The sequence below is a fragment of the Physcomitrium patens genome, chromosome 3, assembly GCF_059467195.1.
Source record: "Physcomitrium patens ecotype Gransden chromosome 3, ASM5946719v1, whole genome shotgun sequence".
NCBI classification, from domain to species: Eukaryota; Viridiplantae; Streptophyta; class Bryopsida; order Funariales; family Funariaceae; genus Physcomitrium; species Physcomitrium patens.
The window spans coordinates 13,876,520-13,948,151 of record NC_143412.1 but is presented as its reverse complement, the minus strand read 5'-3'; the positions used below and the strand labels follow the sequence as shown (position 1 = coordinate 13,948,151).

At 34.5% G+C, this 71,632-nt stretch overlaps 6 protein-coding genes, 2 long non-coding RNA genes and 1 pseudogene across 14 annotated transcripts in view; 4 read left to right on the top strand and 5 right to left on the bottom strand.

Annotated features, from left to right (window-relative positions):
* The first annotated feature begins 13,145 nt into the window (after positions 1-13,145).
* LOC112279811 (BURP domain-containing protein BNM2A) lies at positions 13,146-14,964 on the top strand. Its single transcript, XM_024514540.3, has 2 exons — positions 13,146-13,341; positions 13,572-14,964. Exons 1-2 carry the CDS (start codon positions 13,294-13,296, stop codon positions 14,568-14,570), a joined length of 1,047 nt encoding a protein of 348 aa, XP_024370308.1. The 5' UTR covers positions 13,146-13,293; the 3' UTR covers positions 14,571-14,964.
* LOC149989519 (uncharacterized) lies at positions 14,606-15,635 on the bottom strand. Its single transcript, XR_016502136.1, has 2 exons — positions 15,405-15,635; positions 14,606-15,109 (listed from the first exon to the last, which is right to left on the bottom strand). It is a non-coding gene; the product is annotated as an uncharacterized LOC149989519 (long non-coding RNA).
* A 372-nt stretch (positions 15,636-16,007) lies between these two features.
* On the bottom strand, positions 16,008-20,126 carry LOC112279814 (actin-related protein 2/3 complex subunit 4). 2 transcript variants are annotated; one of them, XM_090248861.1, is made up of 9 exons: positions 19,872-20,126; positions 19,406-19,607; positions 18,609-18,674; positions 18,239-18,291; positions 17,764-17,791; positions 17,385-17,459; positions 17,111-17,215; positions 16,741-16,830; positions 16,008-16,539 (listed from the first exon to the last, which is right to left on the bottom strand). In XM_090248861.1, the coding sequence occupies exons 3-9, from the start codon at positions 18,618-18,620 to the stop codon at positions 16,450-16,452; spliced, it is 453 nt and encodes a 150-aa protein (XP_090104987.1). In that variant the 5' UTR covers positions 18,621-18,674; positions 19,406-19,607; positions 19,872-20,126; the 3' UTR covers positions 16,008-16,449. The 2 variants fall into 2 exon arrangements, with proteins under 2 accessions (XP_090104987.1, XP_024370311.1); XM_024514543.3 differs by lacking the exon at positions 19,406-19,607.
* Positions 20,127-27,845: 7,719 nt separating this feature from the next.
* LOC112279813 (PGR5-like protein 1B, chloroplastic pseudogene) lies at positions 27,846-28,752 on the top strand (annotated as a pseudogene).
* Positions 28,753-28,942: 190 nt separating this feature from the next.
* Positions 28,943-30,666, bottom strand: LOC112279812 (uncharacterized). The gene is made up of 2 exons (XM_024514541.3): positions 29,684-30,666; positions 28,943-29,506 (listed from the first exon to the last, which is right to left on the bottom strand). Exons 1-2 carry the CDS (start codon positions 30,291-30,293, stop codon positions 29,244-29,246), a joined length of 873 nt encoding a protein of 290 aa, XP_024370309.1. The 5' UTR covers positions 30,294-30,666; the 3' UTR covers positions 28,943-29,243.
* A 1,005-nt stretch (positions 30,667-31,671) lies between these two features.
* Positions 31,672-35,654, top strand: LOC141045152 (uncharacterized). Of its 2 annotated transcripts, none has more exons than XR_016502134.1 (2): positions 31,672-33,014; positions 33,201-35,654. It is a non-coding gene; the product is annotated as an uncharacterized LOC141045152 (long non-coding RNA). The 2 variants fall into 2 exon arrangements; XR_016502135.1 differs by having other exon boundaries at positions 33,196-35,654.
* Positions 35,655-42,407: 6,753 nt separating this feature from the next.
* Positions 42,408-48,788, top strand: LOC112280477 (uncharacterized). Of its 3 annotated transcripts, none has more exons than XM_024516015.3 (5): positions 42,408-42,517; positions 42,732-44,294; positions 44,516-45,193; positions 45,321-45,523; positions 45,639-45,872. In XM_024516015.3, exons 2-3 carry the CDS (start codon positions 42,794-42,796, stop codon positions 45,061-45,063), a joined length of 2,049 nt encoding a protein of 682 aa, XP_024371783.1. In that variant the 5' UTR covers positions 42,408-42,517; positions 42,732-42,793; the 3' UTR covers positions 45,064-45,193; positions 45,321-45,523; positions 45,639-45,872. The 3 variants fall into 3 exon arrangements, with proteins under 3 accessions (XP_024371783.1, XP_090104985.1, XP_090104986.1); XM_090248859.1 differs by adding an exon at positions 46,027-48,788 and having other exon boundaries at positions 42,425-44,294; positions 45,639-45,734; XM_090248860.1 differs by having other exon boundaries at positions 42,430-44,294; positions 45,329-45,523.
* A 12,759-nt stretch (positions 48,789-61,547) lies between these two features.
* On the bottom strand, positions 61,548-64,881 carry LOC112280640 (uncharacterized). Of its 3 annotated transcripts, XM_073533087.2 has the most exons (4): positions 64,724-64,881; positions 63,903-64,549; positions 63,546-63,688; positions 61,548-63,341 (listed from the first exon to the last, which is right to left on the bottom strand). In XM_073533087.2, exons 3-4 carry the CDS (start codon positions 63,623-63,625, stop codon positions 63,116-63,118), a joined length of 306 nt encoding a protein of 101 aa, XP_073389188.1. In that variant the 5' UTR covers positions 63,626-63,688; positions 63,903-64,549; positions 64,724-64,881; the 3' UTR covers positions 61,548-63,115. The 3 variants fall into 3 exon arrangements, with proteins under 3 accessions (XP_073389188.1, XP_090104984.1, XP_024372102.1); XM_090248858.1 differs by lacking the exon at positions 63,546-63,688; XM_024516334.3 differs by lacking the exon at positions 64,724-64,881 and having other exon boundaries at positions 63,546-63,926.
* Positions 64,882-69,780: 4,899 nt separating this feature from the next.
* The window catches only part of LOC112280219 (uncharacterized), a 2,452-nt gene continuing 600 nt past the window's right edge, over positions 69,781-71,632 (bottom strand). Inside the window, exons 1-4 of the mRNA XM_024515450.3 lie at positions 71,400-71,632; positions 70,857-70,926; positions 70,516-70,678; positions 69,781-70,322 (exon numbers count right to left, since the gene is read on the bottom strand). The exon at positions 71,400-71,632 is cut by the window's right edge and continues 600 nt beyond it. Coding sequence (XP_024371218.1) covers positions 70,107-70,322; positions 70,516-70,678; positions 70,857-70,926; positions 71,400-71,632 — 682 coding nt within the window. The 3' untranslated portion in view covers positions 69,781-70,106. The remainder of the gene's footprint in view (positions 70,323-70,515; positions 70,679-70,856; positions 70,927-71,399) is intronic.

Here is a 71,632-nt window from a genome sequence, read left to right as displayed (position 1 = left end):
GTACCTTGCCTTCAACTTGGTTTGATAATTTTTCACGAGCCAAAATTAAATACCTCATTTGTCATAGTCTTATTGGCATGATAACCAAATCTACAATCTATTTAAAATGAATAGTCAAAGGACATGTTGGATATAAACCATCTTGATGTCATATATTTGAATACATTTGACAAGTTACATAAGATTCTACAAACAAAGCTACATCTTGATACATATTCTTCTACCAATATCGTTCCTTCAATTTAACAAAAGTAGCTCAAATTCTTCTATGCTCTACCAATAGACTATCATAAAATTTCTTAAGTAATTTTTATTGATCTTCGTTGGTACCTACTGTTCATTGTGGTATTCTAATATTTAAATTTGACCTCTTTCAAAGAAATCCTCCTTATAATGTAAACTTGAATGTCTTTTTTTTGCTTTGTTTAAGTTTTTCAATTGATCATTAGTATGCTTGATTAATTAGCTCAAATAATGTTGAATATCTAATAACTCTCTTTTATAATTTTTTTCCATAAAATGGCTTATCTTTCTTATTTAATTGTGAAACCAAATAAAATTTTGTACCCACATGATGAATATTCTTAATCATCTCATCTTTTCCATCATATTTTGCTCAAGATAATATATCTACTATCAGATTTTCTATTTGTAACATTCATAAATTTTAGATTTAATGACTTGATTTAAGTAATCTATCTCAATATTATAATATCTAGTATTATACAATTAATAATCATTTCAAATAAAGACAAACAATCTATTTCAATTACCATCATTGCTTCTATCAAATAATCTTTTAAGCTTTCATAGCTGAAATAACTCCCCATAATTTCTTTTTTATTTGTAAATATACACATTGATAAGTACTTAAAATCTTAGCTCTAAATCCAATTGCAAATCTGTGTCCATTCGAATCATCTTGACCTACAGTCCATTCAATGGCAATCAAGCTAGTATCTACTATAAGAATCACTAATCAATTGGACTTACAATCAATTTTTCTCAACATTGGAGGTGATATTAATATTTTTTTTAATCTTTGTTTTGCTTTAATATGCTCTTCTTTCCATTTAAACTGATAATATTTGCATAAAAACTCATTCAATAGATCTGCTATTTGAGTATAGTGAAGAATCCAAATATGATAAAATACACATGCATCCAAAAATCTTTGCACCTTTTTTAAAGAACTATAATCTTCTTTTATTCTTTCAATTACATCAACTTTAGTTGGATCTAATTTTTTTCCATAAAATCCACATAAATGTCTAATAATTACAACCTTTTATAATCCAAATGTAGATTTTATACTCGATAATATAAGTTGAACTTCCTCAAGCCAAGTTAATATTTTTTTACAATCTTATATATGATCAATAATATACTTGCAACACCTCTTCTTATCTAAAGTTTTATCATTGTCTTCTTTTTTGTATCCCTTAATAAGAATATCCTCCAAAAAAGGCATAGTTTTTTTAGAAATAAAATCCCTCAATACCTTGTTCATTCCATTTATTATATATAAAACTAAGTTAGTAGCACCTTGAAGAAGAGTACACATTCTAACTAGTCCAAGTCGTATTCTCATTGTTGTCATGTCTCTACTTCTTTCTACTAGTTGAAATTGATCATAGCTTAAATACAAATCACCTATTGAATAGATCGACCTTCTTACAAATGCTTCAACAAATTCATCTACTATTAGTTTAATTCTTGCATTCTTAATACTTATTATATTTATTAGTTACATATCTTGAATAAATTGTATTGATCCATTTTTCTTAGGTATTATAAACCATCAACTAGAATATGATACAAAAGAGTGCTCTAAAATATTCATCTTCATTTTTTCTTTCAATAATTCTATCAAACTCCATAAGTATACTTTTGACACTAGAATTGGCTACAAATTCCAAAGTACATGTGATATAGTAAAAATAACCATATATGTTATAATATTTTAATCCACATACCTAATTTTATAAAATTCAAATGATTTACCTTGTTTTGTCAACATTTCTTTGAAGTACATAATTTCTTTTGGCAACAAAGAACCATCAAAACCAATCTTCAATTCTTTAAAAGTCTCTTTAGTGAACTTGTGCCTAATATTCCTTGGATCCTTTAAGCTCTTTTTTTTTATGCTTCCTCTATCTATTCTTTAAAATCTTCTAGAAAAGATCTAGCAATGGATTTTACCTTTTTATCCATTATCTTAAATTTTGTTTCAACCATGACCTTTGGTGCTTGAAAAGATTTAATTATATCATAAACTTCTATAAAATGAATTTTTATAACTTATCATCATCTAATCTAATAGATGCAATTAATTTCAAGAAATCTTTTAATCTATTTTTTTATAAATACCAATAATCTTTTATTATATTTTAATATTTTTAATCTACATAATTATTTTTTAATAGTATACAATCTTTTCTTTTTTTTTCTTTTTAAATCTTCAATCCTCTTACATATAGTATTTTTATTTTTAAAAATACCAATAAATTGTACATCAAAGATACCTACATCTTGCAAGAGTATCTCTCCTTTTGTACCTCTATAATCTTGTTTTATAATGGTATTCTCCAAAATTCCTTGAATTCTTCAACAATCTTTGGCAATGGGCTTTCTTTCAATTTGTCTTAATTCTACTCATAATTCGGAAGCAACATCAGAAATTGTACTACCCTTCTCCCATCCTTACTACAAATTTGTACGTAAGCTGAACCATCATCAAGTACCTTTGTTTCTACTCAAGTCATAGTAATATATGGTTGTCCCAAAATAAGTAGATAAGATGTTGCATCTTGAATAAAGAAATTTTATTCTATTTCAACATCACCAATTCAAATTTTTACATTTAGGTAAGCACCATATAAATCACTTTGTGTATTATTAGCTCTTTATATTGTTCATCCATGTTTCATACTAATTGGCCACCTTTGCTTCATATAAAGATCCTTGAACATAAGATTTATTTTCAAAACATGGTCAATCAAAGAAAAAATTGCCTCATCCATATTTCCAACCTTCACCAATGCTTTTGTAGTTGTTCTAGTCTAATGCTATTGAGTATAATGACTTAAAATTTCTTTATTCTTACTACTTTGATTTTTATTCTTTTTCTCACTAACTTATTTTTTACAAAAATTACCAAATTTATTTTTTTTATCTTCATATATGTATGTATTAATAGCATGATTCAATCCAATTTTTCATATTAATTGCCTTTCATTTAATACTATCAATAATTACATCATGGAATTCTTTCTTGACAATTCCTAAAATCTCCTAGAATATGAACTCAACCTAAGCATAGAAGACACTTTTTTTAAGCACCATCTTTAAATTTGTTGCTGCCTCAATATCAAATAATAGTTTGTATATTATTGACTTATCTTCATTTCCTATGTCTTTTGATTTTTTCTTCAATATTGTCAAAGCATCTTTCATTAGTAATTCTTGTAAAGCCATTCCATGAGCCTTGTTTTTTTAAGTTTGTCTCATGGAAGTACTTCTTTCTCTTGTGTCTTTAGAATCTTCCCTCCTCTTCTCTTCTATTAAAGCTTCATGTTGGTTTTTAGTAATATAGACATGCATTGACAAATCTATCATATGGTCCATCCAATTTATAGTTCTACAAATCATAATAGTAGTGTTCAACAATGCTTTCCATGGCATCTTTTTTATTTGGATTATAGAAATAACAAAAGATCAAAGCTCACTTACTATAATATTTTCAAAAAATTCTTGTTTCTCTTCATCATCCACCTTAGTACTATAACTTACAGCTTCCATTGCCACCACTCCATGTCTAGTCAAATAATCCTAAATTAATGCTTTCATATCTTTCTTATCAAAATTGGTTTGAAAAAGATTATTAATATCTTTCAATACTACTTTTCAATATTTTCAATTAATGATATCTTGTTGCACCATTTTATTAAATGCATCATAATCTTTTTAAAAATAAAAATCTTCATCACACCAAATACATCTTTGTATATATCCTTGCTTATAAATAGACTTTAAACTTATTGTAGAAGTATTTTTCTCAAGCTTTGTAAGTTTAATTTGAAGATTTTGGATTCCATGTATAATCTCCTCAAGTTCTATGTCTTCTTTCTTTGATGTAGTTCATAGAAGTTGAACAATAGGTATTATTAATCATGAAGGAGGTACTTGAGTTTTAGGTACTTATCCAACTTCTTGAATTTCAATCCTATTCTTTCTCTTTTTCTCTTTACAAGTGATTCTATAACATCTTCAACTTCTTTCTATTTTGTTGTCAATCCTTCATCTTCTTTTTTATTCTCAAGAAGAATTTCTAACTTCTCTTGTAATTTTCTATCAGCTACTCAAAGAAACAATTCAACCTTCTTTAGCTTCATAGTTAATTTTTCTATCTTTGATAATTTAAAATATTGCCACTCAAATTCCTTCAAAAGCTTTATAGCTTTCAAATTCTTGTTAGGCCACTCAATCCATTTCAAAAATGATTTCTTAGAAACCCAATAAGTGTGCTTTAAAAAATATTTATCTTTTAATACATGTGAAAATCTCTCCCATGAATCTCCAAAACACTCCATAATTGATTAAAACATATTTTTTTATCTACAATATTATAGCAAGTTCAAATAGTTCAATCATCTTCTTTTTGAAAATCCAATTTAATTCCATTTTTCTTACATAACATCTTAAATACTTTGAAATATTGCTTTCATCAAATTAGTCAATTTTATTAACCACTACTTGTAATGCTTTGGTTGCCAAATCCTCTTTATGATCATTTCCCTATTATTATTGCATAAATAATGTAAGTACTTGAAATATATTTGCAATATTTGGATCAAAGTACATATCTTGTCTACTAATAGAAAATCCACTTGAATTTCTACCCAAAGCTCCATTAAAAACTCCAAATTCAACCTTCTTATTTTCTTGCCCCATTAATTTTAAATAACCACAAATACAATCCAATACCTTTTACTTCAAACTTTTATATCAGATTCACTATTTATATTATAATATTTTTTTTTTTTATTTGGAAATGCATCAAATACCTAGTTGTAGAAGATAAAGTTGTATTTTATAAATATCCAAGAAATCTTAATAGATTTCATCCATATAAAAAGAATGAAATTCGAATTTTAATTCAAAAGTGCTTAAAGCCAATACAAAGTGCTCAAAAATACTCTTCTTAGTAACCTCAACCATGTATAAAGTCCAATTGCCTTATTATTTTCATAATTAGGTAATTTTGATTTTTTTTTGCAAGCTCTAACTCAAGTGAATGAGTTTTGGTAAGTTATAACTCCTAATTTGATTATTTACTTGATATAAAATTTTGTAAAAAATTTCCAATATAAGTCTTCTATATGCTTAGAAAAATTCAATCCAATCCAATTTACAAATTGTAAGAAAAAATCCAAAAATTGCATTGATGTCAATTGGCCGCTAATTTGAAAGTTGATGTAGATGTTTCAATTGCAATTTTTCCTTCTTCAACTATTAACTTTAATTAAAAATTAGTGTATAGCTTGAACTTGAAGTCTTCAAATATCATGCCAAATTTTACTATGATTCGTCTAGTAGAGCTTCAAATATTATAAAAATCCTATCCAACCTTAAAATTATCAACTTCTAATATCTTCTTGTATCAAAACCTAGATATCTCTCAAGTGCCCTATTAGATTAATATAAAATTACATATACATTTAGTACACCCAATCAATCAAATATTATCAAATTTTGAATTATAGATATAATACCAATTGTACAAACTAGCTAGGAATGCTAGCTTTAATTATATTGCATAAATTCCAAGTCACTAATACAAACCTTGACTTTAAACAATAATTGTAAAGTCATTCCAAATCCTAAAAAAATAAACCTTGTATCTTTGAAATAAGCTTAAAGATAGCTTACAAAATCCAATTGCTTATCTTCAAATGCTTCTATATTTTACTCTAGGTAGTTGTTTTAGTCGCTAGAGGTTTGATTTAAACCTTGTCCCACAAATGGTCAACCTCTGGGTATCAATCCAACATATCTTAGGAGTTTTCTAACCTAATCTTATCTTCAATTTAACCTTAGTATCAACTATATTAATTATTTATTTCTTTTATTCTATTTTTATTAATTTATGGCCTTTTAAAGTAATAAAAGTAATTCTAAAAACTAAAAGATAAAATTACTAATCGATCTTTAATCTACTAACTATTAAGATAGAAAATAAACTTAGAAGCTTTCATGAAAGTCATGTTTAAATATCTTAGATTATTATTGAATTAGAATGATTAAATATTAATTAAAAAATTATTTTTGATTATATTTTTATCAATAATTGAATTACTCCATATTTCACATGTCTCTTCTTAAGCTGTATAAGACATTGAATATCTCGAGAAGATAAATGCCACCTCTTCCTATACAAGTGGATAATAATCAAGAGTTCAAGGTGAAAGAAGTCTTAGATTCAAGGTGGTGCCAAAATATATTAAAATATCTTGTTCATTGGCACAAATATGATATTAGTGAATGCACATGAGAGCCAACAAAGAATCTTGCAAATACAACAAAGAAAGTTAAGACTTTTCATCAATGATATCCATCAAAATTAAAATAAAGAATAAAAAATCTTCACCATAAAAGAAATAAGATCCAAGGAAGATTGCATTCTACCTTGTATTTGTGACATTAAAAAGATCAAAAAGCAACAACCAACAGATTCAACTCAAGAGCTTTCATTTGTTGACTTATGAGATGAGACATTGGGATTGTCACAACCTTTAAGACAATATAATCAAGATGAAGAACCTCAAGAACGACATGTCTATTATCAAATAGATTGCAAAATATATGTTTGATATGATGACTTTGGAAGAGACTCTTGATGATTGGTAATTTTATTAGAAGTAGGAACAATTCCTGACAATGTTTCAAATATTTTATTTGAATGAAGTTATGAAGGCCTTAATAATGATCAAATAACAAGGTGGACAATAAGCTAACCACGTATTGATAGCTTGTAGAACAAGCTAACTATGTGGCATACATATAAAAAACTTGTCTTGTAAGTTAATGTATATGTCTTATAAAGTCAATATATTTTAGATGTTCTATAGAACATTGCCATATAGTTCCTAGTTAAGAGTTTATATGGAGGGAAGAGTGAAGCCTTTTTCACTCTTGTCAATACCTTTCTAGTTCTTAGTCTTGTTTCAAGACTTTCTAATCTTCTTGTCTTTGGCAATAGCCATTCTAATTTATTATTATATCTTCTTTGAGTGATTTTATAATCTTTTTGAATATCACAAGAGTGTATTGATATTTTAGTTCTTTAAAGTTCATGTCCTTGATATCTACTCTAAGAACATAAAAGATCCTGAACTTTATATTATTAAATATTACAAAAATTCAGAGATGTGTGATTATATGCAGAGATAAAAAAAATATATATTTTATATAATTTAAGTTGATTTCTTAAGATATATTATTTTAAATGATGGTCTTTTGATGGATCTCAAAAACATTTATATTATTATGGATTAAAAGATTTTAAGAATAATAAAAAAAATCTAATATTTTTTGAATTAATATTGAATCTTTATCAAGAATTTTTCTTTGATTATACCTCTACTTATATGTTTGACTTTTAAAAACAAACTTGAATGGAATAAAGAAATTGAAGCATTATTTAAAGCTTTCAAGTCAACTTTTATTATAATACCAATTTTATATTGTATTTATTATTCTAAGGAAATTTTTATAGAATTAGACATATTAGACTTTGTTTTGGATGCTGTATTATTACAAATAAAAGTAGATAACAAACCTCACCAAATAACTTTTCATTCAAGAATTTTTTGAAAATCAATATCAATTATAAGATCTTCAAAAGATAATATTTTATGATTATAGATTCATTTTAAGAATGAATCTATTATCTAAAAGGTACTTCTATTCTAATTATTATTTATATAAATCACAAGAATTTCAAATATTATATATCATCATACAATTTGAAATGCTATTAAATTCATTGGAGCTTATTTTTATTAAGATATATATTCAATATCATCTATTGACCATGAAAATAACAAGGTTTTTCAAATATATTTTTTAAATACTCCTATCTTATATCAAAAGAAAAAAAAAATATTTTTTTATAAAAAAAAAATGATTCTTTTAAAACCAAAGCAATTTCATATTTAAATAATGAAATTAACATTATTTCTAAATTCAATATTTTTTAATAAAATTTAATTAAGTATGTCTTTAAATCTTCTTATGTATAATAGTATTTGAAAATTTTTTACATACTTAATTAAACTTGACCTACTTAATTAAATTTCTTTTAAATTTTATAATGTTTTTAAATTTGAATTAAAAAAAATATTTATTTTTAGAGATACATATATTTTGAAAGGTGTAGCATAATTACATATTCTACAAGCTTATCACAATTTTTTAATTACATAATATTTTTGATACAAAAAAATATTTAAATTAATATCAAAAGATTTTTGGTAGCATAAAATATAAATGAAAATTAAAGAATTTATACAATCATATAATATTTATTCAAGATAAAAAATAATAAATAAAAAATAATAAAAAATCTCTTATTATTAATCTCATAGACTTTTTTAACCACTCTCTATATTAAAAAAAAACTATGATCATTTTTTTCTATAAATTTTATTAAAAATCTTCTAATCTCAAGTTTTTATGACTCTATATTTGTAATATTAGATTCTTTTACTAAGATAGCATATTTTATATCATATATAAAAACTATAAAAAATAAATAAATAATTAGATTCTTTTTTAAATATTTATTATTATTATTATTATTGATTTCCAAAGTATATTATATTAAATAGAAAGATTCAATTTTTATCTAGATTTTAAAAAATTCTTTTTAAGATATTAAAAGTAGACATAAAATTATCTTTAATCTTCTATCTTTAAATTAATGGACAAACAAAATAAGTGAATTAAGTATTATAGCAATATTTTAGATATATAATTAATTACTAGGAAGATAATTAAACAATTATTTTTCCATTAGCAAAGTTTTCTATAATAATATAATATATTTTTCTACTTAATAATTATTTTTTATACTAAATATGATAACCATCTATAACTTGATACTTTTGATTTTTCAAAAGTTGGTAATCTTACAATAGAAGATTTAAAAAAATAATAATAAAAGCTACATGAAATAATAAAGGTACAATCAATTATAGCTAAATAATGACAAAAGATCAGTGCAAATGTCTATTGCATGTTGACAATAAGATATAATTACTTCATTATAATATCAAGACTATTTGTCTTTGTAACAAATTGAATTACAATATACTTAATTATTTCTTATTAGTAAATACATTAATTTAGTTGTATATCAATTATACCTAGCAAAATCTATGATTATCCACCTTATATTTCTTCATCCATATAAGATAGTGGACTTTTTGAGAAAAAGACAAATATCACATCATATCATAGAAATAGGCAACAATGAAGAATTTGAAGTAAAAGAGATTTTAGACTTAAGGTAATGCCAAAATAGATTAGAATATTTTATGCATTTGTACAAATATAATACTAATGAATGCACAAAAGAGCTATATATGAATCTTATAAATACAGCAAAGAAAGTTGATACTTTTCATTAACAACATCTATCAAAATCAAGATAAAGAAATAAAAAAAAATCTTTAATATAAAACAAGAGAAGTTTAATAAAAAAATATTTTATCTTCTATTATTATTTGTAATTTTTTTTCATATTTGTGGCATTAAGAAGATAAAAAATCAACTAATAGATTTAACTTAAGAGCTATTCTTTGCTGACTTATTGAACAAGGTATTGAAATTGTTACAACTTTCAAGATATTGTAATAGATGTGAAGACATTGAAGAACATGTTTTTTTCTTAAATAGATGGAAAAATACAATGCATTTTGTATGACAACCTTAAAAGAGATTCTCAATGTTTGGTGATATTCTTTGAAGTAAAAATTACTTTTGATGGTATTCTAAATGTTTTATTTGAAGAAAGTTATAAAAGTTTTAAAAATAATATTGTAATATAGTGGTCTTTTTACCTTGATATAAGACACTATCAATGGTTGAGAAAACTTATCAATTATCTTTAAAAAGAATAAAGCTCAAAGTATGTATGTATCTAATATAATTTGTTGCAGCTTGGACTTTTTCAATATATAATGACTATTGCTTATCAAATATGATTCAAGAAGGAAAAATAATGAGATAAACATTAATATTGGCCTTAGTAATCAAGAAGATAAGAGGCATAAAGTAGAAATAAATATAAGTATATTTGATAATATTTTGTAGAAAAGCTTCATAGAAATTATATAAATACAAATTTGACTTTATAAGTATTTATAGGTAATTGGTAAGTTGAAAAATTGGCTAATAAGTTGGCCATGTATCACACATATTGACTATTTGTTTAACAAATTGGCTATTTGTCATACAAGTTGGATATATGGTGCAAATATAAAAAACATACCTTATAAGTTAAATATGTGTCCCATAAGTTGGACATATATTGGATGATTTATAAAATATTGTCACATAGAACTTTATTTAGATAGTATTTATGGAGGTAAAAATAAAATCTTTCTCACTTTTTTTAGTATCTTTTTTGTGTTCTTGTCTTAACTTAAGAATCTCTAATCTCTTTGTATTTGGCAATAGCAATTCTAATTTCTATCTTATTTGTATCTTTGATTTTTCTACTTTATTATTTTGAGTGTTATAAGAGTGTATTGTTTCTTTAAAGTTTTGTTATGATCATATCTTTGACACTTGGCTTTGATCTTTGCCTCCATGATGAATCCATTTGGCTTGATTAGTTATAGCTTGGTAAACACCCAAATCTTTTTTAGACTAAGGACTATTACTTGTGGACACACCATTATTTGTTGCACCAACAACTACAATAAGTATTCTTCTTCTAATATGTATAAGTGCTGCTAGAATTATTTAAGTTTTTTGTAGATGTCATTGTACAATGTGATAATATTTGAATCTTCAATTTTATTCAAATGTTTATCTTAATATACCAGTGTGAGGTTGACAATACCACCCATTGCTACACTTACTATCTCATAGATGCATGGAAGCTCCATTATTTTATAAAAAGTAACATGACTAATAATAATTTTAGAAATAAAACTAAAAATTTAACTATTAAATTTTTATATTCTAAAGCTGATAGAACATAAATAAATAAATGAAAAAAAAAAGACGACAGTATCCCACAATATTTTTTGGTTCTTAAAATACATTTCTTAAGAAATATAAATATAAAACTTTAAATTATGTGTAATTTTTTTAAAGTTATAAATATTTTAAAATTTATTTACTGTTTAAAGCTATGTGTATCTTAAAATAAAGCATTTAAATATATTTATATATTTTTTTAAGGTGTTGATAAAACATTTATTTGTTTCATTTGAATAACCTACAAAGAAATGGTCCTATTATAAATCTTTGACATTCCTAAGAAACTTATGTTGCATTTTTATTTCTAATTACCTCTTATTTTAATATTCCACAACTTTGTATCAAATTTTAAAATAAATTTACAATCATTGAAGTTCCCAACTATGCAATTTACTTTCGCATGTTTTCATCGATTCTTTCAATCTGTCACATGGTCAGAAACTTGTCATGAAGCTGAAACACTACTCTTTTCAAGTTATAACAAATTGGGTAGCTTCATAATTCCCTGTCACATCTCTTTTGTCCATGCACTAATTTAATTTAGAGTGTTTTTTTCCTAGAACATGATACCCTTTGAACATGAGACCTCCAACTCCCCACGTCATGAATCAGTCGAAATCCATGGCAATTTTAATGCGAAAAAGCCCAAGTCATGCACCTGTCTCTCAAAGGATCTCGATCGGATCATACAGATGCCTTGGAGGTTGCAGATGGCAGTGAAGTGCTGATCCTAGCGAGACGCTTTGCTTTCGTAGGCAGAAAGCAATTGTCATTGCTCCGAGTGCCATGGATCCGAGCTTGACAAAGGTGCACAATCGATCATCTGTAGCCGCCGACTTGGTTTGACAAAGCTGATCTGTCGACGATTCTCGTTCACCAACTTTTGAGACTAGGGGTGTTGCTGACAGCATTCCTCTGGCAGAAGCTTTTCGGGAGTTTTCAGTCTGGTTGGGCGGGCTATGTATGCCGCACCCACAACAGCTCAAGACTGAGCATCTGTCATGAGAATTTTAGTTGCAGACTGCATCTGAGGAACCAGGATTGAATGATTTTACCATTTACAGGTTGGAATATCTGCATGAGTCATAGTTTTCTGTGCTAAGTAGTTGCACCTCATATGATGCATCCATGGTGAGTCTCTCTTCGAGTTGGAAGAATCAGGGAGATTGTTCAAGGTGAATGAAAGCAATGTGAACAGGAGTGGAAGGCAGAATCAGAAAGGTTACGCTCTAACTTTAACAAGAGATTACTGTTCCAGAACATGTAACTCACACGCTCAAAGGAGTCCCCCTTTATCTGCAATTTTCAAGTGCCCTTACGATCCGGACGAGAGTACAAGCCACTCTTGCAGAAAATCCATGATCCTAAACTGTTTTTGAGCAATTGGAAGAGAGGTATTATTTGTAGGACAAATGATATATTTTCAGGGTATTAATATTTTGATTATCGACGCGCACTTTATTTTGGTTTTCAAGGATGGGAAGATGTCCATGCAATCCATGAACGCTTCCTAGAAAACAGCACCTGTAGACCAACTGTTGATACATGACAGAAATCCCGCCCACATCCTATCCCGGCCTCCAGGTGTTAACTCTCCCATTTCCCATGCATTCTGTAAAATTAGCCTCTTGCTCACAAGCACAAAGCTTGAAGCGGCCTCAAGGAAGCCAAGATTCTGTTCTACTGGAGTACCCACTGATCCCTAGCAATTAAAGCGCCTCATCAGGGCCAAGTCGACTGGCGCATGGATTTTGATGATCGGAGCTGTACCTGACATGCATGTACTCGATGGATACTGGACCACTTTTTGCTGATTTGGGTAGCTCTTCACTTTAACTTGAGCTCACTACCAGTTAAGTATAAAGGAGTCCAGTTCGCCCAAGTCATCCACATGCCTGCATTCAGTCGACTTTTCATGTTCTAGAAGGTGAAGAGGAGTATCAACGACTCGCGGCTTGATTAGAAACTAAGCTGTTCGATTTGAGACCGGCAGCATCCAGAACCAGCACCGTAGCAGCTATGGCAGAATACTCAACCTCCATTTTGACGTGTTTACTTGGGGTCTTGGTAAGAGCTAAACCTCCTCTTGTTCTGTTGGGAGTTTTGACGGTCTTTGACTTGAAACCACTGCACTATGATTTTGGAGCCCATCAGTCATCACCATGCCTGATTTCAATTGTAGGACGAAAACGCAAATGTCGTAGTAGAAACCCCTTTAAGTGTAGGACCACAACGCAAGCCAGTTTTGAAGTCCTTGGAATGCAACCTAACTTTTTTTAATATTTTGCTCATGATAGGTCGTGGCTGTGGCTACCAGCCAAGCTTTACATGTCCCTGCTTTAAGTCACTGGGAGAAGACTTTTCCCAACGTTGCCATACCCAGTTCTCTTCTCAGTTCTGTTTCACCAATTGATGGGACCGCTGAGGCGAACAGGATTGTCGACGAAATCATAAAACACGCCATCCAACATGGGCCCCAGTTCTGTGAAATTCTAGGTTCATTGTGCGACGAGAATGTAGAAATAGCACCTTACAACAGCGCCTTCACCAGCTCGTTTATTGCAGCTCACATAGCACCAGAGGGTCCGAGCCGCACATTGGGTATCAATACTATTAATGATTTTCAGTTTGATTTCTTTTTGGAAGAGAATCTTGTAAAGGGTGCGAAGATGAACCTCACCGAGAATCTTCACGATCCAATTCCCAAGAGAGCGTTTCTTCCCAAAGTGGTGGCGGACCTACTCTCCCCTCTTTCCACATCCAACTTGCCAAAGCTAAGGCAGACTTTCAACATTGGCGAGAATACTAAGATGGCTACCATCATGGGCACAGCAACATATCTCTGCGAGAACCCTCCTCTTCCAGGAGAAGAAAGAGCGTGCCCAACCTCAGTCGAAACCATGGCCGAATTCGTCGCATCTCAGTTAGGAAAGAATGTGAAGTTGCTTGAAACTAGGGGAGCTCCAGCAAATGCACCAGTGGAGAAGAAACCAGTAACAGTGGAGGACTTCACCAAGCTTTCTCTCGAAGAAGGAAAGAAAATTGTCATTTGTCACAATTTGATGTTCCCTTCGCAGGTGTACTACTGCCACCACGTTAAAGGCACAAAGGTGGTCCAAGCGTCTCTAGCAGCTGCTGATGGTTCCACTATTTCTGGTGTGGCTGTGTGCCATTTGGATACCACCATGTGGAGCTCAGAGCATCCTGCATTTGCAGCTCTCAAAATTCCTCGCGGCGCTGAAGCTTGCCACTGGACTGCCCAGAACGATTATATATGGGTGCCATCGCAGCTGTAAAATTGCTAGAGCATGGGGAGTTTTTCGAGCCACAGAATACCAGAATTTTTCAGTTTTCAATGTGTCGGCTAACATAAAAGCCTCGGCATCGCTCATCATTTTCGGTTTGTCAGCGTCACTGCATCTTTAGTATCATAACCTAGCCTCCATACTGGCATAGGCTTTTAGCATTTTGACAGCACAGTTTTTTGTAGCATGCTAGTTACAGCCGTAGTACTGAGCGCATTCTAAAGCATGATCCGAAGTGTACACCATGTGCCTTCCAGCACTCGGTGGGGATTCACTTTAGTTGTGCTATACTTAAGCAAGTGCCTTTCTAAGAATAGTAGCTCTAAATGAGATTGTCAAGAACCTTCGTACCTATAACTTTTGCAATAACATATAATGCATATTATATCCCTCTTCTACTATTCGCTTCACATGCACTCTCCTGGTGCAGTTCAGAGCTCACACAGCCGAATCTCCATGCACATAAAAGTGTACCATCCTATAGGTCTTCCCTTCAGTTTGCATTTGCTGGTTCCTTGATCTGATCTGATCTGATCAATCATATTCACGATCTATATAATGTCCAAGTTTTCTTTGTTGGTAGTGCCAACAGTTATCGAGTTTTTATATCATGGTTTTGCATCAATTCCGGCAGACCGAACTAAACTCTAACTAAAATTGAATAGGACATCTATAAGTTTCAAAGACGTATTTTAGAATATAATCATTAATTATTTTTTAGCAAAAAAACCAAATGGCAGAGACTATATCCTGAGGCACTATATCCTGATATACGTAACCGTCTTTAAGCACAAAGAAACTGAACTATCTGTGTATAAGTCGTACCTGTTGCACACGGAAAGAGCTTTGCTGATGTGCTCAAGGAAAAAATTGCGAGAAAGAAACGGCAGATAGAGACAACTTAAAATATCACATCTTGTTTCAATATGCAGTTGCATATGTGCAAATAGTGAACACTTGGATGTAGTACATGCAATCGTACGCCAGTCATGTCCTTCGCTGCGAGTACATGTATGGAACTTCATCTTCACTTTATATACCTCAATCACCAGGTGCCTGCAGTAAAACACGAATCATAGTAAATATTTCTGCGCTTTGAAAATGACGACTATGACAGTCACATCGTAAACTGCGACAGCTGTTCACGAGATCCACCCTTCAAAATACCGATTGGACAATGCAGTATGCAGAGGACAATTTCTTCAATTTACCGGAATGAACGCTCCTGGGTAGAGTCAGTGGTATAGTAGCACTACCAATGGTGATATTAAAAGGTACCAACATATTATCAAAAAATCTCATAATTTTTAAGAAATATCTCTCAGAAAAGAACCTACAAGCAACCTGAAGAGTAAATGCGGACTACAAAACATTGATATTGATTACATACATGATGTAACAGAAACGACCTCGCATTACCACTTTGAATAATTGGAGGCAACATATCCGAGTAGGATAGTGGCAGAGAGCTTTTACTTTATTTAAAGCATGTCCCGAAAATTCTACATAACCAGACACTCCGAATCAGGTACGTAGTCCTGCCCCGCTCGACCACTGTTCACAGAGAGACTACTTGACCTACAAACAAATCTATTTTCTAATACAAGAAAATTTTCAATTCTTCTATCATATGAAAATCCTTCAGGCCCAGCTTAATTAAGAAGCATAAGATTCTAAAAAGAATCTTTACAATATTCCCTAGGTCGAAACTGACTGTAGGAGTATCAATCTAGTACCCAAACATCTGATGCTCCTATCATGCGTCACTTCGCTAAGGCAATCAGAGCTGAAATACGACCAATGCTATGACTGATAAATGCCGTAAGTACAATTAGTGGGAAATTGACCTACAAATCGGGAGGGTGACAAACTATGTGAATTGCCTTAAGAACTCTGTTGCCACCAAACGACCTCGTGTGTTCACCGACAGTTTGAGTTCGCTAATTTCTTTGTCAATGCCCTGCAAGGTGCACACACAGATACTTCGTTAAGGACATACTTCCCACCCAGCGAAAGGCACTTCCAATACTAACGCAAGCTTATAGTTTATCCTCAAAAGCATCTGATTTCGGTAAGAACGAAAACACGCTACATTTCTGCACTTAAATTCATCTCCTTCTCACAACCACGGTATACACGAGTAACAAAGATGAGCTTCCACCTCCATGAAGGCCACCACAAAGTCGATAAGTCTGTGTTTAAACATCTCTTCACAATGAAAGTTCGTGATTAAGAAACTAATATCATAGCCCTGCACCATAAAAATAATAGAACAGGTGCATTAAGAAGACGGCATAAATATATCAGTCATGCGCTTATAACTAGAACTGTCTTGGACCTAAAAATGAAACTAAACTAAACCTTTCGTCATAACTCATGGAGCGCTTGCACCTTAACAAAGCGTTGTATACAGCGCTGAAGTTTTGGCATACTTCAGTTCTTCCCACACTTGTGACACAGAGACACGTGATACACAATAATTACGTCATAGCCAAATTCACTTTTATACTCGAAGTAAACTGCAGACATACCTGAACAGGTTTTCTCCGAAGAACTTGAAATGATTCCGCTCTCATTGACAGGAACCGCAAAAACTTTTTGGCTAGAATGTTCTCCAACTCATCAGCTTGCTTCACCTGAATTCATATGGGCATATAAAAAAATTCCGTGAACCAACATATCAGATGGAAGAAACTGCCAATAGCTGCAACCTTACACAATACTTCAGCAATCCAGGAAAAAATTCGGCAAATTCACGTGAAAACATTGATCGCTTAGGAGACGTTCAGAGTGGGTCAAAGAAACCTTGATACTGATGCGTAGAGAGTTTATAGATGACTCTATCAAACATTTTTCGGACTCATTTCTGCATATGAGAATCTGCATCATATCAGAGCACATTGGTTGTAAGTGGACAACAGCACAGCCTTGTAATCACGAACCAAAGAGCCATCGAGAAAGCAACAACTACGGTCCTACCCTGCAAAACCGATATCACACACAAAAGTCAAAGAGGGAAAATAAACAGCATAATTGAAGAAATAGGAAATCTCTGAACAGCCTATAGACAACAACATAAATAATTAAAACGGAACTCAAGCATAACTGTAACAGAAGATTGAAAATCATCACCAAACGTCGAAGTTTGACTTTGGCTTAGAGATGTGGTGCATTACAAACTTACTGGGTTCAAAAGAAGCTCTTTACATGTCCTGCAGCAACACACAACCCACATGAGTGTACATCAAAATTTCAACTCACATTTAAAGCAGTTCACCAAGGAAAAGTCCTATAATACAGTGTTCCCTCAAAGATTACATGATCTGCTACTTACATTACTGATTCAAATTAAAGAGAATATAACAACAGAGGCACCGTCAACACTGTGGCCACAGGGCTGAAAATAAACCAGCATCTCATATTTTGAGTATTAGTGACCACATGAAAACTAGACCAAATAAAGAAAACAAAAACCCCATGAAACACAAAAGCCATAATCATTCCTGGTGTGTAACATGTTAGCTTGCTCGACTATATTCAGGGCTCCTACAAACCTCAATTTTTGTCCCTTACGTCTTTCAGCCTATTTGACCAAACCAGTGCAATTAAGTAAAAACGCAGAAGAGGTGAGTCAAACAACATCACAAACGACGGCTCACTTGAATTCAACTTCGGGTTTGTTGTGTCGCTCCACTTCTTGACAAGGAAAATTCTGCACATAAAAGACATCGCTCCAAAACCTTAGGACATGTAAAGTTTACAGACTTGACTCCAGCTCGTTTGACTGATTCAAAATCCAAGCCTAAAGGTGACTCTTCACATGTATTGAATCATCCCACCAGCTGCAATGACAACACTAGACTACTGTTTCCGCAATAGTATTACTTTGCCCATAATCATCCACTTGGAAAGCAAGGTCTATAATAAGAAGTCACATCCTCATGTAAGCAGATCACTCTCCGACTTGAAAATGAGGTACAGCTATGAAAGGCATATAAATTCAAAAATGACAAATAAGGTCAGCAGTACCTGAAGGCACATGGCTGCTGTGAGCGTGTTGCGGATGCATGTCAGGTAAGGTCTCAAAGTGTTTGCCTGTAAAAAAGTGCAAGATAAAGTGATGGAGATCTTGGACATGTAGCACGTGCAAATATGTAATTTAAAATAACTAACCAATCCGAAATTGGGCGTACACTCTACGCTCAGTCCAAGAAAACACCTCAGTTGAGCGATTTAACGTCTGGAAGCTGAAAATTGAATTCAAGAAGTTAAGACTAAGGATTGGATATTAATAAGTCTAAAATTACGTGGCCCCAAAAGGTAAATATTAAATAAGATATTTTGGTCTTAATCCATGGTCTTAACTCAAAAAACATTACCCCTTTCTGGGGAATTACACTTTCATGTCAAGTCCGATGTCTAGCTCAATAAAATAAAACAAAATAAAAAATTAAAAAAATGCTTCGGGCATTACTGCTGGCTATTCCATAGCTATTATTTTTATCCTCACTACACCTTGTTTCACCCTCTAATCGTTACTTTCCAATCTCTTGAAACCTTCAAATTAAACACACGATTAGATTGAGAGAATTTAAATTTGCATCTAGGTCCAGAATTTTTAAACTTTCAATTAGGATTCAAAGTATGTACACAAAGATGCGTGCAAATCCAAACCACATATCACAGGCTAAAGTTTAAAACACAAACTTCTTGAGAAACATACTGGTAGTCGCCTCATAAAAATCTTCCGAAAGTTACCAAAATCAATGCAACAGATGTAGAAAAAGCTTCAACAACGTCGCAAAATGAAATAATTCAGCACTGACCTCTCACAAGTGCAGTGCGAGGCATAAAATTCGTCCAAATTTACACGAACCTCGTCACAAAAGAATTTCTAACATTCCCACGCTGCAGCTAAAGACTTGGATTGCTGTGCATGGCTCTAGCTTCGACAAGAATGTAGAGACCTAAAGAACTGATGCGATCATTGCTTGAACCCGCTGTACAGAGTAGAGGCACTTGGCATTTCTAACAACAGACAGGGACGGAGGGTATAAATCTCAATTCCAGGTTGAACATCTGAAGTCACTATTCCGGAACAAAAACGAATTGGAGAGTCACAAAACAGGTCGCAATGAAGGAGTCGAAACAGCCCCGGAACTCACAGTCCCTAAAAATACCTAAACTCTCCCATCAGTCGTGAGAGTAGTCCCACCAGAAACCCTTCAATCTAAATTGATCGAGCCTGCAAAGACATGTGCCAAGTGCAATATGTTAGGGGAAAACACTAACCATGTTTCAAATCCGGTAGCTCAGTCGACCACGAATTCAATCCTCGTCGCCAGGCTCACCAGACTTGCAATCAGGTCATAATCAACCCGCTCCCGAATGAATTCAAGCTCCAACGCATTGGCTCAATTGGAGAGTAGTAGTAGAAGACGAAGACGAAGAAGAAGAAGACACGCGCCTTCATTGAGATACCATAATGAGCAATTTGTAAGAGAGCAAACGACAACGAGCGAGCTCAATCGCGAATGCCCCGCTTCAACGAAAGCTTGCGATGGAACAGAGAGTGCTCCGAGCCCTAAATCTGTACTGCTCTTCGTTCCTCCCTCCCTCCCTTCCTTGCCCGTTGTCGAAACAGGCCTCCGTCACCGAGATGTCGCAGATTCTATTTGGAATCTGAGCTTAGCATGCAATTCCCAGGTGAAACATGCCTGTGGATGCGATGCGAGGCTAACAAATCTCTTCCATTCCGAAGACAACCTTCAATATATCCAGTAAGAATACACATGAATTCGCTTTTCAATATCTGAACCTAATTTTTCTTTTTTTAAAAAGAAATGAAACTAAATTCTGCATCATTTATGTGTATTGCCGTTACTATAATTTTACTATTAGAGTATGCTTTTGCATAATTTTGATTATCAAAAACAAAACTTTAATTAATTATTGTAATTACAAATAAATAAATAAAAATAAATTGCACTTCTAAAATGATTAAATATTTCATCTTTTTTTAATCTTTTCTTCTTATGATATTTTATGATTCTATTTTTTTTTCTAAATGTATTCTTATACCTATTAATTAATTGTTGTGCTATTAAGAATTTACTCCTAGATTAGGCATTAGAAAGGTTTAAGGTTTAAAATAATTTTTTATTTAAATGGAGAATTTAAATAAAATTAATAATATCTATAATATACACTTAACTTGGTAGTTTACATATCAAAGGCAATAAGAATAGCTAAAGGGAGGATATTTAACACTTTGACACTTTTGTCATAAGTCAATTTGTAACTTAACAATTTTGAAGTTCAATCAAATTTAGTTGTGATTTGGAGAGACTTATTTAGTACCTTTGAATGTTGTCAAATAATTTTATTCCTTGTCAAATATTTATTTTTCAAATACAAGACTAAACATAATGTTTTTCCCCCAAAATTAATAGATCATAGATAGATCCTCTATCAAAAAAAGTTTTGCACTCACTATTGTTCTAAGCAAAATTGTATACAACTTAATTTTAATAAAACAAAAAAACAAAAAAAACAAAAAACAAAAGGTTGATACAAGAAAAAATTAAAATAGATACTTTGTTCCACATGTAATCCAAACATGCTTTTGGATTCAACAAAATAATAATAGTAATAAAAAAATTGTTATTTCAACACAACCTTGTTATATGCTTATACTATTTTTAATTAGTTATTTCAACTAACCATCTTTTTCTTAAGATCTACTTATTGTCTTACCTCAATCTAATCTAACTTGGATGTCTAGTTTTTAAATAAGTTATCTTTCATCTGCCATGGATCTTATTAGTCAAAATTCTATGTATTGTTTGGACCTTACTCTAACCCAACTTAAATATTTGATTCTATGGTGAAACCAATAATTTCAACTAGCATTAGATTTTTTGGTTTGCATCTTTATATTATCCAAATCCATTTGATTCAAATCTACTATTTAATTAATTACTATTACTTGATTAACATTGTTTCCATTTTATTTGAAGTCTATTTCTAGATACTTCTAGGAAATTGGTTAAGAGGGCTAGTTTTGGACTTTAATATCTTATATAAGTGACAATTATTGGTACAAAATTAAAAATATGCCCTAATAGCATATTTTAATATAAACATATAGAAATTTGGTTCTATAGTTAGAATTCTCTAACTTGTTTGAAAGATCAACTAGATTATTCTTATTAGAATATCTATTCCTAAAATATTTGGCATGATTAATTAAAAGATAATCTCAAATTAGGCTTTGTTTGATAGAAGTTTCAATATTTAATGGAAAGTACAGATGGTTTTTTAAGCATTATTAAACTTTTTATCTTTCATGTAGTAGGCAAAGAGATTCATATGCCAAATTTGAATCTCAAGAGTTGGTGATCACTTCTTGGATGCTAATAATATCCAAAGACTAGATCTTTTAAAATGTAATCATAGTAGGTAAGATTTTATTTAAATTTTATAGTAGAATAGTGGTTTGTATTGTTTCTAAGATATTATGCTTGAATGTGGTTTGGAGTTCCTTTGCTTTCAAATCTTATTACTAATTATGTATATAAAATATTTTAAAATAAAATGGGATCTTTTTATTATGAAAATAATACAGTTGCATCGTGGTTTTAAGTTTACCCATGTAAATCTTCAAGTGTATCATAAAAACTATTGCAAACTTTCAATGGATATGAGCCTTATCAAGAACAAACCTCAAGTTGGTGCACTCCATATCAAATATCTCATTTTAGTATTTTATTGTTATTATGTTGTAACATGGCTAAAATGAAAGAAAAAAAAAAAAAAAAAAAAAAAAAAAAAAAGATGATGTTAAAAAAGAATTTAATTAAAAATAGAATAATAAAAAAAAATTAAAAACATAGGTGAAAGTTACAAAGGTAATAAAAATATTTCAGCCCTAATTTTCCCTCTTTATAAAAAATACTTCTAATAATTTTGTATAACTATAAATAAAGCAAGTTAATAAAAAAATTATAGATATTTTTAGGTGAAAAAAATAGCTTATTAGAAAAATTATCTAAAATAATCCTAAATTGATATTTAAAGAAAATTAATTATGGATCAAAGTTGAAATCAAACCATGAGGCAAAAAATTAAAAATCTATGCCAAATATGGGATTTTTTTATTTGTAATAAAGGATTAATATTAAAAAATAGACTTAAGAAGGTTTCATTGAATATTGGTTTTGTGTGATTTCAATAAATAATGACTTTGTGAGAGCTTTGCAAAGTTATGGTTTTTTTGAATGACTTTGTTTTTTATGATATAAAAATAGTTTTATATTTTAATAAAATTTGTGAGATTTGTAGAAAAAAATTACATGTGGAAACTTATGAGTTAGTGATCATAGTTGTATTGGATGTTCTTTTATAAAGTTGAGCTATTTAAATGGTTAGATCAAAATTCAGTGAAATATAAGTGGATTAGGATCTTAGAAATTGGATTGTGATGGGTAGTAAGGGTTTCTACAACATTGAGCAATTTCTTGATTAGATTGAAATGATTTCTTTGTGAACTAGTAGTTGATTTAACTTTCAATATTTATACAAAATATTATATTAAATAAATGGTTTACATGGAAGCTATTGATATTGGAAGATTGATAGTAATATTAGAGATAGAAGATAATTGACACTTAAGTAGATTATAATATTTTTCTTCTAATATATAAGTTTTGTTTTTTTCTAAATTTTTATTTATTAATTTTAAATAATTAAAAAAATATATAATTAAATATTTACAATCAAAATAATAATTATTAAGTTATTAAATTTTCTATAAATTTTATTCAAGATTTTATTGAAATTTGTTAAGATTTTTACTTAAGATTTGATAAGAATATAATTAGGATTTTTTTAGATTTTATTTAAAATTTTATCATGGTATAATTAAGATTTTTTTAAGACCTATTTGGATTTTTAAGGATTTCTTTTATTTTATTAGGATTTTTTCAATATTTAATTAGAATTTTTAAGAATTTTTAAGGTTTATTTGGAACGTACTAGAGTGTGATAAGATATTTCTAAGATTTTTCTAAAGTTGATTAGGTATATTTAGTGTTACAAATATCAATATTAATACTAGTAATTAGAAAGATAAGAAGAATTAGATGGAAGCATGTAAAATTATGTTAATTTAATATTATCTTAATAAAAAGCTTCTTAGTAGCTTTATAAATATAAATTTGACTTTATAAGCTTTTATAGATGATTGATAGGTTGAAAACTTAGCCAAGAAGTTTTCCATGAATTGCACATATTGACTACTTATTTTATAAGTTGGCCACATAATGCATATGTTAGAATCTTGCCTTGCAAGTTACACAAGTGTTGAATGGTCTATAAAATATTGTTGTATTTCTCTTTAAATAATAATATATATATATATATATATATATACATATATTAAGATAAAAATGTGACTTTTCTCACTCTTCTCAATATTTTTCTTACTTTGAATGTAATTTCAAGAATTTATAGTCTTCTTATATTTAGCAATAGCTATTCTAATTTTTTTCAATATATATATATATATTTTTTTTTAGTTTATTTATTTTCATATTTTTATTTGATATACATCTTATTTTGTTTATTTAAATTATTTATGTTTTTTCCTTAATACATAGAATAATTAGAAGCTTACTTAGATTGTTTAAGATTGTCAAAAAAGTGTTTCTAAACATGTTATATATTATTTTTGAATTATAAATCCAACTTCAAGATAAGATCAAATCCTTCCATAGCTAAATACCTATTGTATTTCCAAATTAATTTTTACATAATACAACATGGCTACTAATTGGCATGCCAAAGTAAGAATCAATGATTTAAATATTTTATCACTAACCATTTGCACTTAAGTTTAATGCCATTTGTTACAAAGAATGTAGTTTTTTTCTTCAATGGTAAAAAATTTGACATGGTTGTAGGCAATGGTATAAATAACGTTCATCACATCATTGATTTGAAAACCAATGCTTAAAAGACACTCTTAGAGGCTAAAGATGATAATTAAAGAAATTGATGGAGCTTTTTAAAGTAATGGAATAATTAGCAGATTTATGTAAGTGCAATAGGTTGTTGTACATAAGTTGATTATGTCAAATGAAGCACAAAATTGTTTTGGTATAGCATACAATAACAACATAAGAATCTTTTTGGTCAAAAGAAGATTCTTTGGTTATACCAAAGATATAGCAAATTTTGGTTGAAAGGTGGAGTATTCATCTATAAAGGTTGTTCTAGTAGTAAGATCTAAAATGACAATTGTTAATATTGGCTAGACATTCTAAGTAGACAACACAGCAATTAGATTATAAAGATTTAGTAACATCTTTTTTAATATTAGTTCATATATATATATATATATATATATATTATAGTAGCATTGGAAATGTAAAATTTTCGATAAGAGTAGTGACAAGGAAAAGCCAATGATTGGTTGTCTAGCTAGCATCATTAAAACCCATCATTATCTAAATTAACAATAATACCAAAGTTATTGATATTTTTGATGTGATTTGGGACATTGTTTTAAGATTGCTAGAAATGTAGATGTCTATTGTAGTTTGGTATCTTGTTGTAAGTTTGCCAAAGTGATTTTTTTGAAGTTGCTTTGTGATACACTTTGAAATGTATTACTTAAGAATGTGTGATCTTTACAAGCACTTTAGCAAGAAATCAAAAAAAATGCATAATTATTGTTAGTATTCTAAGTTGGCTTGATAATTTGTAGACTAGATAGATCAAAGACAAATAAGATAGAATGTAAATTATAAAGGTTGTCAAAGAACTATTATATGTTTTTTGGTCCAAGAAATTAGAATTTATGTTATTAAGAAATCAAAATGAGGATTGTTATGAAAAATGAAGGAATCTAATCTAAGTGTTTTTGCTTGCATTTAATATTACACTAGTTTTTTGGTCTTTAAATGATAATATTCAACCATCCAAAGTATTGAGCATTTCAAGTGTAATAATTGTTGTTGTAATTTTAGTTGTGCCAATTAAGATGTAAAATAGATATTATTTATAATCTAAGATTCTATCTACTTTTATATTAAAAATACTTAAATTAGAAAATATTATACTTATATATAATATAAGTCACTATAAAAATATACCTTTAAGGAATTGATAAGCCTTCTTAGAGGCCTATGTGATACATGCACTTTAAGTGAAGTTTTTTTGAATTGAACATCTACTTTATTAAACCATTAAATGCATAATGAGAAAAAAATAATATATAAACAAAAATTATCTCCAAAATGTTTAAAATGCCATTAGTGATTTCAATGTAAAAGTCACTTTGATAGTTTGAGATTTTAGTTATGTAAACTAAATGAAGTATGTCTTTTAAGATTATGATAAAATTTATATTTTTTTTGTTTAATTTTAGGACATGAATCATAAAAGATAAAAATAAATAAATAAAATAATATATCAACAATAAAATATTAAAAAATACAAGAAATGTAGAATAATTAGTATTAGTAATAAGTTCAAAACTTCTTCTAGATTGTACCAGTGAAAGTTAATATGTTAATGAAGATACTTATTTCTATCACATATTTATAAAAATTCATTGTGTGATTGAACATTGTATAACTAATGCTTATATTTTGTATATGCTATTGTTATACATATGATAAATATGCTTTATGTTGACATTCCAGAAATATTAAGTGAGGGCACAACTCTAATGTCGCAATAAGGTTAATGACAAGGGCAAAGAAATAAAAGACAAACTGGAATCAAGTGTAATAAGGAATAAAGTAGAAAGAACGTAGAAGGTGAAAAATTCAAAACCTATTACAAAAAAGGACAAATCTGGCAAAGGTGCAATGATCTACACAAGTACTAAGTTGGGATTTTTTTGAATTTTAGAGATGAAAAGAATTTAAAAAAAAAAAAAAAAAAAATGGATGTATATAGAGAAGAAGAAGAAATTTTATAAACATTTTTTTCTTCCTCTACTCCATTGTGTACTTGACTATTAATTTGCCTACTATTTTGTAGAATTTAAAGTGGATCTATCAAAGTAAAGAAAAAATGAGATCAAAAGAAAACTAGTTAATCGAAATATTATTCATATTATAGTATATTTTGAAATACTACTTAAATAAAAATTAATGCATATTGTTTTGACAAAACAAGCACAATTATTCTATAATTTTTTATAATTTTTTACATACAACTACACATTTTAACATGACATGATCTATGTTTTGAACTTTCAATTTTATGTTGCTACTTTTTTATTTAAATGTATAATTCTACATATTTTATTACTATTTTTGGAAGTATTGGTGATATGGTTTCCACCTCAATACTTACTTGCTTGCTTCCTTTCAGTTTAGAGTGTATCCACCACAAGAGGTGCACAAGGAAGGTTCTATTGCCTGCAGTGCAACAAGTGAAAGCTGAACCTGTTCAGCTTTCATGGAAAATGTGTTGAACATTGCCCCTGAGGTGCACTCTACGTTCTTGATACAGGAAACATAGGCACATCCTATACTTATACTGCTGTTCGAGCAGAATAATGCAGTTGGTCTATAGAGCCTGTACGGGCTTGACTTGGTGTCTTAGTGTGTTTACCCTTGATGTTATTTTGTGCTTATTAGAATGTCCCAACAGGAGCATCGCGATTGCGTCTGGCGCGACTCCGCATCATCGGACAACGGAAGCCACATCGCAGACGCCACTCCTGCTGGGCCAGTCCATTACTTATGGGTTGCGAGGAAATTCAGACACCATGGCTGCGAGGACGAGAATGAACACGATGCACGTATGTGTAGACACTTTGTTGCATTGGAAGTGGACCTCAGATCCAAGCCCTACTGATAGCATTCTCGTGGACTGCATGTATGTAGTCACGACGTTCGGATAAGCTCCGGATGTTTCCCTTCCACTGCTGTCACCTCGCCCGCAACGCCGCCATCGCACTTCGGGCGCCTCTCTTGGATTCGGACCGTTGCTGCGACTGGTGTTTTGCCAATGTCGCCAATTCGGACGTGCAACCTCGATCGTTTGGGACACTCCAGTCGCCATGCCGCTGGTTGCAAGCATGATTTGCAAAGTGATGATCCGGAGTTTGATGAGCTGCAGCGGCTGCAGGTTGCATGCAGCGTGCCCTATCCAGAGCTTGCAGTTGCCGGGATTTGAGTGGGGAGGAGGTCGCGAGCGGTTACAGCGGGCTGGGTGACGAGCCGTGGGAGGCGGGGACTGGTGGTCATGCAAGTGAGTCCGAATGGGGATGAGTTTGGGGGCGAATCCGATGAGGATGACAACAAGTAAGCGAAGAAGACGTCGGGAGAGATGGAGATGGAATTTCTAGAGGCTTTACAATCATTTTACTTTGTTTCGAAACCAATTATGCCAAATGAGGAGTTCGACAACCTGAAAGAGGAGCTGACGTGGGAGAGGAGCAGCATTGTGATTAACTCGGACGAGCAAAAGTTTTTGGAAGTGTCGCTGTCTTACGCTGCTGGAAAGCCCATCCTGAGCGATCAAGAATTTGACGAACTCAAGCTCAAGCTCAAGCAAAAGGGTAGCAAGGTGGCCATTGTAGGCTCTCGCTGTAGCCTCAGGAATAAGGAGTTGAGCGATACCACAGTGGATTATCTCAAGATGACATCGTGGATTTCTTGGCTGCTCTTATAGCCCTAGGTTTTGTCTTCTTTCTGGATGATATCACAGGGATTGAGATTACATATTTGCTTGAATTGCCCGAGCCCTACAGTTTCTTCTTTACATCGTGTTGCCGACCACATTCTTGGTGGCACAGCCTCTTACGAATTTGGTCTTGAAGGATGCTCTCATCTTGAATGGTCCATGCCCGAATTGTGGAGCTGGATTAAACAGCTACTTCGGTAGCATACAGAGCATATACCCAATGAAGGATCAACTAACAGTGTCAAATGCGAAGCCTGTGGCTCCAACATGATTTTTGATAAAGGAACACGCCTTCATCACTCTCGTGGACAGTAAGACTCCAGAACCGAAGAAATCTACCAGGCCAAAAAGGCCTACATCGGAGAAAGTCTCTTCCTCAACTTGAGGAAAACGCTAGTCTCACGAACGAAAGAATCCTGCGTACCCAGATAATTGGGCCCAATTTCAGAAGTTCCAGTCCAAAAATACCTGGTATTCATCTTCAAACTAACAGATAGATATTCGGCAGAGCAATGTAGGTCGTGGCTCTATTTATAATCATGATTGTGAACGCATTATCACCCATTGCAGATCCATATGCCAAGACTGTCCACCGCGCAGTGAAATTTGTTGCCTAATTTCATACTGATTAGTCGATACAGTTGATAACACGGAAGTTGCCATGATTTTAGGACCTCCATTGCCACCAAGAAATGGAAAGAGGCATACTTTATATACTGAATGTTTTTTTCAATGTCCGCTGATTCGCAGAAATTCTCTCAAAAAACACATTATTATTGATGTTTCTTGCGTCGTAAATGCTAAAGTAAGACTGCATACCGATATCCTTTATGATTACAGAGAACTCAAACGTGCACTTTCTGTCTGCGTCCTCAGAATGCGTCGAAAGGAGAACTGAAAACCCCAAATTAAAAAATTTCAAAAAAGTGCGACACGAACTTTAGAGTACTGTATAAATCATCTTGCATTACCAAAGCTTTGATGATAATATGGCCGACCGCTTCGATTGATGCCATACACTCCATCACCATTCACTTTCCTGTTGGCAAGCAACAACTTTTGAGCTCTATCCCTTTCCTGCTGCTCTCGTCGCACCCTCTCTGCTCTTAGCTCCTCCATTGATTTCCGCCCACTCTTCTCTCTCTTTTCCTTCTTCGCCCGATTTTCAGACCTTCCAGACTTCTCCTCGCTTCTTCTGCTCCGCTTGGAAGGCCTTTCCTCTGTACCCAACCATCAATCCGCTCCATTCGTCAAAAAGATGAAGGTTGAAAACGTAGTTCATAATAATATGCATCAGGAGAAAAAGGATTCAAGAGCAGTGAAAATAAAATATGTGATCACAAACCCTAACGACATGACAGAGAAGATCCCAATACATCAGGGAGGGGAAAGCGCACCAGGGCTTCTTGATCTCGATATGCGCGATCCGACACCTCCATCGCTGGTTCTCTCCACCATAAAACGCTTCGTAGCATACCAAGGTTTCTTACCACTCTTCCCGACAAGTCCACAACCAAATTCATATCCTTCATCTTCAGGAGCGCGATCCTTTGACTTTTCCATCTTCTTCAACTCCCGTATGTCCTGCTTGTCAAGACCTCCTCTAGTTCCTACTTTCAGGTCGTTGATCCAATCGTTGTTGCCTTTGGCTTTCGCGGTTCCTTGCTCAGGTTGACCAGCAATTTCAAAAAGGTTGAAATGCTTCGCTCCTTCAGCTTCGGCCAGAGCCGCGACCTCATTCTCTTGTTCGTTTCCCAGCAGTGGCTGCTCTGCTGTACCTTCGCCGTCTGCAACTCGGAATTCACAAGAACCGTTCCTCTTCGCTTGTGCAACTTCCCGCAGCTTCTCGAGACGTAATTCGGCCTCTCGTTGCCGAGCTTGCTGTCTCTCTATGGCCTCTTCACGAGCAGCTTTCTCTTCATCTCGCTTAACCTTTTCTCTATTATCGAAATTGTACACGTTCCACCGCTTCTGCGGCAGGATGTTAAGACCACCATGGCCTCCCATTCTGACGAAACTACTAATTCCTGCTCATAACAACAACAAACAAAAAAAAAAACAAAATCCTCCTAACTCCCACGTATTATAATCAACTTCGAATCAAATCACAACGATGGCCCCAGCGCTTCCGAAGCACCTAAACCCTCAACATAATCCCCACACCACATTCATATCCAAAACGGAAAAAAGACGACTCCCAACCACGAAACCCTAAGGCGACAGGCTCTTCCACCTGAAACAACTCAGCAATCGCGTAACGCCCCCCTTGAAAAGGAAAATAAACACGCATCCTAACAAACCTCTACAACTGCTCTGGGCAAAAACTCCGAAACTCTGCACAGAGGCCACGATGATCCTGCAAGTACCGAAGCTTCGAAGAGACGCAAACTCCCTCAGTAATCAAACCATAACGAAGTATCCATTAGTCCGGAGCAACAGCGTCGCCGCACGTTTGCGTCTCGTCCTACGGGACACGGGCAGCCGAAACTTTTCATCCTACCCGATGATAATTTCGAGCCTTAACTTTATTTTTTGGTTAAGATGGTGTTATCATATACGCAGACATTTTAATCATCTACCCCTCGAAACATTTTCTATTCTGAATTTGTGGTTAAGGAGTGACCTTTCATGCAATGTTCTTGAGTTTTCTGTCAGCTGTATTTTGGATTTATTCAAATAATTAGAGGTTTATTCAACTTCATGTCAGTCAATATAAAATAATTACCTACACTATTAAAACTGTCTATTTATAAATTTGATGGTAATTTAACTATTTACAAACAAGTTGGAGAATTAAAAAAAACAAATTAATAAACTGTCATAAAAATGATTTTATAATCTTAAATAGGGTATTTCAAATTTGATGGTTTTGTATGATTTCATTGAAAGTCCATTGGTATAAATGCTTTGTTTTTATACATGTACATGGATTTTCAAATCAAGGCATAATTATGTATCAATCTATAAATCCGAACATTTGGAGATTAAATGACTAATGCTTCAATCATAAATAAATGTCTACTTTCCATTAATTTCATTTGAAAGGAACAATTTTTATATATAAATATTTTGATGTAAGAAGAAACAAGTAATTACAAAATAAAGATTCAATATATGTATATATTTGTATATATATATATATATATATGTATATATATTATATAAAAATATTAATTTACAATAAATAAAAAACAAAAAAGTGAAACAAACCAAGAGAAGTGCCACCAGGACAAAATTACAAAACAACAATGAGACTTGAAATACTTAGAAATAGTGCATTACAAACATTCGTACAATTCACAAAAAAGTCCACTTTCACTATTTTTTATAATTATCGACAAAAATAAACATGATTTTTTTGACAAACTTCTAAACTCCCCAATTCTTTATGTGAAGTATCAAAGTTCCTCAGTTTTAATCGACATCGACTCCTCTTGCACGCTGGTTCTGAGGATCGCCAGATTAGGGCTTGAATGAGAGATTGACTTACTTTATTCTTCTATTTCTTGCAGGTGCAAGCGGTGGTTTTAGGGTTTCGCTTCGCTGGCATCTCCTACTTATTACCCACCTTGCTTGCAGACTCTACGCAGTAATTCGTTTCTTCTCGTCCTCGATGCCAACCATCGCTTTGAGGATATACAATAGGATTGTCTGACCTCTGCTTAGAGTTGAGTGTTCAGTTTGCAATGTCGTGAACGTAGCCGAGAAAGTTATTTGTCAGTTGAATTTGGTTTCGTGAGGGTTATCTGTCTAGGGTTCAGGGTTTAGTTTTGTTGCTATGGGTGGTTACCTCTACGGGCACTAGTTGCGAGTGGTGCTGGGACCTTGTTTGGCAAGGAGAACCTCCTCAGTTTACCATCTGCATTTCTATGAATGCTTCTGTCTTTCTGCTAGCTACAGTGTATTGGCCCAATCCTGTTTTCGACTGCTTGGAAAACTAGTTTGCTTTCCCAACCGAAACAATCTACAAAGAGTCCGGTACCGGTATTTGTATCAGTAGCAAAGTTGACGGGGGTAGTATCCTTGGCTGGGTGCCACTCCAGCAATGTGGAGGGCCATTGCATCCATGTGATGTCTTCTTAGCCGTAGAGTCCTCTGTGAACGTCAAGAAAAGAATTTGTTCGCACGAGTGATCCCCTGTGTTTCTTGTGCAGGAGGTTTATCTGTGAACGCAAGATTGCATATTCCATTTCCCAAGGGAGCAGCGTCGCTGCAGTTACTCTGCGGGACAGACCATGCTATCTCCAGGTCTTTCTGTGCGTTAGATTTTCGTTATGATAAGGTTAATGGTTACAGTCACTGTAGACCAGCCAGAGTACCATCTCTCGGATTGCGTGCACAACTGGATGGTGACAACCTCGTCTTGTGCCATGGTCTCAATGTCTAGGAGGTCAGTAGCGTAGAATTTTTTTCTGTACAAAAAGCAGAGGTCATTGGTACCCATGAGCTGACCTCTCGTCAGTTACAGGTAGAGTGGGAGCATCAGTTTCACGTGGTGAGCCTTTGCCGAAATGATGGTGATAGGTTCAATCCATGTTGCGACACTGCTCACTTTTTGGAAGAGAATTATGATTTAGGATTTCTGAATTAGAAACTTCGATACGTCTTCTTGGAGATGTGAATTAGAATCGATGTTCCGTCGTTGACGCAGTTACGCAATCCCGTGTGTATAACGCAGGAAGTTGAATGGCGGATTGCAAGAGTGTGGGTGAGTGGACAGTTCGGCAGGTGCACATGTCTGGACCAACCATCAATCATCACTTTTACTAGTACCGTTTGTTTAGACGTGGATTCGGACAGGATGTTGTAGCATTGATGATCTTAACAACAGTTTAAGCCAGTTCTGCTACTGACGACATGTGAATCAGAAACTGGTGAAGAACTGAGCTTTTGTGGATTGACTTGTCAGTGCAGTGGTGTCCACGGTGATGACAAGAGAATTTCGTCAGTCTCATCAGACTTGATACGGGAACAGAAATTTAATTTCGCATTCCCTGTGATAGTTAACCCGCTGATCTGAGCGAACACCTAGTGGATTAGAGAGGCAAGACCCAGGGCGAGAGTCGGTTAGTACCGTCTCATGGATGATCACAGCTGAAATCAGAGAAACCACGCGCAATAAACCTGGAAACAGTAAACGATCTAAACTACAAACAAAATATCTTGCAGAGCTGGGCACGCCGTGAGACATTCAAGAGAAACAGGCGTGGGAGCTAATGCGAAAGGAGTAGCCACTGACATCGTCGTTTTCTAGGCATTCTGAAGCGGCACGTTTACCAGCAGGCAGCATTTCGTTATGCGATGGCTCGACCAATTCGGCCAGTGCGACTGCTGTAAAATTGATAGAGATCATGTGATTTAGCCGATTTTTCAAAAGCATGCCGATCTCTTTTAAAAGACTTAACTCGGATGATAACGAATTCGCCTTCGAAGGCTATTAAATGAATTCTGAAGTCAGCCTCGATTCGGGGTTAGCATCATTCCAGTCTTACCCGATAATCATCTGAAAATCTGTCAAAGCCCTCGGCTGTACGTTAACCTTCGGAAAGGCCGACGAGGGCGGCGGCTGTGGGAGCGGGGAAAAATTCCATCTCGAGGTGGCGCTCTACCGGGCATGGCAGATCACAGTCCAGGTGGGCTGAGCTGCAGAAGTACAAACACTGCCGCTCACCCGAGCGCCACAGCGAAATGGAGTCCAAATTCATGGCAATATGGGTGCAGGCGAACGTATTCTGCAAAGCGGCATGCCCCTCCAAATGGAAACCAATCTTCCATCTCGACTTCCTCCACAGAAACCTAGCCAACTGACTTCAAACCATCCAGACACCCACAGCAAACCCGACACAGTTGCAAGATGAACCCGGAAATGAAGACTCACCTCAACGAAGTGCAAAACACACTGCCTCCAACGCGCAACCAGTGACCCAGCCACACCCCACCTCTCCGCAACAATCCGAGGGCGTGATGGAACAACTTTCGTCCCAAATTAGTTTACCAGGACCATCCCAGAGGCTCCATTCATACACAAAGTTATTGTATCGGGACACCCACTCCAGTGTACCAAGTGCCGAACATTCGGAAACCAGGCCTTAGAGTATAAACCAAGACCACCCAATGAGGGGAAAAGAGAGACAAGCCCCCCGCAAAGAATAAGGAAACCACCAGCCCCATCGGATGCCATGGAACACTCAGAATGGAGGAAGGAGACCACCCAATCAACTCAACCACACAAATGAAAACATTAAAGCAGGGGGGGGGGATCTTTCCCACACCAACACGCAAGAACAATGCACTAACCCGACTCCACCGACAACACACAAGCTGAAATTGGTGATTACACAAGAAAGAAGCTCAGACCTCGAATCCGCCCGTCCCACATACATGATCTTCACCGCCACGAAGCCACCACAAGACGGAGGAGAGACATCAACTAACCACCAACTTCACCCAGCAAGCAGAACCAAGACACCTACAAACGAAAGCACTGACTCACAACAGCACCAACTCCACATTGTGCACCACATGGAGGGGTTTCAATTTGTTTGGAGGAAGAAACAATAGGGAAAAATCCACTTCCAACGTGAACCAACAAACATAGACCCGGAAGAACCCATTGAGGCATAGAAAAGGGGGCATCGAACCACAACGCGTCCCAGAGGGGTTACTTTGTACTGTGCCATTCATCCCACATCCCAACACCCAGATCACACGCTGCAGGATATTCTCGACAGCGGGGGAAGTTTTTTGCGAGGTCCTCATCAACCTCAGCACCTCAAGGATCCAACCGATTGCCCATAGACAAGTATCCACCCTAGAAAATCACACAAAATGGTCCCACGCACAAGCAACGACGCTCTTCCTCTAAGAAACCGCAATGGCTCTCTTGAAGATAGTTATCAACGCACACAACATCGGAAACCCATTAAAAAAATATGAGGATGCAATATGGAGATACTGATGGGAGAAAAACGGCTATAGAGAGACACATTATGACTGCGTGGCCTTCATCTCTACCACCTCAAACACAATGAAACTCAAAAGACCAGATCATCACATTTGGATTCCAATGCACAGCGCGTTACGTGAATTTTCATCGACCACACAGAAAGGAACATTGAGGCCACTCTCAACACAAGCTGAGACAGCCACACAAACACTCCTGGATAAAAGCCAACTCGGAGACGACGTATCTTCCCATAGACCTGACAAGAAGAGAGCTAAATCCAATGCAAAATCGATAGAGGAACAAGGAGGACATACAGAGTGCACTACCCTAGAGGAGGGTGTCAACGACAACCCCATCCTTCTCGTATGTCACAGGACAATATCGTCCTTTCAACTCTCAATGCAGGACACTCGGACAAGGCATCTAGGGAGTAAGAAAACGCACCGAAATAAGCAATCAATTTTGAAAGGCCCAACTCCAACCAGAGGTCATCCTCTAACAAGAACTACAACATACGAGTTATGTGGCTGTTTCAGCTTTTGTTGAGAGTGGCCTCACAAATTGCATACATCTTGGATCACTCAGTTGCATTCCTCTCAATCCGTTTTGGAGGAAAAAAGAGGCCCAAAAAGGCTCACTTTGACCAAAAGTACATACACGATGCAACGAAGGGAAAATTCACAAGGGCACAGAAAGACGCAATGGACAACACAGACCTCAAAATCCTAAGAGAGAAAGTCGCGATAGCACTGGAACAGATATGACGAGTAAGCATCACATTAAAAAAAAAGAAAGGAGACAAGGCCGGACCCTGTACTCAAACCAATTCCTCGCAATTGAAGAAAGGGAGAACCGTTTCCAAGGAGACTGGACAGACTTAGAAGCCTAGGCCAGCTTCAATAAAGTCCAAGCCACTTTGGAAGAGCTCAGAAGAGGAAAATTAAAAGAACAAAAAACAAAACAGCAACATTATGGAACAAAGTGGGCAACAGATGCTCGAAGGAGTTTTTTAAATTCCACAAAAATAAAAATACAAGGGCCAACATTGGGGAATAGGTTACCACGGATGGTAAGGGCCTAACAACACAAGTAGACGTAGCCAACTACATCCACTAGTTCTATACAACCATATATATGAACGATCCAAGGGTCAAGAACAACCAAGCGGAGCAAGATCGTTGTCTACTGAGTGTGCTGATGATGATCACTTGTATATATAAAAGGAACTCACTACCCCCATCTCCATGATGAAGGTACATAAGGTTACAAAACACCTCCTGAAGAATAAAGCGACATGAGAAGACACCATCTCCATGAAATTTCTCATGAAAATATGAGACATTGTGGACCAGGACATCACCAGGCTCATCAATACCATTCTTAGTGAAGGATTTCTCTATGGAGCCTTTAACAACGGGCTAATCAGCCTCCTACCAAAAGGAGGAATAATGTTGAACATAAGGAATTATGTATTGACAGTCAGTCACATACAGATTGACAACCAAAGTCCTTGGCAAAATCGACTCCAATTGGTGCTGCCAACTTGCATCCGCCCTACACAGAAAGGATTTATAAAAAAAATAGTATATCCTAGACAACGTACTACTGGCCCAAGAATCGATCTATTGGGCCAAATAAAGCTAGTAGGACAGAGTGATATTGCTAATCAATTTTTAGAAAGCGTACAACAGGGTCAATTGGACCTTCCTCCAACAAAAAATGAGGAAAATAGGATTCTCAAAGGAATGGGTGAAATGGATAGCTGTATTATATTGGAAGGCCTAATTGGCCATCCTAGTAAATAAACAAAAAAGTCAAAATTTCATATTGGATAGATCAGTCAAGCAAGGGTGTTCACTAGCACCCTACTTATACTTGTTCATATCAGACGTGTTGTCACACATGATCAAAGACTCCACCTATGCAATAGATGACCTTCACCTTCCCAATAATAACATGATCCATGATCAATGCTTTGCAAATGACATGACCCTCTACCTCAAAGGAATCTCCAATAATCTGCAACGAGCATTCTAGGTAATCGAGCTATTCTGTGCATCCTTGGAATCATTGATCAACTGGAATAAAACAAAGGGACTATGGATTAGCAACAACCCAAGGCTATGGAATTGAGAGGAAGATAAGGGCCTCATATGGTTCACTTGGGGCATACACATCAAATATCTAGGCTTCATTTTTGGGGATGAAATAGCCTAATAGGAAAATGATGAAGCAATCATGTATCAAATCTAAAAAAAAAGTTAGCACAATGGTTGAACAAAAATCTCTCCTTCTTAGCTTGGATGCTTGTATTGAATTAGGTCGTACTCATGAACATATGGTATCTGGCATCATGCAGCGACATCCAATAAAGAATCTTGACGAGGATAAGAGCCCTCATCTAAAACTTTACATTGGCAAAAAGTCCAAATAGAAAGACAAGGGCCAAAATAACATGGGATACAACAATTGCCCCGATAGCCAAAGGAGGGATCAAAATATTTAATCCATTGGACTAAACAAGAGCCTCATTGGCCAAAATGATATCAAGAATCCTAATCTCAGAAGAAGAGTCTTGAAAATCCCTCATCTTGTACAAGATCTAAAATACATAGCTTTGCAAACATGGAGACTAGGGCAAACATGCGGGCTTGATATTCATTGCCTCCAAAATACGGTCATAAGGCTCAAGTCTCTAGTAAACAATATGGATTGCATGGGCGACGGGCGAAGGAGGGACTTATCATAGGACTTGCTAACACGTATGCCAAAAATATGTATGAGCCCCTATTCTTGAATACAAAAATCACCATAGACGATAATGTCAACTTGAAAACATAGGCCAACTCAAGGTTCCACATATGATGTATCAATATGGTTAATAGGATGGAAGACATATGAGACGGCCACCAACACTATTAGCTAATCAATTAAACAGTAAGATGCAAGACATAATCCAGGAAAATTAAAACACTAACATATATTACACATGAAGTGGTAAAATGAAACTTCATACAACGTAATCCCTCAATTCATGGAGAATGAGTAATGTTGAGCCATAAGGCACTAGTCTACTACATAACAAAAAGTGGATCCAAAGGGTGGAAGGACTCATGATATGTAAGAACAGCCAAAATGAACCAACTCAATAAGATTGACAACCACATGATGGTATTTATAGATGCAACAAAGAAAACAAGGATACTCATAAGAAATCAGCTTGACAAGGCGATGGAATTTAATCCAACCAATTTCTTCTATAGAACTTGTACAATATGAATGCAGGGAGAGGGCCTCACAAATGGCCTCAAAATCAATCCAAAAGAATAGATGTGGTGTAAATAGGGCTAGATGCCGAGCAAATAACTTTTCAATTACACCATGAAGAGAGGATATAGAACCATCCTAATGCAACAATGAACGCAAATAGAATTTGATAGCATGATGGCAAGTTGGGGCTTCTTTCCAGCCGAACAAATGTAATACTTCGCCAAACTCTGCTACTTGTAGCTCCTCCACAAGATCTTTACTGTGGCGAGGCTTTTGATCACAAAGAGCCTATCCATTGAGGAATGGAGGTGAAAAATAAAATAAGACAACCACAACAGCCTCTATGTAAGCTAAATCCCAAAAATGACAAAGCACGCATTCTTTGTGTGTCTATAGGTCACATCAACTTGCAAAAATATATGCAACTGTCAAGAGACTCTTAGACCTAGCCACTCCCAATACTACCTAAGAGATTGTACTCTAGGGCACCTTCTCAATTCAAATAGCCAATAATACAAAAACATAGGACAATTCCACATTCTGGGATGCAAGCAGCGTGTGCTCTATTTTTAAAAACATACCATAGAACATCCTATGATATGCCATCATCCGATTTATATGGTGCCAAAAATGCAAGCAAGATCTTAAAAAAAGGTGTTTCCACCTTGGGATGGCACTATATTGAGCTTGACAAACTATGATCTAAATAGCTATTGGTTCATGAGCAAAGCTACAAAAATACAAACACTGCGGCTCACTTAAGCACCATAGCAAAATAGAGTCCAAATTCATGGCAATATAGATGCAAGAGAATGTCTTTAGTGAGGTAATATACTTCTCTAAGTGGAAGCCGATTTTCCACCTCAAATTCCTCCCTAGGAACCTAGCCAACCAACTGTAGACCATTCTGACATCTATCGTAAAATTGGATGCAATTGCAAGAAGAATCCAAAAATGAAGTTTCACCTTAACAAGGCATAGATCAAACCATGCCCATTGGACAGCCAAGGGTCCAATCACATCCCAACTCTTCACCACGAGTCAAACATGCTAGAGAACAACTCGTGTAGGCAATGGCAGAAGACATCTTAGTACATATCATGCACGACATTGAACATTCAATGGAAGACCAATCCTCACAAGATGAATTAAACAAAAATCCTAGGCATCCACCAACACAGACAAACAACATAATATAAATAGCCAAAAGAGATCTGGATCTCAAAAACCAAGCAACTAATTGCCAAACATGAATCAAAATAATACTTGGTGAGAACTTGGATACTTGGATTTCAGAAGATAAGAACAAGAATGAATACTCAAATCCAAAGAGGGTAATACTTGGGTTGCCGCAGGACAAAATACGTAGGTTTTGAATTAAAAATCCCTTAATTGACAAGCTTTGTGTATCAACATAGAATCTTTTAGCCCTAATGCAATTTTTTATTTACTTTCAATACAAGCCATTTTGGCACATTTTAGCTCATATTATAGAATACTTGCTCAACATGTAAGATGCATGGAATTGATATTCCACTTCTTCATACCTTCTTCAGTGTAGTTGGTTAGTGCTCTCGTTTTAGTACATGGAAGGTCTTGAATATAGCTTTGAATGGAAACAACATCTATTCTCTTCTTTGTGGTAAGATCAGCTCATGCCTTATCAATGCATGTTTGTTCACCCTCCGTTGGATGTATCTTCTTTGCTATGTCTCACTCCACCCATCTCTCTCTCTATACTTGTCTTTTTCCTCTGTAGCACCTATTTCTATCATGTCTCTTTTTGCCGCTCTCTTTCACCCATATTTCTCTTTCCTGCCCTCTTAGCCACACTCCATCAACTCTTTACACAATAATTCCACTTTTTGCATGCTTTCTACTGCATGTCAAGCTATTGATTGGAAAACCTACTTAGGATCAAATATTCTTAGGAAATTTTGTAGTGTTGATTTTATACCTATGAATTGTAGAATATATATATGACTACCAATACTTGTTCTCAAGGTTTTAAGGTTTTCAACGAGTTTTTTGTTATTTGTGTTTTTTATGATTCATGATGACTAATAGATAGTCATCAGAGTTATGGAGTAAGTGATTGATATTTTATTTATTTTATTTTTATTTTTTACTTTTTATTGATTTAATTATTTTAAAAAAATTATTTATCTTCCTAGATTTTTTTTGATTATGTTTCATATTTTTACTCTTTTTTCATTTTTGAGTTTCTATATGGCAATCTTGTAACAATGCTTTCATTCATTATATCATTAACCTTCATACTTCAAACTTGTTGATCATGTTACTCTCACTTACCACTTCCACACCACTCCTACTTATATAGGTAGTACCTTGATCATTTTAAAGAAGTGGGTGAACACATAAGCCTATATCTATCTGTGCTTATATCCAACTAGATCAATCCCCATATGGATATATAGATTAACATAGCACTTGTACAGACTCCTTTGTAATAAGAATACGACAACTCTTTCAGAGCAACAAGATCAACGCCAAGATGCATCTTCCTAGAAGTCAAATAATTTTGTACTATGTATTAAATATATTGCACTCAACAGACAAACAATGGCTTAATACCTCAAAATGATGGACTAACTCAACCATCTATTAAAAGATTAATTCATTTATGCATCATAATCTCTATTTTTTTATTACAAGATGTAAATATTTCTAAACTCTGTCACATAACCTCCTATTCCATGAAGCCATCACATGTATCACTATTGTCACTACCCCCAAAAGAGTCTATAATTTGAAAGATGGTAATTTAAATGATTGGAATCATTGATCCCTTTATAATGCACACTTAATTTGCTCAAAAAGACACTATGTCATTTGGTCTACCCCAAAGCTCAATTACAATAACACTACTTCCTAAGGTAATGAAATATGCAATACCATATCTATAAATAAATCCATTGTACACAAATGCACAATGGGCCTCTCTAAAAACAAGTCTATCTTTGACATTAGCAAAGGACTTTGTCACTATAACTACAACACATGGATGTTGCACCTACTCCATGGTGCTAATGTAGCATCTTGCCAAGGTTGCTACACTTGTCATCTCTTCTACTCCCAAAAAGATTGGCTCACATATAAAACACTCCACATAAAGATTGTCAATTGGTAGTGCATGCTTGTTCTATACAAAGATTCAAAACAATCCTTTTTGTTCTATCACCATCCTCCCTCCTATCTATTCTTTCAATACACCAAGCCTCAATCAAAAAATGGTGATAGCTTGAGCATCACAAAATCAGAAGCTTTGGATATCATCTTCATCTATGGCTTTGTCATCACACCTCATTGCAATTATGCCTACGTAGACAAATAAATATTGTCTACTCTTGAAACATTGTAGCATCCACTGAGAAGCCCTAGTTTACATTGAAGCATCATAGAAATGGGGGTGCCTTTCACACTCATGAAGCGAAGCAAATCTTGGGGAAGAAGAAAAAAGATGGAGTTGCCTTTTGCCTTCATGAGGAGAGTCTCAGGTGGAGAAAAGAAACAAACACATTCTAGGGCATGGTGATCTAGCTTGTCCACATCAAACCATAGTCATGAGCACACTGCACATAGGGTGGAGTGATGTTGGACTGAATTAATTATCACATTGTTTGCTTTAACAAAATTGGGACGTGGCTTTAACAAGTTCCTATATATATTTCATTTATTGTTAACAAGAACTTGTGTACAATTAACCTTTTGAATACATGCGTCATTCAAAGAACACAGTCACTGACAAAATATGAAAATACCCCCCCCCCCACAGAATACGAAATCTATCTGTGGGGCTTATGCTGGATGATATCAAAGCGTAAAAAGTAGTTGGCACTTTTTGGAGGTATTCTGTCAAATCCAGCTCAGCCCGTGCCGCACTTGGGGTTCAGGGGTTTAGGGTTTAGCGATGCCCGTGACACCCTCGCTCTGTGGTGACGCCCACTACTTCGCAGCCTTCAGTGGCACGATTCACCCAATTCTTTTGAGCTGGGTTCGTACTTCTAATGTAACCTTTTCGATTATTGTAGGGCTACCGAGATTTGCAGTTGTAGAACGCTTCGTGGCGAAGATCATTCATCGAAGTTGTCTGGATTTTACGCTGAGGCATTTGAAGCTACAATTGGTTGTTGGTCGATCGGATTAACGCCGGATGTCTGAGGATAGGTCGCGCAGTTGTTTGCTCATCTACTGTGCTGTGATTGCAGAAATGGGAGCTTGTTCATGTGTCATTCTTGCACGCATACAGTGATTTGACAAGATATCAACCATGAGACGCGCACTGTTTGCGGGGCGCCGCAAACTCGGAAGCATTGAGGTGGTAGCGAATTCTGCCACCCAGAAGAATCATGTCTATTGCAATTCTCGTGAAGCACCCTCGACACTGTTATCGACCGCTTCGTCCGAGGCGTCGAGAGACGGCATTTGGAGTCCCAAGTTTCGGGACTTGCTGAAAGAGCAGGTGAGACCGCTGCATTGTGGCCATCGTAGGGAAATCAACTCAGCGATCCAGGAGCATCAATCTTCTGACAATACGCAATTTGTTTCTGAAACTGCTAGCTTGTCCCGGAAGAGTAACTCGGTAATTGAGAGCTCCAATTACTTCCATGGGGTTCCTGCTGTAGAATCTAGACGGGGGCAACAGAGTCTGGACATGGACGTTGACAGTACTTGCCGAATATTGGCAAGAGGTTGCTGGGGATTCGATAAGGAGATTGCACTGGCAGGATTAGGATTAGGGTTTCACCCAAGCTATGACTGGAAGGTGTTGCAAAATCTGAGTAATGTAGATATGGCATACAAATTCTTCAAATGGGTGCGCACTCAGCGGGGAGGGGTGCCCAGCGTTCGAGCGTGCACTACCCTCGTAGAAATGCTTGGAATCGCAAGGCGCTTCAATGAAGCAGAAGAAGTCCTAGCTGAAGTTGAGAAATCTAGATATATATTGCAACCTCGGATTTTTATTGAGCTTGCCCGAGGCTATGCAAGTGCGGGGCTGTTGGAGAAATCTGTCGAGGCCCTAAAACGCATGGAAGGCCATCGATGCGCACTCACAGCCTCGGCGTATAATTCTCTCATTGACGCCTTTGTCAAAGCAGGCTACACTCAGAAAGCACTTGCTGTCTATAGAGTAATGGGGCAGTCAGGTTTGCGACCTGATACGTACACATTTAACGTCCTTATGAATGCGTTTAAGAAAGCCAAGAGGGTTGATTCAGTGTGGAAATTGTTCGAAGAGATGCAAAATCAAAATTGTAGCCCCAATGTAATCACGTACAGTATACTGATAGATGCTGTCTGCAAGTGTGGGGGAGTTGAGAAAGCTTTGAAAGTATTTTTGGATATGAAATCTCGTGGGTGTCGGCCTAATATCTTTACCTACACATCAATGATTGATGGGCTGGGCAAGTCCGGCCATGTTGATAAGGCATTTTTTCTTTTTGAGGAAATGACCTCGGAAGGTCTTGTCGCTACCAGGGTTGTCTATAACTCGCTCATTCATGGATTAGGAAGAAGTGGTCGGGCGGACGCCGCAGCGAAATTATTTAGAGAAATGCTTTCAAAAGGTCTGCAACCCGATCATGTCACGTTCACCTCTCTTGTATACGGGCTAGGTGTTGCAGGGCGAGCAAGCGAAGCTCGTCGGATATTTCAGGAAGCGAGGGATGTTGGCTGTGCATTGGATGTCAATTTGTACAATGTACTGATTGACACTCTCTGCAAATCCAAGAGACTTGATGAAGCATGGGAGATCTTTGGAGAATTGGAAGGTGAGATCTTAAATCAGTTTCATCGTAACTGTGTAGACTCGTGCACTACATTATAAAGAAGAACAAAGTCAGGGTGACGCGTTTTGGTTGAGTCCACAGTTTCGGAAGTATTTTACTGTCGATGTTGTTGGTCTATGTTTGGATTTATATTTTTTCAGCCTGACTTTGTTGTGAAGCCGACCGCTTGCTTGATTTTTACGAATTTCTCGGCTTGTTTTCAGAGGATGGGTTGGTTCCAGATGTTTACACGTTCAACGCTCTTATGGACGGGCTTTGCAAGAGTGGTCGTATTCACGATGCCTTTATTCTTCTCGGCGACATGAAACGTGCTGGATGTACACCAGACGTGACAGTGTATAACACGCTCATTGATGGACTACGGAAATCGGGCAGGGTTGAAGAGGCTGGGCAGCTTTTACTTGAAATGCAGTCGTTGGGTTATGAACCCGATGTAGTCACTTACAACACACTCATAGATGAGTCATGCAAGGGTGGTCGCATTGAGGATGCGTTGAGGCTGTTTGAAGAAATCAGTGCAAAGGGATTCGCTAATACTGTTACGTACAACACTATTCTTAATGGGCTTTGTATGGCAGGACGTGTTGATGAAGCATATAAATTGTTTAATGGGATGAAACAGGAGACAGTTGACGGTGTGATCGACCCTGACTTTGTCACATATACCACTCTTTTAAATGGTGCACGACAGGCCGGACTGTCTGAACTTGCCAATTCGTTGAAGAGATGGAGGCATAGTGCAAGAGTTTAGGCTATGCTTATGCCATGATTGTATCTTCATGGAGAAGACTACCGCTAACCATCACTACGTGTAATGGAGAGGGTTTTGCTTCTTGCAATTGAGAATTTCAATCATATACATGCATATAGAACAATACATGGTAAGCTCCTGCCACTTTTTGCTTCTCCTGACCGAGTCAAAGATAGGTATTTCATGAAACGGTGGAGTTCAATAATAACAATCTGATTACCGCAATCAATCTGATGAGAGGAGTGTCTGATGGTTAGCATGACAGGGTTCGGAACGTAGGTATCGTCTTCAAGCAGTGCTATTTATCCATCTATCTATGTGCGTATATATATATATATATATATATATATATATATCGACCAGGGGCTTGGTGATGGTTATTCGTGTGGGTATCACCCCAATTTTTCTGAATGATGCTATTAAGAGCTCTCCAAATGCCTCAAACACTCTGAAGAACCAGGTACGAATGGATTCTGTGATCGCCAACAAATTGCTATTGCTCTTATTAGTGTTTTTACGAATGTCAGATCAATACCTCATGTCTTGTGCTTATGATCTCGTTGTCCCATTATCAGATACTACTCATGGTTCATCGCTCTCGTCAAGGAATCGAGTATCTGATAGTGAAGATCCGGCGAGACTCAAATGTGGATGCATGTTGTAATCAGAAGGTGATCAAGTACTCAACTCTTTAATCACGTTTTCAAGGAAAGATTTTAGACCATCATTCTTATTTACCCAGTCTGAATAATTAAATTTGTTGTTTTGAAACATTAACCGAAATAAAGTTTAAAATACATTTGGATTTTCATGCGTAGGCTGGACTTCGTTTAGTATCATCGTCAGCAAGTCCGAGGACTTTTGTTGATGACTGGTTACAGTGCACTCTCTATTTTTTCTTTTAACATTCGCTTTTGTGCCCGAAAGTTGTGAAACATCTTATTTCATCGTACACAATTTCAGGTTCTTGGCATCTTGATAAACACGCCTCTATGTCTAAGTTGACCTTCTCTTGTCTGAAGAACACCGACTCAGATATGCACCAAGACTTACATAATATAATACACAAACAAGTAATTAAAAGAGCTATGGCAATTTTGCCTTCATCAAGATAGTCAGGCTGGTCGGCTACAACAAAGGCTGTCCACATGCATGTTGAATTTTCATGCCATTAGTCAAGCTTTTTTGACAAAGATGCAGAATATGGGCAATTCTTGCATTTCCTAAATAAGATATTCTTGTAATGAAGAAGCTTTCATTGACATAAGCAGGGACGGAGGGGAATGCCTACAAGTTTCAGTCCAAAGTCTAAGCAACAACCAGTAGGACCTACAGGAGTTGTTTTCCATATTCATCACTCAATGTGATGAATAAACGTGGATGACACTCGGAATTATTTGTGCTTTTGAGTTTCTGGAACTCCCTTGTATTTTTCCACGCGATGATTGTGGTAACTTATGCTTTGTCTGGTAAAAGACAATCATGCATGTATGATGTGTGGTTGAGTACTAGATGGCTGCTAGATGGCATCATTTGGTGTAATTGAGATCTTCCACCCAGTGCGCTTCGTGTTCTAAAGATCAACCGTGAAAATTAAGGATAATGCTTGAGAATGTGTTCTATGTGCACGAATCCCCTGCCGTCAGCATGCAATGTGAATCGTTTGTATCCGCTTTATTAGTCCTAAAGCATTCTCTTAACTACAGGTGCATTAACATTAGCGTTGAAATATATGAGTACTGTTGCTTCAGTCCACGGTAATGATAAGACCTGTGTTGAAGGGATTCCCAATGAGTATGTAAGAAATATGATTGTTTGCAACAGCCCATCAAAGTGGGCTAAGGGAAGACGTTTTTATTATGGAACTTGTTGCATCGCCTTCTAAACTGAATAGCTTAACGAAGCTTCAGATTTAGTCATTCGAAACTGTCGCCGTGCTTTCTCAAGCTCACAACTGAGGGAGCAGTTGGATTTCAACCTTGGAACAAACTCTACCGCGTTACTATTAGAGTTAGCGAAATTGGGTCTCACCCAACGTTGAAGACTTTTTTTCAATTGTAAACGACTCCCAGTTTTTGTCCTCAAGACAACCGACGCCCCACCAACCTCATGCTGTGGTGATTCTTGAACCCGCCACCACAGTGAGCGCCTGTTCATTTGCTCAGGCAAGGCTGCTCACAAGATGGATGTTAGACAGTTCACCAAATCTTCCTCTCATGTCAGTGATCCATCACGCCTTTTTGATTTGCCCCCATCGTCATTTCCAAGACGCACACGACAAGAACCTCGGTAGGACACTGTGCTCCATGATTCATGGATATTCTTGACCTTTGCAGAAATTGGCAATTATAGAACGACTCTGTGGTCCAAGGAGTGACGAGAGTGAGGCCTGCTTTCGATCTTTCATTATTGGCTCCTCTCAGACGTAACCTGTTTCTCTGAAGATCTGCAGATAGTTAACTTAGACGAGACAAAGGTAGAGCTCTCAGTATTCCTAGTTTCCACTTCTGTGGACTGAAACCGTCAAGTATGATCATGCGACGGTGGCAGGGAAGAGAAGAAATGAGCGTATAGCCGCTTTATTTCTGTTTTGCTCTCAAGTCGTCGCTGTCTCTGTCATCACTCAACTCAGTGTCCTCATGAGTAATCGCATGCGGATATTTTCATCGTTTTGCGAGCTGCTGAAATGAGCATGTTTTTATGATTGTAACCGCAACTCGCGGTGTTAAACTAATGTATTGAGATTGACAGGCCTGGAGAATTGCAGAATTGCTTGTAGAGTCTATCGTAGCTAGCTTCTTTAGTGAGAGAGGTAGGTGAAGAACCTTGGCCATGCCCGGTTGGAGACCAGTTCGAAGACCAGTGTGCTGTCTTGGCCAGTCTCTGGAGAGGGCACTTGCGGGAAAATTGCGCAAGAAAATTGTGCAACTGTTGGATTGCCTGGGATCATGGACTTATATGAGCGACTGGCGAGGGTGCTGATGCGGCGGAAGTACGCGCGAGTGGAGGGGCGAAATGGGCCATTGACGAAGAGCTCATCCCTGAAGATTCCTAGAGACAGTAGATGGGAGAAGAAATTTGTGGCCAGTGAGGAACCCTCATCATCATCATCTCCATCGTCAACAGCAACAACAACAGCCACAACATCGACATCTGATCTACCAGTTGTGCTACCCAAACGGCGAACTCTGCGCTCTTCGTCAAATGATGTCATTGACGAAGTGTGGTTCAATCAGGCACTTCGCCGTTCAGTAGCCGAAGGTCGACTAAAATTGGAGAGCGTGTGAAGAACCCGGACATCCGCATGATTAAATCTATCAATTCCAAATGGTCTCCGAAGAAGGAGATGGCCAAGCTACAGAATACATAATTCATAGCCGGCAAAAGAGTGTGTGGGCGCTGATGAATCCTAGGATTGCACCAAGAAGGGATCACGTTGGACAACGATGAAAGATCACTTATATGCAGATGCTAGGTTAGACTTCAAGAATGAAGTGGTATGTGATAATTAGAACCTTACTATGAGGTGAAATAGCAGCGCCGTAGCTGAATAGGCCCAGAATCAGTGCTGCTGTTGCAGTTGCTGGCACGGTATAACGATGGAATAGCTTCTACAGCCAAAAATGACCGGAATCTAAGACTTGTTGGAGTTCCGGAAGAACTACCCAGGTTAATATTCAAATTCAAACGCCCTACCAACACAGACATGGTGGGCTTGAACCACAGTTGGCTGCATGTTTTATGCTCTAAACATCACGCATGAATCGCCCCTTACCAATACCTGTGGCCATATCTTCGTGAAAAAACCTCACCATGTGATCACCAATCCCCTAAGTTCCAACAAACAAGTCCCTCCTAACAAAATCCATACCAAATCAGTCCGACGTGAAGACTTTTCTACAAAGAGAGTCGCAGTGTCGCAGTGCGTCAGAGGTCCAGCATTTCAGAGCCACAGAACGCCATCTATTACCGAGAACCCAGCGGGATCTGAATGATGGAATGCAGAATACCAGATGTGGGTACCGACCAGAGACCACGTTGAATCTGTCCAGACCCGTGATGCCAGAAGCATGGATCCATGTGGGGGAATCGATCCACAGAGTTATTGCAGTTGCAGGGAAAGGGAGGTTTCCAGACGAGGAAATCTTCGTGCAGGCACTGCAATTACGAGGAGAACGATCTGCAGATCCCATTGCACTGCTCCTTCACACGATTCCTCTCCGCTTCTTCATCTTTTGCTTTTGTTTTAGATTTTGCAAGAGAAGAGTGTGTCGCAGGTTAAAGAATCCGAGACCTGATGACTGACCACCGTGTGGAGTCGTCGACCCCGCTCCGTGCTCGCGCTGCTGCACGTGGGCCTGCGGCATCAGCCCTCTGCCCACTCGACATGTCCCCCGCTCCTTTTAGGAATTTTTTTTGCTTCATTATAGGGTTTCGCCTCACAAGTTGTCATCAAATTAAAGCTTATGTGCTCACATTATTCACTCTCATATTATTGCAATCCAAGCTAATATCACGTTACAAAGTTAGAGAAGGCGTTTCAAAGTTATATATTCTTATCTGCTTTCTACGTATTTGGGAATAAATTATACATTTTTATGCTAGAAAATATAACTTAATATTGTCTGCATTGTTGATAAATTTTTATTTATTTCTTAAGACTGTGATATTTTGTTATCAACTATGGATGGTATCTAAAATACATGTTTGAAATACATTTTTTGTCAATAATATCATATATATATATAATGATTTTTTAATATATGTTTTATTTAGTTGTTTGACTAATTTAATTATTATTATTATCTTTTGATGAAAGAAGTACCTAAAAAAATTATACACCATCAATCTTTTAGTTCTATTCTTTTAACAAATATTATTTGAATTCTTTTAAATTTTATTTATTTATTTATTTATTTATAAATGTTAATTTAATTTTTTTATAACTTCATTCTATATAAAAATCCTAAGTAAAAACCAAAATTTAACATAAAAAATATATCAAATTCAAAATAAGTATATTTAAAAATATATTCATAGAAAAAGGTTTTTAATTTTTTTTATTTAACCTTTTTAATTATTTTAATCATACTAAGTGTAATTGTCAAAGGACAAGAACTTGAAGAATGAAGATAAATAGGTGAGATGTGTGTCAAAAAAAGATGACAAAAAAAATCTGAGAAAATATGTATATTTAAGAAGAGATCAAAATGACTATTGCTAAAGACAAGAAAGCTATAGACTCTTAAAACTAGACTAGAAGCAAGAGAAAAATTGACAAGAGTGAAGAAGGCCTCACTTTTTCTTCTATACATATTATCTGACTAAGAGCTATGTAGCAACATATCATAAGTCCTCAAATATATGTCTAACTTGAAAGATACATGTCTAACTTGTAAGGCAAATTTCTTATATGTCCACCACAAGGTCAACTTTTTAACCAAATTTTCAACCTACCAATTACCTACAAATAAATTCAAATTTGCATCTATGAAGCTTCCAAGAAGCTACTCTACAAGATATTATATAATTTATATATTTTTACTTACTTCTATTACATAATTTACATAAAAAAAAATTGATGTAAATATTATATAATTAGTATATAAGGAGATATATTTTTCTAAATTTAATCCAATATATTATATTATTTGCTCCTAAAATTTAGTTATTGTCATTGCATAATCTATGTATAATAAAAAATATTTTGAACTTAGAGCATAATAAAGACTTGATATTTCAATAATTAGTGTGATTTTAGCAATAAATATAATGTGGCTTGATTTTTCTTCTATCAATATCTTAGCTTGAATAACTTGATTCGTGGAATGTTTCACAATTAACTAAGGTCTACTACAAAAAGCATTAGTTGTGTCAAGATTATACAAAAGCATTATAATTGTACCAACTTTTAGCATGAGCTTATGCATAGCCACATATTTATTACAGCTTTGTTCTAAAGAAGTCTTTTATCTATAAAATTTTTTATTGCAAATCAATGTGTAATCCAATGTAATTAGGATTTTAAATTTGAAAAGTGTTATTCTATCTTTTAGCAAAAATATAGTAGCCATTTTTAAAGATGCAATTATAAAGGCAATTACATCTTTTGTGCACACAATTTTTAAAAGAAGATTTTCTAAGTAAATTTTTTTAGTTTTCTTAAGACTATTGATGAAAAAACTTTATAAACTCTTACAATGAATGGTTCAATTATTACTTGATATTTATTATGATAGTTATTATTTAAAGATTGTACCTTTAGTTCAACATCTTTAAGTAATTGTAATGTATTATTATGAACTTATACTTTGATAAATATATTGCTTTTTTATTGATTAAAAACAATGAAAGGTAAAAAAAAATGTCAAAATTTGTAAGTATTTGTTAAATCTTTCTAATTTCTTACTCAAAAGTTATATTAGAAGAATTTTAACTTGGTCTACAATAGGATTCTTAATCCGACATTGACATAGCTTATATCTCTAATCATCTAAAAGACTTCTCATATAATTGCTGCAAAATTTGCAAAGATCTACAAGTATCTTATATATTAGAATTATAAAAAAAAAGATAACAAATTGTATCTATGTCTACATTTTTGCAACTTCAATTAGATATTGTATCCACTCATCATCTTTGTTATATAGGCCAAGAACTATACATGTAGTCTTTGATGTTTTACAGACTTAATCATCAACAATTCAAAATTCTTCAAATAATGTGGCCTCCTTGACTACCATGAGAAGCATTTAGAAGAAGTATTCTTCATTTATTTAGAGACTAACAAGGTATAAAAGACCTATTGTAGTGCCTTATTGATGCCTCTTCTAAGCTTTGTCTTTATTATCTCACAAAAATTGCATTACTAAATCTCGATAGAATACTTCGGCATCTCATATCACATTATTTGCTTCAAAATGCTCAATCAATGTTTTATTCGTTAATATCTTGGAATTAAAAAAATCCTATATACTTTTTGTATAAAATATAACTAAATAATAATTAGATATATAGACTTGTAATGTGTAATTGATAAAAAAATTTCATGCATTTCAAAAATAATTCAAGTATTATATTGCTTCAAATGTAAAAATATAGGGCGCACTAAGATATTATTTAATTTTGTTACAATTCTGAAAAACAATAGTAGTACAATTTTTATGCTTATAAATATACTTGAATAAATATATGACTATAGAAATAAATCTATATTTAAGAAGAACTAAATAAGTAAAGAAATTCAAAAAAAATAAAGTTTAATCCAAAATATTATATATATTGTGTTGAAAAAAAAACTATTTGCTTTATTTTGACATTGATCTAAAAATTATATTTTGAAGTCAAATACAAATTATGTATCACAATTAAAATATTATATATCTTATTTTTTTTAATCTTCAAAAAAATAGCTATCATTGCATCACAAATATACCAAATATCTATCTTTATTATACCATGTTTCTAAATTAAAATAACAAGGATACCACTTTTTATACTTTTTGTTTTTTATGTAAGGAAATTTAAGATTCTCAACACCAATAGAGCCATAAACCAAAGAATAAATTACCATATTATATTTTAAAAAATAAGTATCGAAGTCCAAGATTTTAACAAAAACCATTGAGTTGTATTCTTCTTAGACTAATGTTTTAAATGCCTCTTTCAAAATGATTTAGACATGTGCATATACAAAATCATTCTTTTCAAACTCAATTATCTACAATTTGATAGCAAAAATATAAAGAAAATTTCCAAAAATCTTTACAAAAACTTCAATTTGTTTGAGTTGAAATATTCAACTAACTATATCAAGTTCAACTTTTGTTGTTTGGCTAATATAAATTCTATTTAAATTTTTGGCTATTTGGAAGTACAAGCTAAAAAATAAGTTTAAATGTCCAAACTATTGCTACTGCATTATAAGATAATTATATCATTTGGTGCAATCTTATTGAAAATAATGATAGAAACTTAAATTTCTTTCTATGCTTTGTTGCATTAGTATTTCTAACATTAAGTACATCTTAGAATTCAAAGTAAATATTTCTTTGTAAATCCTTTTGATTTTTTTATATAAACCTAAAACAATATTTTTTCACACATGCATATCCATCCATTATATACTATTAAAAGACCTAGCTAACTTGAAGAAGTAAGGTTTCACTTGCATTCATTTAAAACATGTAAATAGAGAATTGAAATTAATTTACCATCGTATCTTCATCTTCAATCATAAAATTTTCTATCTCTTTAAAATCTATTCAAAGATAACTTTAGATTCTATTTATCTTGTATATATAGAAATATAAGTGTATATTGAAGATGGAATTAGAATGAATGTAATACAAGAATATAATAGAGACTTACACAAATACTTTTAATAACAATGGCTTGTTTATTAGAATTGCCATCAGTATCATCTCCTATCATAATTGCACTAACGTCATTTGCAGTAGGCGCATTATAATATTGGGCTTACCTTTGCCAAAGTCCCAAGAGCTAAATACTAAAATCCTCGGTTGTTCCATTCAATCTTTGGCCGTCATTAATAAATAATTGTACATATACATTTTAAGTATATAAGATGCTTTTAAAACTTTTTATTATTTTGCATTTTAACTTAGCAAAGTTTGACATCTTAATGGTAGACTGTTATGGTTAACTTTAATGGATTTTTATGAATTTTTATGAATTTTAATGATATTTATTTAAAAATCATTATATATTTTTTGTTTAACTCAATTTCCAAATTAAAAATGTATAGCTAAGAAAATTTGGGAGTTTTATGTATAGCCAAAAAAAGGCTCATTTTTTGATGGTATAGCTCTTTATATAGATAATATTGTATTATAACTCATCTATTGGATAAATTAGAAAAAAAATAAATCATAAAAAAATTGATTAAAAATATAATAAAAAATTATTTTAAAAACATAGGAAAAAGTCAAAAAAGTAGTAATAATAATTTAGGTCTAATATTATATTTTTGTAAAAAAAAAACTTCTCTTTATTTTTTAGAACTATAAATAAGACAAAAAAAAATAAATTTAAAAATATATATATGTATATGTGTGTGTGTATATATATATATATATATATATATTATAGGTTTCTTTAGATGAAATTAAAGAATAGCTTTTACCAAAAATTATCTAAACAAATCTTAGATTGCTATCTAAAAAAAAAATGGTTAAAAATTAGAGTCAAAATGAAATCCTAAGGCCCAAAACTGCATATTTACAAAAAACCAGAGTTTTTGTTGTTAATTGTAGAACTAAGTTGGAAAAAAAACTTAATAAGATTTCTTAGAGCATTGATTTTAAGTGATTTGAGGAATTAATGACTTTTTTAAAGCTTTGCAAACTCAAGGTTATTATGAGTAACTATGCTTTTTATGGAATAAAAAAAATTATATTTTGATAAATTATGTAAAATTTATCACAAATTAATATTAAAAAATTATAGATTTTTAAATATAGATGTATTAGATTTTTCTGAAAAAATAAACTTAGTTAGAAGTTTAAATTAAAATCAATAAAAATTAAAATACATTAGAGTCTTAAAAATTAAATTTTGAAGGTTTTTGAGCATTTCTACTATTTCAAGCAATCTCCTAGTTGAATTAAAATATTTTTTTAATATTAATATTTGACTTAATTTTTAATATTTATGCAAATGTTTACAGCAAGTAAATGATTTAAAAGGGAGCTATTGAGGCTAGAAGGTTGATATCAAGGTTTAAGGAGGATAGCAAATACTCGTGTACATTATGAATATTTTTTTCCAACCTATAAGTTTGGTTCTCTTCAAATTTTGTAAGCTTTTTGTTAATTAGTAAATTAATATATATATATATATATATATATAAATAAATATCAATAATTAATAAAATATATATTGAAGTTTGAAATCTATTATTTATTTTACTTAAGATTTAAATAAGATTTGTTAGGAATTTCGTAAAATTTTTTTTTTGATTTAATTGGAATTTTTTCATAATATAAAAATAAAATTTTAAAATATAATTAGAATTTAATTATATATTTTTAAAATTATAATTTATTAACGATAAGATTAGAATTTAATCATAAATTAAATTAAAATTTACTTAGAATATTTTAAAGCTTAGCTAGGATTTTATCATAAAAAATTTAATATTTTTTAAATATTTTTTAGGAATTTCTTTATGATTTATTTAAGATTTTTGCAAGATTTGTTTGAATTTATAGGGATTTCTTTAGGATTTAATTATGATTGTTTTAAAAAAAATAGATTTCTTTGGAGTTAATTAAAATGTGATAAAGATTTCTCTAGGATTTTTTTAAAGTTGATAGAGAATACTTAGTAAATTGGAAGCTTACCTAGGTTGTTCAAGAAAGCTAATTTTTTTTTTTTTTTTTTTGTTAAAAAATACCTTATGTATTTTTTTTTGGATTATAAATTTAACTTCAAGATTATAAAATTCTTCTATGGTAAGACGCTTAGTACATTTTTAGGCTAATTGTTTTATAATACAACAATAATAAATATAGTTATTATAGTATGTAAAATCTTGATCAATATTTGCTCAAAAAAATGCAAAAATTAACACACTATTATACCTACACATTTTCTTGCAAAATTCATTAGCTTTACAAATTATATCAAAACTTAATATATTATCTAAAAATAAACTTAAAGCTATAATATGCAATAATTTCATGATATACATTTAAGTTATTATGTAGAATATTTAAAAGAAGATTGGATCTTAGAATATAATTATAAATTAAAGTATTAGATTATGATGATATTTTGTAGGTATATTTTTAATATATACAAAAATAAGTGAGTAAATTTTAAAAATAAGAAGGTTTATAGTTTTATAGCAATAAGGCTCTAAGAAAAAAAGAGTTAGACTATATTAATATAAGATTTTGTTTTTAACCTTAGAATATGAAATGGTGCTTTGGAGCTTTTAAGATGTATTGATAGCTAAGCTAGTGAATAGCATGTTAGAAGTGTCAAGTTCAAATTCCACTACCAATAAAGACTAGTGGATAGAAAATTATATATTTTAAAACCTTCTAATTATTTATTGAAGATGATTAGAAGGTTGGTCTTACAGTGCTTGCATTAAATAATTACAGCAATTGACTTGTCACATATAGGTGGAAATGAAAAATATCCCTTAATAATAGCATGATGTATAAGATCCACATCTTTTATATACTCATCTTCTTCATATATATATATATACATATATATCAGGAATCACAAGTTGGTAGAGACCAAAGTGTGATGACATCTATTTTTTAATAATCTCCATCATTTAAAAAAAAAATGATTGAAGTTGATAACTGTAGAACGGCTAAATTAGTTAGTGCTAAAATTTTGACTTTAGTAGATTAGAACCGGTATTGATGAAATCAGGAAACCAATAGTCATGTGAAAGGTTCCAAGATACAATTAACTGACAAAAAAAAACCGGTTGGAATCTGAAAAAGGGTATAGTAGGAGAAAGATTGATTAGCTTAGGGCCAGACTTGTGAGTCTTAGAGCCGGGGTATGCTTGGGTGCTACCTCTATTTTTTTTCTATTTCTTTCCTTTTGTATTTTGATGTTTCGTTGTGTTTATAAAGAGAAGTTTATGAGAATTGTGTGTTGATCACAGTGTTACAGTGAATGCTGTATTGGACCAGAATTGGTTCTATACATTGCACATGAAATAGTGTTATAGATTGAGAGATGATAGTTTGAAAATGATTGAATGACCATTGAGTTGGAAAATATAAATGAAGTTAGAATTACAGAGAATTGATAAGAAATTGAGAATGTTGTAATTGAAGTTATTAAATTAGACATGGTACTGAAGAATTAATATTATACAATTCAGTGATTGGGAATTAACTTATTGAATATCAAATGATTATATTCAATTAATGGTGACCTTAACAATTAACTCATGCGACAGTTCTTTCCCTTGTGTTTGAACCGATTTAAACTATACTTAATTCAAAAATTGTGGCAATTCGGATTTTCTGATTACAATAACCAATAAATAATAGAATAATAATTCGTTAATTAAGATTAGATACATAACCAATTATTTTTTAATTAGACATAAACATGAATTATTAATTGATAAGTTAGATAAGCAAGATGTTGGATATAAATTGATAGATAGAACTTGTCAAGAACCGATTTGATGACATCATCACCAATCTTAAGAATTGGCTTTTAGACATAATTAGTTGCATATGTCAACCAATCTAAAAATAATAAAAAATAAATAATATTTTTTATTCTTTTTATGAAAAATAGTATAAAATTTATTAGGTTAAGAATTAGATTATAAAATAGTAGCCTCTTAAAAATAAAATATAAAAATCCTTGAAAAAGAATTTGCTCTTTTATTTTTTTAGAAATTTTATTCTAAAGTATGACACACATTAAATTACAAAGAAATAAGAGAGATGTTAAGTTTTATTAAGTTTTTTAGTTTTGAAAAGAATTAGAAGAAGTTAGAACAATTAATAGCAAAAAGAGGCCCAATGCTTTATTCTTGTCAAAATAATAGGTTGTACTTTCTAATAGGTCTTACAAAGGTTTTAGATAAAAATTGATCAAGAAAAAGCTAACTTTTCTATCAACCTAATAAATGTTTCAGCATAGGTTTATTTGCAAAGTACCAAACACATTTTCTATTATTTAGTGAAGAACTTGATAATGGCCCCTAGAGGTGGTCATCCTACCAAATTATTGGAAAATATTACATATTTTTCCATTAAAAAAATGATGTGTAAGATGAAATTTGTATAATGTATGCTTTATTGCAATGTGTGTATATCAAAGATATAGTGTCAACCTTGGTATGAAATTTGAAATGTATCGTAATCAACTCATGGTCCACTTTGAGGGCTTATATATGTTGTATTTCAATTGCAACATTATGTTGCTTAATCTAATTATCTAATAACTGCATGCCATTTACAAAATCCTTCTTTTTCTACTAAGATGCTATGCATGTTGCATATTATTTTCTAATTAGCTAGATTAGAAAAATTTATGTTCTTCCATGGTTAAAGAGTAAAAAAGAAAGAAGAAATTTCTAAGAATTTTGTCTTCAAGGATTACAAATTGATGACAAATTAGATGGATTGTATCATTATTATTATTTAAAATAAAATTTGAATATTTTTTTTAAAATAATCAAAGTAGAGTTGTATATGTATATTTGTAATTAGATAGTTTAAGATTCATAACAAAATTTTATAATTTTTGATAATCAAATATATATATATATATATATATATATATATATATATAATTTAGACTTGATTTATTATAATGATATTTGAAATAAATTAAGTAAAATATTTATTATCTCTTTATAAATCAAAAATAAAAATTTCAGAGATTTTTTTGTATTATTTTATTGATTATGAAACTATATCAATATTTATTTTATATAATATATATTAATTGTATAAATTAAAATATATAAATTTTTAAATTATAAAATAAAAAATATAAAAAATATACAAGTATATTGTTGTAATTAAGAAATTTAATGCCACCAAAATATTTTTTAAGCAATTTAATGCCACCAAGCAATTTAATGCCACCAAAATATTAAGAATTTACATCAAGCAATTTAATGCCACCAAAATATTTTTTAATTAAAAAAATATATAATGTAGTGCATTAATCATTTACCTCATCAAATTGTGTTTGCTTAAACAATCATATAGACATAAACATACATAGGTATATATATATATAGATATAGATATGGATTTATAATACATTATTCAAGTATAATATCATCCTAAGTGTTAATAGCATAAGAATACAAGTTTTCCAAATTATAAAAAATTATAAGAAAAAACTTATTTATTTATATATTAAAAATTATTAATTATGAAAAACTTAAAATATTTATGATTTAACAAATTATCTATGATTAAATTCAATATAATAAACAAAATATTTGGAAATATCATAAATTCACTTAAATGTATTCAAAGTTTATATCTATATATAAGTATGATTATTAATGTTATTTTTTAAATTTGATGATTATTTAATATAAAAAATTCAATGCAATTTTAAATTTTAAAAATTGTAACAAATTTAACAATAAACTTCTGAATACAAAAATACAATAGTATAGTTTATTTTCATTCAAAAAAATATATATATGTTGAATATATCACCTTTTATTTTATGATTATCAAATCTGATTTATAATCTTGTTATCAGTGGTAAAACTTGTACATGGCCCACAACTGCATAGGTCAACCAAAATCTTTGTAATGACACTGACTAGTGCAATTAGATTGGTTATGAATTATGCTGCTCTGATCTTGGAGTGCCGATGACATAATGCCTTGCCAAATTTAGGAAACAATGACCTAACTATATTTTCTTAAAAGCTTAAATCTTTTTAATTTGATATCAAATTGTTGGTTATTAAAATTACGCTGTATATGTATATATATATATATATATATATATATGCATACACATACATTACCAATTACAAGCATCACTGGTTGCTACAATTATTAAATACATTTTTTTGATTCTAAAAGATAATAATATATGAATAAAACATGCAGATTATTAGTGAAAATATAATACTTTGAGGAATAAATAATAAATACAATTTTTGGTTGAGGCTTGGATTTAAACTATCATAGGATGTACCAAATTCTCTATTTTAATTTATAACATAACACCTTTTAATTTATTAATTTAAAATAGATGTACTATTTGAAAATAATAATATGTTAGAAATTTGGATGTGGATAACTTTCAATCATTACAGCACTAATTTTATTTTCAAAAAATATTTATATTATGTTGAATGATATTAATTTGTTGTAGTTATTATTATTTAACTATTAAATATATTACTTCGATACTTATAATATAAATAGGTGGATTGTGTAAAAGAGACTGTGAAGTGATATTATAATTGAATTATTATATTAAAATTTGAAAACTTAAAAGCTACCAATTATATAAAATGCAAGAAAAGAATTGACAAGTCTAAGAATAATATTACTCTTGTACATTTCATTAGTACTTGTAATACTAAAATCTATTGTCTAAGATTCTAATGACATATTGTATAAAGTGCAAAGAAATCAATGCTAAGAGTTTTTTTTTCCAAGAGCTATAAAAATTACCAACAAAGATTTTAGAAGACATTTTGTGATAAGTTTTCTTTTTTAATTTTCCACAAAAAATTATTAGAAAGAATTGAAATTATTCCTTAAGAAATACCAAAATTATTCTTTAAGAAATCAAAAAGAGTGAAAAATATTTTTAATAGATCTAAAAAAATTAAAAAATTAAAAAAAAAAAAAAAAACTAATATACAAAGAAAATGTACAAAAAATCAAAAACCAAATACACAATTTTTTTTTGTTTTAGATTAATGTTTCCATCCACCAAACAAGTATATATATATATATATATATATATTCATACATATATCAAATAAATAATTCATTCATCCATTCATTCATTCAGATCCTGGTAGTATATACCGATGCGCGTGAGGGATGAAAACACGAGGTTGACGAGAGGACCGGCCGGGTTCCTTACCACAAGTGCTGTGGACCCGCGTCACACGCGCCCTCACCCTCAGCCCCAGCCGTCCTAGCGGTGCCGCGTCCGCCATTTCATGGCGACCTGCACAATTCCATCGCCATTCCGTCTAATGGAAAAGCAAAGCCCACCACTACCACCCACGCAGCCCTTCTCCTGCTGCTTCACATATAATCTTCCCTTCCCCCTCGCTTCTCTTCACAATCTCTTTTGCCAACTCTTCATCGTGACCGCCGCGTCGCAGTTCCAGTCTGAGAGCCTCAGTAATTCATTCACCTCCGACAAGTTCACACACAGAAAAGAGAGCGAGAGAGCATGTGGGTTTCACCTCCAACAAGTTCACAGAGATAGGAAAGAGCGAGACACCAGGTGGGTTTCATCTCCGACAAGTTCACAAGGAAAGGAAAGAGTGTAAGAGCGGGTGAGTTTCACCTCCGACAAGTTCACAAAGAGAGTAAAGAGTGAGAGAGCAGGTGGGTTTCAGAGAAAGTTGCATTATCCCGACGATGGAGATTCATCACAAGCTCGCGCGGGCTCTGATGAGGAGGAGATACGAGAGGGTGGGGAGGAGTTACAGTGAGTCAGAGGGGCTTCCTATGACATCGAGAGTAGAGAAAGGGAAGGGCGTTGTTGACGAGACAAGGGCCGATGTTCCGGCGATCTATAATCCCAAGAAATTCACGGTCCTTTCTTCGTCGAATGATGTTGTGGACGAGGCCTGGTTGAATGCGGCACTGCGCCGCACCATTGCGGAGGGGCGATTGAACGTCATCAGCTCTTCCCCTCAGCAAGTTTCCTAGTAATCTGGCCCAGTGAACCAGGACTTAAAGCCAGGAGTTCTAGGAAAATCATTCAAGGGTGACTAAATTTTTTGCCCAAGGTTCATTCGGAGCAAGTCCTCGATCAAGGAACATTTAGGACTCCAATCAAACGTCATCGAGAGTTCGTCTGCACCCCATGCCTGATTAGAAGCTGGACGTCAATCGTCAACCAGCAGATTTTCGAAACAGCAATTAAGAGGCTGTGAGGAGGATGGTGCTGAGGACGAGTGTGAGTGCCAAAGAGCTTCAGCTTGGGCTGCACCAATTCGCCCGCGGACAGATGATAGCAATCATAAATCAGCTGGTGAAAAATCATCAATCATAAAGTAAGAAATTGGTAGTACTTCAGAAAAAAAAAGGTATCGTGGAGTAGTTAACATAGTAGCGTATTGTAGTGCACAAAGACTCATTTTTTTAAAAACGCTTATCTCCACACATGTATCTACACGTTCAAATTGAACTAAATTTCACCAAATCGGCAAGCGATTCAACACTTCAGTTTCTGCAGTCACGTGTGCACGCATTTCGAAGCCTTGAGGTTTGTATCACACACCAGAGAATTCCAGACTCTTGCATGCATGGTATAGCTTGCTTTCATAATCACAAACGTGAGGAAATGTTTAGTGAACGCGATCATAGCAGTTGAGATTTCATTATTGGAGTGTAGAATTTCACCAATAATCACCAGTAATAGTGAATCGAATGAAGGTGCTGTTTGCTTCCTGAATTTCACCAATCATCACTCCCTCACCTAATGATGAGAGAGTCTGGATTATTTAAAACAGCCACTGGAGCAGTTAGGGCAACAAATTCAATATCGCAAAGAGGGTGTACGATTTCTGCAGTCCAATAGTGGCGACCCAACACTTACACCGAGGGATAGTGAATAGAAGCTCCTCTTTGGAAAGGACAAGATTGTGATAGATTCCATGCCTGTCGAAAAGAGCACCAAACATGGTTCGCATTTTCAACAGGAATTCCACATTTCTTTCAACGCAGTACGGTTTGCAAACTCCACTCTCTGGGGAGAACAACAATGTTTGACTTTCAACGCCGCACTTTGGAAAGCCACGACCCAATGCTATCCGGTTCTGTTTGCACCAGGCCGCTCTTTTGCAATAACTGGTTCTTGCTTTGACTCGGTGCTCTTCCTTCTCGAACCGAAGGTGTGATACGTGTTGAAAAAAAATACAGAAAGTGAACCTTCGTGCTTGGATCCGAGCCCCCTAACACCTCCATATTATTTTCCTATTTCTTTTTTTCTTAATTTTCTTTCTACCATTGGAAAAGCTTCCTCACGATCTTCTTTTTTGTTTCAATCAAATTGACAAAATGGATACTCCGCAATGGTCTTGATGGTAAACGAATTCAGGAAGTAACCCAATATGAAGTAATCATGAGGAAGTATGTGTGTGTGTGTGTATATATATATATTTACATTTCTCTGTTTTATTTTTCAGTTTCATTACTAATTATTTGATGGAAGTACGAGCTCTGCTTTCGGTCCTAAAAAAAGCAGCTCGAGGCAATTATTCGTTTTGGAACCATCAGCGAAGAGGACAAGATGATTCCCAGTTTTGAAGCTGTCCTTGTTAACCTGCTGCTTTCAACGCTGTAGGGCCGTCTCTTCAACGAATCACGGCCATTACTTCCACGACACGGGACCTTCGATTGGTCGCACGAAGGGCTTTTACTGCCTCCATTGTTACTCGCCTGATGTTGGCGCCAAAGTAAAGCTCCTTGAAGTCACGATCACCGGTGGTGATGCGATCGCCGAAGCTGCCAACAACACCTCTGCTCCACTTCGTCGACACATCCACTGTCACACAGCAGATCACCTTCATCTCCAATACCCTGTAAATCTCTCAACAGTACGAGTCAAAGCCAATACATCAGATCGAAACCAATTGTTTCGTGGATGGTTTATTGCGTTCCATGTCCTCTTGTGCCGCTACAGTGACTCCTGTCAACTGGGTCAACCTGGAATATGCTTAGAATTTGTAACTGGATACTTGACAGCTCTGTTTCTGAGTGGATTGAATTTATTGTAATTTTTACCAGAATCCAATGTAATTCATTTTCAAAGTTGAGTTGCAATCGCTTTCGTATTTATCGGTTTTAATGGACTCGTAAATCATTCCAATGTTTGTTCTAAGCCAAAATCGAAATGTCCGATCAATTATGGCTCTTCTTAATTTTGCCTGTTCCTTTCCATTTTCAACCAGCTCAAACAGTTATTCATTCAACACCTTCAAAGCTTCGAAGAAGATTTTTGCAACTTTTAAAAAGTACAGAGTCCGACTACAAACGCATGAATTGTTTTAGTGCTTTGTGGTGAACAATTCGTGTACGCTCTATTCTCAAAAGCAGATAGACTTTTATTATTCCCATTATGTCTTGTGTCCTTTGTTTTACCTCTCCTTCTGCAATGTCGAATGAAGGTTACCCATATCCAAGTGCCTGTGAAGTCTCAATTTGCTAATATTGAAGTCCCTGAAAAGCAGAAAAGAAGAACAATACTTCGCAGAAACATGCGTAAACAAAAACAAATTCTCGCCACAGAAAAAGTCCAAGAAACTCAGAAGCGTCAGCAGGATGTTGCCTGTTCATTTCTCTCCAGGGTCAACGAAGATCCCAAGTGTTCTCATTCGAAGCAACCGTGACGTCGAGAATCTGCCCTCCCCCTCTTACTCGCCACCACTTGCCACCATCCTGCAATTCCAAGTTCATTCCAGAGCTTCTTGATGTCCAACTGCTGACCTCACCGGTCAGCCGGTGCCATGCCCGAGACGAGGCAGAAGGGTGTGTTGTTAATGTTGTTGCTGTTGTTTCGAAGATCTTGCCAACTGGGGTCAGTGCGGAAAGTCCATCCCGGCGGCACTTCCAGGCACGAGTCTTGGTCCTTGAGGGTCACGGTCATAGCCGCTCTCAGTCTCTCGCCTTCTCTCTCTCGCTCGCGCCCTCTCGCAGCCAGTCAGTCAGTCGCTCGCCGTTGCACTCGAACTGAGCACCAAAGGGAAGTTTCGAAGATGGGATTGCGATGGCTGCTTTGATGGGTCCTCCTGCCACAGCGCAGTGAAGGCATAAAAGAGAGCTGAGCATTCACGTTGCGGTGGCGACCTGCGCCGCCACCGAGTGGTGGGTCGGCGCGCCTGCCACTGCAAAAGGAGAAAGAAGGAAAGGGAAGGGAAAGGATTCGAAGAAGGGCAGTGAAACTTCCTGTTCAAAATCACTACCTGCACAATAACATACCACACACGCTCTTAATAGCATACTAAAGTATTCTTTTCTTCTCCGCTACAAATTTATTACAGCTAGATTACACTGCCAGTAATAACATCACTGCTATTTCCATAAGTAAAGAAACGTGAAGAATCAGTATTCCAGAGTTGTGAAAACCCATATTTCTTTGTTAACAATTACGGATATTGTTTAAGGCGTTGTAGCCTTGAATGGTCGGATATTTCATGAGTTAGCGGTCCCTATTGCAAACCCACAAACAACACCCTTCGCTTCATTTCCCCACAAGGTCAGAGTGCGACAATTCCAAATAACCTTCTTCTATGCAAAGTGACCAATTCCATCCAATGGGGTTGGATTAGCAAATGGACATGGCCAATTCTGGACGCATTTGTCAACGTGAAGGGGAGAGGGAGGCCAGAATTCGGGTGGAATCTGTAGACCAGCCACGACCTGCACGGCTGTTCCAGGGTCTCGAGAGTAGAGGCGAGAGTTGGTTTCACTTAACAGCTAAGAGCTCTGGACTGACGATAACTCTTTCGCCTCGTCCGGCTGCTGTGTGGCAAGCCTCCTCCTCCTCCTCTGCGATCACAATGCACATGAACGTCTTCGTCCTCGTGCGCTGATGTTTACGAAGGCTTCCGATTGCCTTTCGTGACATGCAATATATCAATACTGGTGTGAAGTGGAGTGAATTGAAGTTGAGGGGTGAGTGTATTGCTTGAAGTCCCGTTTAGTGTATTAGTGGAGGGTTGGTCGGGATGGAGCTCTGTGGATCATTTTCCAGAGCGTGGATGCGGAGGAAGTACAGCCGCATTGAGGGAGGCAGTGGCTTCGTGGTGAAGCGGAAGAGGGTGAAGGTAGCGAACCTGGAGAAGGAAGTTGCGGGTCCAAGACGACAAGCACACAGGCACAACCTGCGTTGCTTCCGCCTCCGGTTCCTCCTGCACGGGCAGCTCCTCACTAGCTTGAAGGAGGCGTGCATGAGGTTAATGCACGGTGGAACTAAGTCCGCACCCCGAATCGCACCACCGCAAACCCCAGGGATTGCAGGGCTGTCCAAGCGGCGAACCTTGCGCTCGTCCTCCAATGAAGTCGTCGACGAAGTGTGGTTCAATCAAGCACTACGCCGCTCCATTGCTGAGGGACGAATTACCATTTGAGAATTCGACTTCCCTCTGTTGCTTGCATACTTCTGTGCGACACCGTTACAAGGACCAAAGGGGAGAGTTGGCTATGTCTTTCCACCTTAGTTCAGTCCACAACATACGTTGTAATTCTACCCTGTGCAGCTTCAATGCCAGTTATAGTAATATGCAGAGCTTCCAAGAATAGGTTAAAAATAGAAATCATCAGTCAACCGCCAGAAGTCTCCTTCACGACATTGTCCGTTGCTCTCAAACAACTTTCACTTGTGATCAAGCTAACACAACTTACACTTGCAACATAGCAGCTAATACTACTCTGTTCATTTCCAGGATTAGTGAAACCGTCAAGCATGGGAAAATTAAGATTCAACCCGTGCCTGCAAACATTTTCAGAAAGAATAACAGCTGCAGGAATCATGTGGAAGTGATACCGTCACACGACTCCAAGAATGCATACAAGAGCCCACTTAAAACTAGCTTGCTGTATCTGTTTCTGTTCCATCATCGTCTTTTTATTTGGTTTTCATTTCGGTCTTTGCCCTCCATCCCGTAAGTGCAAATCCCTCTGCGCTTCCTCGAAAGGAAGCGCAATAAAGACACTGCAAATTGTTACTTACAGGGGTCGAATGAGCATGAAGCTCATTCATCTTTGCAGCAATAGACACCTGGTGGCATGCTGCATGCACAATGCTCTAGCCCGTGACTCCCTGCACCGAAGTCCTTCGTTCGCGACCTACGGGTTCCGAACTCCAGACCATTCCTGTGAGGTCTGAGATTCAAGTGATTGTGCCTGACCGGTCTCGATTCATGATCGCGGTGAGAAACGTGCGGTTCGGGTGAGGGGCCATAACGCTCCGAAAAGTGCAACTTGTGTTGAAATTCCTTAAAATGGTTTACAGTCGAGGCTGTTCATTAATGCATTTTTGGCTCAATCTAATTACGGGTATTATCTTCTTTCTTTTTTGTTATCTTTTCACACAAAAATAAATGTTGCTTAAAATGGTGATGAAGAATATCCATGTTAATTTATGTTATTTGTATTTTTTGTTTCATACTTACTACATGTTCTATAGTGTAGTATGTCAATTGATTGTAATAAAATAAAAAGGAAGGTGCACTCTCTTTCAATAATCATGAGTGGTTTTGATGCAAGGTTGTTTTGGTTTGATATTATCAAAACATATATTTAGCTTGAGACATGACAATTTAAATATGGCACTACATGTGATGCAAAATAGGGGAAAATGACAAAATTTTACTAATACATGTCAGAAGTTGTGTATGCTTTCTTTTTCACTATTTATTTATTTATTAGTTTATTTTTTTTACTTTGTTAGCTCAATTAATAATGTTTCGAATTTGATTCTTATGTTAAGATAAAATATGGAAATTATGACAATGATAAGTTAACGAAAATATATATATATATATTTCTTGTTAACTTGATAAGATAAAATATAGCAAGAAACACGCTGAATTAATGAGTTGGATCAATTTAATGATTTTGTGGTTTGGAGGTGCAACTTTCAAAGTTTTATAATATTATTAGTTATTGATATAAAAAAATTACATACTTTTAGATTGGCAACCTTATTGGCTTTGGCTAACTACTTACAAGTTAAATAGTTGTATGTTTGTTATGTTTTTGAAAATATATATATATATATATATATATATATATATTTGTGATCTGATTTATTGAATTGCAATTCAAGGCACAAAGCATTAGATATCCTTAAAGATCCTATTAATTGAATAGCATAATTATAACTATTAATAAGAAAACAAACACATAAAAATAATAATATCAATACAAAAAATGGTGTATTGCTGATTTGCACAACAAATTCAACTTAATTTACATATGATCAATTGTACAAACTTGTACATATCAATATTGAAATCTAAAATGATTATAGACCAAATTGTACAATCAAATAATACAATGTATAAATTAAAAAGTATTAAAGAAAGAATATAGAATATGAGGTTATGAGAACTTCTTGACGATGCACACACATAAAACTAATGCTTAGAAAGAATGGAAAATATCATACATACCCTTGAAGTATGTTGAAATATCAAGAATATCCTTGTATTCTTGATAATAGCAAATCTACCCCTCACTTTTGTCATGATATCAAAACTACCCCTCAACCTCATAATCTATCACAATCTATCTTTTAAGTGCTGTAGCGAAGAAATCGACCGGCCTTCTTCCGCACTTTTTGGAACATAAAATTTTGTAAAAACCCTTGCTTCAGATTCTTGGTCAAACGAGCTGCTGGGCCTCCGAAGGGTTTGCATTCATCTCACTGTGGAACACAATGCGATACGTTAGGTGTTTGAGTCTCGACCCCTGGTCGCCATAACTCTCGTTTTCTTGAGCTCTTTGCAGAAGCAATGCAATGTTTGCAGTTTGCAATCTAGCCAAAAAAATTAACGTTCCTACGACGCTGCAAACTGGGGTGTAAATCGATATGTTGTACTTTGTCTTGTAAGTATATTACAATAAGCCACATTTTTATTTGAAGAATCCTCCCCGTTTGTTCCGTTGCCCACACCCTGCAATGTGGATATTAGTTGATGTTGGGCAAAAAATCAGTTCATCTAGACACTGAAACCGCAGGGACTCCAAATGCGTGAAATGATGCCCTCGCCTCGGCTCTGCATTACACAGAATGAGAATCTTCGGAAGCATGTTGCTGTAATTTACGCCCCTATCCTTGATTCGCAAGCTCAAGAATGTGTAGTATCTCCGAGGATGTGAATTGATCCTGCACTTTGATGGTAAATTTCTCCGCAGTTTGCAACTTCGCTTTCAAGCTGTGTGCTCTGCAATCTGGAATTGTGTCCGCCTGAGTCTGCCAAGGACGAGTACAGGCACAAATTGATTCATCTCCGTTGCTCAGATCCCTGTGTACTAGATCGTCCAAAGCGTATGGAATGGGTACAGGAACATGCAGATCAATCGCTCCTGATGCAGCCATGCTGTGAATTATCATTCCTCAATCCCATAAGGAGAGAATCCCTCCTTTGCTACAATCTTAGTTGTTTGCAGTTTGCAATCTGCATCCCAATCTGCTAAGGTACTTACCCGTTTATTGTCTTCACCCATGCAAAATCATCTGCACACTCTCTAGTATGTTCTGCAGCTGGTTCACTTTGAAATGAACATCCGTGACAAGTAGGACGTTGAGAACATGCAAAGAACCCAACTTCGCCTTAAAGAATGGTCTTCATTATGAAAACTTTGTTGGGAAAAACTACGTGTTGTTCGTGCCTGAATGAAAGATTGCTTTGATCTCTACATGTGGTGTAGACATAGTATCCCTCAAGTGGCAACCATCCTGCTGGTTTCTCTTGCCTTCCTTCCCTAGAATGGATTGATAAGGCATACTTTGAATTTCTTTCAAAGATATTCACCTCTTGGAAACAGATCCAAAACAAAATATTAACACTATCAAAACTCCCGCACAAATAAATGTAATCCATGGGCGATGGAGGCTACGAGATTAATCTAAGCAGCATCAAGTCGAGCAGCATCAACTTGATGTTACAACAAGTGAGAAGGCCGTTGTGTTTTAGAAAACCAGTGGCTTCTAAATTGAAAGAATTGTTTCGAATTAAAGAATTATGTTCATTGTTACGATTCTCTTAACGATTCTCTTTAGGTTAATGTATTCACAACATAGCTCTCTTGTATCCAAAGTAAGTATAGTAAGAGTTGTTCAAGCCCCAAGAAATCAATACTGCATTGGCTGGCACAATCTGCTGACACAAAAATGGTGGTTTTAGGGTTTAAAACTAGTATGTGCAACTGTCATCAGGCGAGCTTTGAATTCCATATAATACATACTTTAATTATGTTGAACTAAAACACTGGAGTCAAAGCAGCAAGAAGCTTAACTGAAAGGAATGGTTCAATAAGATTTTCTATTTGAACAGATCTATCCTGCATTCAAGTCCATTTCAACTTTTCAAAACCTAAGCCCAAGGACTAATCATTCAGAAAATCAAGTTGGCTGATCCATGATAAGCTTTCAATGAGATCCCAATCAGGCACAGGAGTTTGCTCTACTCTAAAATCAAAGGGAAATTTTATGGCAAATAATTCGTAGTTCTTAAAATCTTCAGACACTATTTATCCGTATAATCGCCTCCTCATCCTCTATCTAAGATCTAAATTGATAATCCTGGTGTGGTTGTGAGAGCACAAAGGATTCGACACTCATCTAGCCCAGAAAATCCGCAACTGGGCTATGTGGCGTAGTAACTCTTCCCTACCTTGGTTAGTTGCAGAACTTGTCATGACCCATGGAGGGATTTCATCGTACAACGGTTTCAGCCTGTCTAAGAAATCTTCGATGTTTTCTTGTGGTTTCCGCCCCCCATTCTTCTTTTTTTTCTTCCTGTCGCATTTTGTAAACACGATAGTAACTGGTATCTGTGAAACAAGAGATGCCAATCACAGATTCAGATTCAGATGCAAAACTTCCGTATTTGGACCTTAGTTGAATACGAAAAACAATCAATATCATCCCTGGAATTAAATCCAACTAGCTAACGACTTCAGCCATTGAAGGGCAGTTTCAATCACAAATCACCATACAGTGAGTACACGTAACGTCATTCAGTACCTTGTTACGACCAAGCCAGTCAACGCAGTCTAGATCGATTTGTTGAGGTTCAATGCTAGCATCAACAAGAAGCAGAACGCAAGCAAGCGTTTCTCGTTGCAAAAAATAATCCTTTGTGAACTCATTCCAATCAGTACGAACGGCAGTTGGAGCCTTGGCAAATCTGGCACAATCACAATCAAACTTATCAGGCTCCGATTTCCAGAATAAATCACCACTTCAAACATGTAGACAGAAAAGGATAACGAACTACAACTAGGCTCAACGTGCTGAGTTGTATTAGGTGCAGTTATGTGATCCAATCATTTTGCCTAGTAAATTAGAGAGTGATGAACCTTTACCCGTAACCAGGAAGATCAACCAGGTACCACTTCTTGTTAATAAGAAAGTGGTTTATGAGCTGCGTTTTACCTGCAAAATGTTTAAAAAGTTTGCTTAAGAATAATCGAAATGTTAATGAAAGTGAGATTCAGTAGCATGTACCCAAACGCCTTGCAACTAGCGGATACACGTTTAAAAATATGGGGACAACGACATCCGGGGTTTAACAAACGTATCTCCAAATTATGATCGGGAGGGAAATAGTTGTAATAAGCTTCACCACAATGACCATGAATTAATCCGAGATGAGAAAACTTCCATAGTATTGAGGCATCAGAAGCGAGAAAATGAAGTAATTCCGGTGATGTGGCTACCTTAGTGTACAGTGAAATAAGCACCCTTCTGTGATGCAATGGTGACTGGTTTTATCTTAACTATCTCAAGAAAATCCGAGAATGAAAAAACTATGTAAAAATCAAAATAAAATCAATTCTCATTGATGGTAGAGTGTACACGGACCACATTATATTGTAATACAAGGCATGGACAAAGAATTTACTTACCAGGTTTCTTGGATGTTTGTGCAAGCTCCTTGCGAAGAACCAGCGAATTAATAAGAGACGATTTGCCAACATTCGAACGCCCCACCAATGCAAATTCTGGATATCCTTCGCTTGGGCATTCTGATTCCTTGCTACTACTCTTAATAAATTCCGCTGACTTTACCAGCGCAAGCCGGCCAACATCTGCACCAGCAGTAAGGACTATATTCGAACCTGGCATTGGTTTCAAACCT

Bases quoted from the DNA above. Each gene is read 5' to 3' on its own strand.
- LOC112279811 (XM_024514540.3), top strand. From the start codon at position 13,294: ATGGCAGAATACTCAACCTCCATTTTGACGTGTTTACTTGGGGTCTTG. The intron at 13,342-13,571 runs GTAAGAGCTAAA...TGCTCATGATAG, and splicing joins CGTGTTTACTTGGGGTCTTG to GTCGTGGCTGTGGCTACCAG.
- LOC112279814 (XM_024514543.3), bottom strand. The intron at 18,292-18,608 runs GTACTGCTGACC...TTTTATGTGCAG, and splicing joins CAGCAGCCATGTGCCTTCAG to AATTTTCCTTGTCAAGAAGT. The intron at 17,460-17,763 runs GTAAGTTTGTAA...GATATGATGCAG, and splicing joins AAGAGCTTCTTTTGAACCCA to ATTCTCATATGCAGAAATGA.
- LOC112279812 (XM_024514541.3), bottom strand. From the start codon at position 30,293: ATGGGAGGCCATGGTGGTCTTAACATCCTGCCGCAGAAGCGGTGGAAC. The intron at 29,507-29,683 runs GTGCGCTTTCCC...GGTTGGGTACAG, and splicing joins ATCGAGATCAAGAAGCCCTG to AGGAAAGGCCTTCCAAGCGG.
- LOC112280477 (XM_090248859.1), top strand. From the start codon at position 42,794: ATGAGACGCGCACTGTTTGCGGGGCGCCGCAAACTCGGAAGCATTGAG. The intron at 44,295-44,515 runs GTGAGATCTTAA...GCTTGTTTTCAG, and splicing joins GATCTTTGGAGAATTGGAAG to AGGATGGGTTGGTTCCAGAT.
- LOC112280640 (XM_073533087.2), bottom strand. From the start codon at position 63,625: ATGATTTACGAGTCCATTAAAACCGATAAATACGAAAGCGATTGCAAC. The intron at 63,342-63,545 runs GTAAAAATTACA...AGAGATTTACAG, and splicing joins ATGAATTACATTGGATTCTG to GGTATTGGAGATGAAGGTGA.